General features: G+C 38.0%; 1 pseudogene; it reads left to right on the top strand.

Annotated features, from left to right (window-relative positions):
• The first annotated feature begins 36,784 nt into the window (after positions 1-36,784).
• LOC102854988 lies at positions 36,785-50,177 on the top strand (annotated as a pseudogene).
• Positions 50,178-57,759: the final 7,582 nt, after the last annotated feature.

The following is a 57,759-nucleotide window of genomic DNA, read 5'->3' as shown; positions in this document are numbered from 1 at the left end:
TATTATTTATAATTTTCTAATGTTTCTGTTCAAATCTTTTAGATATTTATCAATTGTGAAAGATAGATACCTATACCTGAACACAGTGTCTGCTTCATAGTTTATTCAATAAATAGTAACTGGGGACAAGAGAAGAGATGACTGCTACAAATGACAAACATCATTTAATTTCACACCTGTCTCTAACTAGCCAAGACTGATATCTCAAAAGCTATTTATTTTCTCTTAAAGTTATAGGAAAAAATATTAAGGAAATTAGAAATATATTTATAAAGTAAATACAACTACCACTTTTGATGTTTAAAATAATGATTATTGCTGGTAGTATGATGAGGTCTAATAAGCACCGAAATTCTAAGTTTGAGCATCGTTTCTACCACAGGGCCACAGGGCTGTCTTAACATTAGATTGTGTAAGGCAGACAGAAAAACAATCTGCAACAAACTAAAATTAAAAGGATTTTCTTTTTCAGAAATGTCACTGATGACCACAATCTCCATCAGACTGAAGAACCAAAAAGGCATAAACCAGGGCAAACGCCCAAGCAGCGCTTGACTGGGATGTTTAGAGGACAGCAGCTCCCTCGGGTCTAATGGTCTCATCAAGACAAGCGTCAGCAAGAGGAAGTAGCCTTTCAAATTCCAAAAAGGGAGCCTCTAATTAACCATAGTGACCTTAGATGGATCAAAAATGAAGACCAAAATGGACAACAGAGAAGATAATGAAAATTACATTAGAACATCAAGAGGCCAAAACAAAAGGAAGAATGTTGAAGTAAGAAGGCTAAACAGAAAATTTTAAAAGAGAGCTCAAGAAGACAAAGCAAAGTGTAATAATGAAATATACAAAGATAGTTAGAAATCCAAAAGGGGGGGAAGGCTTGATGCTTCTCAAGTTGAAAGAATGGAAGGATAAATTTAAGCTTTCAGTTGCAATACTGAATGATTTCACAGGCAAAATATTGAAAGACACAGGAAGCATCAAAAGATAAAAAGAATACAGACAGCCACTACCAAAATGAATGGATTGATACTGAGCCATTTTGAGAAGTTCCATATGAACCAAGGAGAATGAAGGAAGAAGTTCAAGTTGCAGTGAAGGCCTTGGTAGTTAATATGGCCCCAGAAATTGTTGGAACAACTACTAAGGTGTTTCAACAAATAGATGTTGCACTAGATGTACTCACAGGCCTATTTCAATAAATTTGAAAGACAGCTACCTGGTCAACTGACAGGAAGAGATTGATATTTGTCCCTATTCACCAAAAAGGTGATTTAAAAGACTGTGGAAAAAATAATATTATTAATATCACATGAAACTAAAATTTTGCTGAAGATCATTTTAATATGGCCTGAACAGTATATCAATAAGGAATGGCCAGAAATTCAAGATGGATTTAGGAGAGGCTTTGTCATGAAGGATATTTGATATTTGATGGTATCAAATGGGTCTTAGTTGAAAGCAGAAAACATCAGAAAGATATTTCCCTGTATTTTATTGACCACAAAATGGCATCTTACCGTGGGGATCATAACAAATAGCTTCCTAAACTGTAAGCGAATACATTTGTTTCTTAAAGCCACCCTCTTTTGGTATTTCTGCTATAGGGGTTCTATATAACTTAGACAAGTTTTTAAAGCACAGATAATTTCAAGTTTTTACATAAACCAAATTCCTTGTATTACATTTTAGTTTCTGTTATTCTATTTTACCATCTCTCCTCTTGAAGGTGTCAAGAATTTATTCTTACAATCAGGGTGCACTTCTGATCTGTCATATTACATATGCATCATAACATACATATGAATACAGAGACTGAAGGTTCAAAAACTCAATAAGGAAAGAGAGTCAATAAAATATTCCTAGTTTAATCAGAATTATAACTATTTTGTCCAGATTAACAATGCTACCCTCTTAAATAAAAGTCAGAAGTTGATTATTAAGAACAACTTTTTGTGTTTTATTACAACAATGACAAGAAAATATAGAAAATCATAAGGCTGTCATTTCAACTATATTTATTTCTAAAACTGCTACTATTCTCCAACAAGATAGCATGAGATATCTGGGGTAGAGCAGGATAAATAATGGCAGCAACCTGGAAAGTGGTGGTGGTGGGTAAAGTCATTCCCAGATCTTGGAGGTGGAAAGGTAGCGATGAGCACAGGGGGACAATGGGCAACATTACACTATTTCCCATTGTTGTGGACACTGCTTCCACGGTCATTTACTCCATGTCAAAATGTCTATATACTATTCTGTGTTCTGTAGAAAATACAGTCTTGTACTTGGAATGGAAAGCTTTCAGAGATCCCTCTGGAAGCTTATGGACTGTTACTCCTGATCTCCAGTCAGCCCACAGATTATTGAAAGCATCTTTTCTGACTTTAGGCTCTTGATCTTACTTGACATCTTTACTCAACACATTTTTTGGAGTCACATTTGGAGGTGTGAATCCTTTTGCAGAGTGGGTCATCCTTGGGCATGTCTAATGGGCAGTAACTATCTCGTTATGCTGGTCAGCTCTGACTGAGTATCCTACCTGTACCCATCTCTTAGACTGGCAAGGACATTATCACTAGTCAAATGGACTATCATACTCTCCACTAAAGTCAGTACAAAATCTGTCCCATGTATACTGTTGATCTGAAAAAGTTCTACCTGTGACCTGGCTTACATCTTGGGGCATTCATCATCACTTAGGTGAACAGAAACTCTAACCTAACTGAACACCTCAATGCCAATCTTCTGTTTAGCCGGCAGATAGTGTCCCTGGCCAGATGGCTTTCTACTTCCTATAGTGTACTTGTTCGTTTCATAGTTTGCCCTTAAAAATGCAGCAAGTGTCTGTTAGTTTATTGTACGGGGGTGACTTGCATGTTGCTAAGATGTTAGAAATTCTTTTTAGTCATCACTATTTGAAATAACAGCAGAATCATCAATACAGACTAGGGAGCAGAACTTAACCATCGACTTCTGAAATAATAGATCTTCAAAAGCCCAATGAATAATAGAGAAATAATGTTGAATATAGTGCTGGTAAATGAGCTCTTCAGGTTGAAAGGCACTAAAAAAATGAGGTAAAACCACTGCAAATATCCATTAGTGACTGAAACATGGAATTCAGGAAGCATTCATCTATGAAATTTGGAAGCTGTCAAAAATGAACTGGAACACATGAAGATCAATATCCTAAGTACTAAAGAGCTGAGTTGCACTGTTATTGGCCATTATGAATCAGTCTTATGGCCTATTATGTCAGAATGACAAACTGAAAAAAAATAGTGTCACATTCATAATAAAAAAGATACTTTACATACCAACATTGAAGCATAATGATGTGAGTGATAGGATGTTATCCATAGGAATATAAGGTAAGACCAATTACTATAACTATTTTTTAAATATATGTACAACAACTTGTCAGAAAATGATAAATTAAGACCTTCTACCAACTTTTATAATATGAATTAATCAAACATGGAATCAAGGTGCATTAATAATAATTAGTGACTAGAATGTAAAAGTTGGAAACAAATGTTCTCTTGGAAAATACAGCCTTGATGACACACAAAGCTTGAGATTAAACAATAGAATTTTGAATAATGAATGATGTTTTCACAGCAAATACATTTAAAAAATATAAAAAGCAACTGCACATCTGGAAATCAGATTGACTATATCCAGGAAAAGAGTTAATGGATAAGCTCAATATTAGTAGTAGTCAAAACAAGGCCAGGGTAGACTGGAACAGATCATCAACTCTTAATATGTAAATTAAAATTAAAACAAGTCCATGAAAACAAAAATAAAACCTTGAGTATATCTTACCTGAATTTAGAAACTATCTTAAGAATAGATTTGATGCATGAAACTCTAATGATCAAGGACCAGATGAGCTGTGGGATGACAACAAAGACAATATCCATGAAAGAAAGCAAAGGGTCATTACAAAGACAGGAAAGAAAGAAAATACCAAAATGGATGTCAGAAGGAACTCTGAAACTTCCAATAGGGAAACCAAAACAAAGGGAAGAAATGTTGAAGAACACAAGATTTCAAGGGGAACTCAAGTATAAAACAAAGTATAAAGACATGTTCAAAGAGCTATAGTTAGATAATTAAAGGGGGGAAAATACACTTTATTTCTTAAGCTGAACAAGTTAATGAAAAAATTAATATCTCAAGTTGAAATACTGAAGGATCCCATAAGTAAAATCTTGAATGATACAGAAAGTATCAAAAGAAGGTAGAGGAAAGACAAAGTCACTGCATCAAAAAGAAGTGGTCGACACAGAACTATTTCAGGAAGTAGTATATGATCAAAAGGCAATTGTAATAACGGGAGAAATTCAAGCTGCACTGAAGGCATTGCCAAACAAATAAGGCCCCAGGAGTTGATCCCAGGATTCTCAACTGGCATGTTTAAATAAACTTATACAGCCCTGGACATGCTCAGCAGTTTGTGCTAAGAAATTTGGAGAATAGCTATTTGATCAATTGACTAGAACATATCCATATCTGTTCCCATTCCAAAAATACATGATACAACAAACTGCAGAAATTATTTAACAATATCACTAGCATTACATGCAAGTAAAATCTTTCAAATGGTTATTAAAAGAGCTGCTGTAACAGTACATATACAGGGAAATGCCAGACATTCAAGATGGATTCCAAGAGTGTGGCATGAGGGATAATCTGTGCTGATGTTAGATGGGTCCTGGCTGAAAGCAGAAAATACCAGAAAGATGTTTACTTACATTTATTGACTATGCATTTTTTGACTATGCAGATTATAACAAATTATGGCTAATGATAAGAAGATTGGGAATCCAATTAGCAATTAATTATGCTTGCGTGAAAGCTACACATAGTCCAAGAAGCTGTTGTCTGAACAGAACAAGGGAATACTGCAAAGTCTGCATAGTTTAAAATCATTAAATGTGTGTGTCAAGGTTGTAACCTTTCTCCACACCTATTCAATCTGTACATGAGAAAATCATTTGAGATGTTTGTGACATCCAGTTAAGCAGAAGACTCAGCAATAGTCTGCATTACACAGACATGACAACATTGTTTGTAGACAGTGATGACTTGAAGCACTTGCTACAAAGACCAAAGACTCCAGCTTTCAATATAGATTACATCACGACACTAAAGAAACAAAAATCTTCACCACTAGATCTATATAGAAAACATCATGATAGATGGAGAAAAGATGAAAGTTGTCAGCAATTTATTTGACTTGGATCCACTATCAAAAGGTGTATTGCACTGTATGAATCTACTGCCAAGCACCTCTTTAGAGTGGTAAAGAACAGGATTATCAGTTTAAAGGCATGCCTGACCCAATTCACAGTATTTCTATTTACTTCCTATGTATGTGAAAGTTGGATAACAAATAAAAATTGGAGGAAAAATTAATGTATTTGAACTGTGTTAGTGAAAAGCATTGGATGTTCCATAGACTGCCAAAAGAATAAACAAATCTATCTCAGACAAATCACAATGAGAGGTCATCTCCCCTACTTTGGACATGCTATCAGGAGGGGCCAGTCCTTGTAATAAAATACTATACTTTGAAAAAATAGAGGTTCAGGGAAGGAGAGGAAGAGACGCAATGAGAAGGATTGACACAATGACTGCAAAAAAGATGCCCAAGGATGTTGGAGATGTGAGGACGGCACAGGCTAGAACAGGGTTCATTTCTGTTGTTTATATTGTCTCTATGAGCCATAATCAATCACATATAACAACAATATTATAATGAAAGAATCAGTTATGTTATGCCTAGTCAACCACTTACAACTGAGTTGATCGTACTTTCTTATATTTAAAATTTTTCTACTATGGTGAAACTTTTAAAAGGACTTTCATAGTTTCCTTATTTAAAAGCTTCATAAATACTCTTTCTCACTTTCTCTCATTGCTGTCGCATTGGTTCCAACTCACAACAACCCTCCACTGGTTTCCACGCCTCTAAATCTGTAAGGGAGGAGGCTGCTCATCATTCTCCTGTGCAGCGGCTGGTGGATTCCAGCCACCAGAGAGCACGGCCTTTGGGTTAGCAGTGCAACTTGCCATTGACTACACCACCAGAGCTCCCTCATAAACATTCGCTACACCCTTGATCTGACACGACTCTTGAAGAGGAACAACGTAGAGTTGGGATCTGAGGGATCACAAGGTCTGACGTAAGGAATTGGGGAGGGGTGCTGACTGAACTAAAAATGTTAAGGATAGGGATGCTGCATAGATTCTTCCATTGGCCACTTTCTCCTTAAAAGCAAGGAAAACAACAATAAAACAGATAAGTAACTGTAACTATTTTTTATATAAACAACTCCATCTTTCTGGGTGATTTAATACTTAGAGCAAATGTGTAAAGTACATATACCCTGAAAGAATTAATGTTGCAAATAACAGAGATATGTTAATATCACTTCCAACTTAAAAAGAAAGCATGACTATTCTAGTATGATACTGAAAGGAAACTAGGAAAAAAAGGAATCACTGTCTTAGATGCTAAAGGAAAATGTGACAGATTATCCATATAGTTATAAATAGACACTCACAGCAAGTAATACCATCTGTATGTATTATTTAGAGCTATGTTTCTGCCCTTTTGTCTCAGGGTACCTTCTGAATTTGAGATCTGTCAGTCTCCACTGATACTGGGTAAAGGCTTAGAAATACAATGTTATGACCCCTTAACTAGATGCCTACTTTTCCAAGGATAACAAGTGGCATTTTATGAAATTCCAGGATATCATAAAATACAGTTTAAAATACTGTACCTTCTGCTTAACATGTATCACCATTTGACTAGTAGTTTCCTTCCAAAGTTATGTTGTTGTTGTTAAGTGACATTGAGGCATAGATGAACCATGGTGACCTTATGAACGAAAGACCTGAAGACTTATATAACTTTTATCGTTTCTCCACATTCATAGAGTTTCCATAGGTAAGCTATTTCAGAAGTGGATGCCACTCCTGCTTACAAGCCTATTTTAATAGGGTCTGTTCCACCATATACTGTCCACCACAGGTAACCATTATTGCATTGGATACATCAGTGTCATAGTGTTTAGCATAACAGCAACCATGAGTTACCTCTGTACAGCAAATGGACAGACCAATGCTATACCATTTAGATGAATGCTTGAATGTTTGACCAAAAACAATTAAAACCAGACCTGAGGGCCACAGATTAAAATCACCCACCTTTGGCTTGGTAGCATAACTTTCTATCCACTAGGTCAACAGAGCTCTCTCTATGGCTCGCAGCAATTCTATGAACAACAGTTCTAACCCATGCCCCACTCTATGCCATCCTCACAATCCGAGTAATGCTCGATCCCATTGCTACAGTCTTAACTGTTGTTAACTGTTGTTAAGTGCCATCAAGTCATAGCCAGCACATAGCGACCCTATGAATGAAAGACCTGAACACTTGTATAACTTTCGTCGTTTCTCTAAGTTCATAAAGTTTCTGGAGACAATCTATTTCAAAAGTGGATGTCACTCCTGCTTCCAAGCCTGTTTTAACTGGAGAACTGGAGACCTCCACCAAATACTGTCCTCCATTGATAATCATTATTGCATTTGACACATCAATGTCACAGTGTTTAGCATCACATCATCCACAAGTTACCTCTGTACAGCAAAGTTAAACAACTATTAAAGCTAGTAGATTTGTCTAGTAGTATAACTCCAAAGCTCTGGTAACCTACTTGGTAAGGAACTGTGCCGCAAACTCAAAGGCAGGTGGATTGAATCCACTAGTTGCTCCATGAGAGAAAGATGGTCGATCCCATCACCTTCTGGCAACTTGCAGTCTCTGAAAACCTGCTTGAGGGTCAGATAGGAGTTGATTTGGCCTTGATGGCAATGACTTTGGTTTTAGGTGCTTTTTTAAATATATAACTCTAAAGAAATATGTATGAGTTACACACATTTCTATGATGACTAAAATTAAAAAGGACACCAAATGAGACAAAATTGGCTGAAACCATGTTGGATTGCTATGTCTTGTTTCTAAGAAACCATTTGCTTGTGAAAATTATTCAGTTACTAATTAAAACATACACACATGTAATTTGATATTTCCTGTATTTCTGAAGCTCTGAGACAAATATATATTATGGAAACTCAGATATCCTTCTGATCTATGGAGATTTATGAATATTTTCAAAACCTTATCTGCTCAAGACATGCATTCAGATAGGTGACCTTTGAAGAGGCACGCACACTCATACAGCCACATCAGATGCCATATCTACAAAGCAAAACCTGCTCTAAAGCTTGACACAGTAAATAGACAAAAATATTCTATTACAATCTCCTACACAGCTGATTATTAAGAGAGTTTCCCCCTCCTACTTCCTAACTCTTTCATTTCTGCCTGACCCTGCTTGCTCACCAAAGTGGGTGCGGAGGAAGATAGTGAAAATCTATCCCATTCTGTGAATAATTTGTGCTCTTTTTTTAATAACATAAAATTTACTTTTCCATCTTTGTTCCCATCTTTCACTTTCTAGTAGGTAACTTTAAGCTGTAGACATTTTAAGAAACACTAGTGACACAAAAAAAAGACCTTTCTAAGGAAAACTACAAAATATTACCACAAAAAAAAGAGGCTTGACTAAATGGAAAAGTATTTCCTCTTTATGGTTAGGAAACCTCAACATTGTGAAAATTACAATCTTTGTGAAAAGCAATTCGTGTGTTCAGCACCATCTCAATACAGATACCAAATTCAATCTTCAAATACATAGAAAAGGCAATTCCAGGTTTATTTGGAAAGAAAAGAGATCCCAAGCAAGTAAAGCTATTCTGAAAAATAAAAATGAAGTAGGAGGCATCACACTTTCTGCTCTCAAAACCTACTGCACAGTCATAGTGACCAAAACAGCATGGTATTGTTACAACAGCAGAATCATAGATCAATGGGACAGAGCTGAGAAACCCAAAAATGAACCCATCTACTTACAGTCAACTGGTATTTGACAAAGAAACAAAACCTATCAAATGGGGAAATGACAACTTCTTTAACAAATAGTGTTGGCAAAGTGGACATAAAAACTGGACAAAGCTGTAGAAAATGGAAACAGGATCCACATTACTCACACAAAAGTCAACTCAAGGTGAATCAGAAACCTAGACATAAAACGCAGGATTATACATATCATAAAAGACAACCTGGAACTCAACTTAGAAGCCACAACCTATGGCATAAATAGGCCTGTGACTATAGTAAAAAAATGCAGAACTAGGAGAGGACAAAATTGATAAGTGGGACCTTCTAAAAACCAGATCTCTGTGTGCATTAAAAAGTTTTTCCAACAAAGTGAAAAGAAAGCCTACACTGGGCAAAAAACATTTGGCAATGGCATTTCAGACAAGGATCTCATAACTAAAGTTTACAGAATACTACAGGGCCTCCACAAGAAAAAGTCTGAGAACCCTGTAACTAAATGGAGGAAAGAGTCTCTACAAAAGAAGACATTCAGATGGCAGACAGACACAAAAAAATGTTCAAAATCACTGGCACACAGACATCCAAATCAAAAGCAAAGTATGATATCTCACCGCAGTATTGTGTTTCAGGTTGGAAACAACTCATAGCTGACCTTCCAGCAGGTTTTCAGAGGCAACACAGGAGGAGATTACTCATTCTTCTCCCACTGAATACATGGTGGGTTTGAGCCATATGCCTTTGGAATTGTAGCACAGTTTCTTACCAGAGCTCCCTCATCCCAGGAGCAGTAACAAAGTTTATGAGCACACCAAGCAATAAATGTTGGAAAGGATGTAGAGAGATTGGAAATCTCATGCACTGCTGTTGGGATGGCACAACTACTCTGGAAGGCAGTTTGGTGTTTCCTCAAAAAGATGAACATAGAAAATCCATGTGACCCAGTTATTGCACTGCTAGGAATTTACCTCGAGGAATGAGAACTGGGACACTAACAGAGATATGTATACTATGGCCATAGCATCGTTACTCATAATAGCAAGAAAATGAAAGCAGACCAAATGCCCATAACAAATGAATGGATTGAGATATTATACACCCACACAATGGAGTATTGTACAGCACTAAGGCACAACAATTTTGCAAAATGCTATATAATGTGGGAGAGGCTAGAGACTATTACCCTAAGTGAAATAACTTAGTCTCATAAAGGCAAATACCACATAAGACTATTATGTTGAAAATAGAAGGATGACTGAGCAAGACGTGTATAAATTTCCAAAAGGGAAAAGGGAAAGGAAAAAGTGGGTGGGAAAATGAGAAGAAGGGGAATCAATAGGATAGCAGAGGTTAGTGGGTGAATAGGGGTGAAGGAGTACGGGAGTTTCAACAGAGAGTTGAAAAGGTGGGATGGTAATAAGCATAGGATGGAGAACTGATGCCTATGAGCTGTGGTGCTGGAGAAGAGTATCATGGACTGCTGGGAGAACAAACATCTTTGTCCTGGAGAGGGTGAAACCAGGCTGCTCCTTGGAGGCAAGGATTCTGAAGCTCCATCTGACATACTTTGGACATGTTGCAAGGAGGGACTGGTCCTTGGAGAGAGACGTCATGCTTGGTAGGGTGCAGGGACAGCACAAGAGAGGAAGCCCCTCAATGAGATGGATCGATTCAGTGACTGCGGTAATGGGGGTAGGTGTGTCTGAGACAATGAGATTGGCACAGGATGGAGCAGGATATAGGGCTACTGTACACAGGGTCACTATGAGTTGAAGGCAAATCAATGGCATATAACAGCAACAACAATAGTAGTTAATAATATTAAATATATATGAATGATTGCATAAAATACAATATATATGAATGCAATACAACCTTTGCAGATGATTTTATGCAAAACAAATAAAAATGTATTAAAAATTATATATAATTTATTTAAAAAAACAATATGAAAAATGAATACATTTTCATTCAAATCGCTATAAGAGACAAGTTATATATAAAGTCAAACTTACATTTGAAAACAAAGAAACAGATGAACAGAAAACATCCAGTGAGGGTCAGAAAAAATCTTGAATAAGAATTATTATTTTTTATTTTTATAAACTGTTATTGTTGTTAAGTGCTATTGAGTCATAGATTACTCATAGTGACCCTATCAACAAAAGACCTGAACACTTGGATAACTTTCATCGTTTCTCCAAGTTCATAGAGTGTCTGGAGGCAAGTTATTTTGGAAGACGATGCCATTCCTACTTCAAAGCATGTTTAAATCAGGGAGTTTCACCAAACGCTGTCCACCATGGATAACCATTATCACATTTGGCATATCAGTGTCACAGTGTTTAGCATCACAGCAACCACAAGTTACCTCTGTACAGCAAATGGACAGACCAGTGCTTTACCACTTAGAAGAATGTTTGACCAAAAACAATTAAAACTAAGCTTGAAGACCAAAGATTAAATCATCCACCTTTGGCTTGGTAGCATAAATGTCTATCCACTAAGCCAATAGAGCTCACTCGTTGTTGTGGTTGTTGCTGTTAAGTACTCATAACAACCCTATGAACGAAAGACCTTTCGAACGAAAGACCTTATACACTTATATAACTTTCATCAACTACCTTTTTAAAAACTATGCTGCATTCCCAAAGGCAGGCAGACAGAATCTGCCAGTTGCTCAGCAGGAGAAGAACAATCTCTCATGCAATTAACTGCCTCTGAAAACCCATTTGAGGGTCAGCTATGGGTCAGTTGTGACTCGGCAGTGCACAACAAGAAGCACAATCTTTTCAAATAGGATTCTGTCACGATGGTAAAAAAAATCTTCAGTAGCAATTGTGTTGTGTATGTCAATGAATTGCTCTTTTTAAAAAGTCCTACATAATAGTTTTGAGGACTGGGAGATGGATACAGGAGCAATGAGGAAGTCCATGCATTTATGGAGCAACCATCTCTGTGTTCCTCAGACTATTATACTGCTACCATTTTCTGCCCAATCTTTCAGTACTAAAGCTTGGTGATATAACAGCAGTTTAACTTTGTATTCTCTAACTCTTTCATCTTTCTTACTAAGCCTCATTATATGGACAAGATGGATATCTGTTAGAGCCATGTAATGCATATACAACATTATCTATGTTCTTCCAGAAATAAAAATAAACAGTGTACAGTATCACTTTATTGGTCAATGGAATTTAAGAAGTACGTTATCTTAAAGAAATGTAAAGGGAGGATCTGTGATATTGGCATTACAGAAAGCTAATAGTTTTTCCTGATCCATTTAATAACCCATCTCTTATTTCTAGTAGTGTATTTCTTTCCAAATCTTAGCATCAGCATCCAATTTCATAACATTGGGGAAGCAGTGTTTTCTTAATGAAGCCAAAATTATTAAAATGTCAACCAAGAAAGAAGATTGTAAGCTTCTGTTAAAGGTGACAGATAAATTGAAAAATGGTAATGATGAATATGTTTAATGCCACTAAACTGTATGTGTAAAGACTGTTGAGGTGGCAAATATTTTGTTATTGATATACTTATTACAATTTTTAAAATGTCAGTGAAGTCTTGATACAAGACTCATTTCTTCATTTGTCTTTCTTCCAGTTACAATGCTGTTTTCTACTTGGTGACAAGTTGACTGATGCAGGCTGGCTGAGCTTGTAGATCCTCATTGTTCTCAAACATGCTATGTTGCTATGTGCGAGTAAGTTGGAACTGGCTCCTCATTGACCCTCCAGCAGGTTTTCAGAGCTCAGGAGGACAATACCCACAGTTTTCCCATGAGGCACCTAGTGGATCCAAACCATGTGTCTTTGAGTTGGCAGGGCAACTCCTGGGCCACTAGACCACCAGGAACTCCTGAATCAACCAGAGTGGACATAACACAATAATGTCCCAACCATTTAGATCCTGTCTTTTGGATTCCAGTCAACTCAAAGTATGCCTGCTTGCATTGAATCAATTCTGGCTCATCATAACCCTCTATCAAGAGGGGAGACTTTCCGTTTCTCTTCCCTGAAAAGGCTGGCAGTTCAACCCGTCACCCTTTCATAATTCAACAGGTAGCACATCTAAGTCAACAGAGCTCCCTAATAATTTGAAATTTTGATATCTTACATACTGCTGTAGACTTTACCATCAGTCATGAAGTTTCTTACAAGCAATTTAGTCTTCTATGGAGAAATCCAACTTTAAATCACAATTCAATAACTTCAGAATCTGATTTATTTTAATTATTGTCATATATTGTTAGGAACTATCATTTTGTACTAGGGAGCAATGATGTCAGTTTGAGGACTAAGGTGCCCCCAATTCAGATCATTATGTTTTCAGTTACTTGCTATGAATCTGATAGTTGGACAGTGAATAAGGATGACAAAAGGAAAATTGATGCCCTTGAGCTGTGGTGTTGGAGGAGAGTATTGGATATCCCATGAACTGTTAAAAGAACAAACAGATATGTCTTGGAGAAGGTGAAGCCAGAATACTCCTTGGAGGCAAGGATAGCAAAGCTTCATCTTGCTTACTTTGGGCATGTTGCTAAGAGAGGCTGTTCCTTGGAGAACGACATCATGCTTGGAAAGGTGAAGGGATGGTGAAGAAAAAGAAGACTCTCTACCCAGTGGATTGACACAATGACTGTAGCAATGGGCTTGAGTGTGTCAGAGATTGTGAGGTTGACATAGGTAGGACAGGGTTCAGATCTATTGTTAATGGGATCATGATGAGTTGTAACCAACTTGACTGCAACTAATGACAAATAACATAATTTTGTATTTACAAAGCATTCTCTTGTAAAATTTTCTTCTATCATTTCCTTTAAGAGTTCTGGGTTGTTATCCTACTTTATTTTCTCCTCAAGCATTTCAAGAATCAAGGAACTGTATAAGATGTTAAGATTATATGTTAAGAATATATATATATATTCCAGAGAAAACATATCTAGTCTCGTGGGAGCCGGCAAGCAAAAGAGGGAGGAATAAATACACACCAGGTTAAAAAAGGTAAATATGAACAAAGGAACAATGTCTTAATGCATGCTATTGCACCCCCTACTAGATTGAATGGCCTCATGTGAGAGTAGAAATGCATTATAGGGTTTTCTGAGTTAGCGTCTGTATAAGAGAAGAACACTGGATCTTTTCTCCTGTGGAGATGCTGAATGAATCTTAACCACCTGCTTTTCATATAACCACCAAGAATTTAACTTAGCCCCACCAGGGTTCCTTAAAGAAAGACAAACTTGTGAATATTACTGACTATGATAGATTTATCCTAGTTTTCTCTTAGTCTCAGCAAGTCACCTGAATTTTGGGGGGTTAGATATATATTTCCTCTTTACAAAGTCCCATCTCCTCTGGACTTCTCTGTGACTTTGTTATTTTACAGTTATCGCCTCTTTTCCATCGTGTTCTCCTCTGTCTTATGGCATCATTCTGGATAACATGTGAACATACTTGGTAATATACCCTATCTTAAAAGGAAAACAGGGAACTCTGGTGGCTTAGTGGTAAACAGTTGGACTATTAACCCAAAGGCATGCTATTTGAGTCCACCAGCTCTGCTCTGTGAAATAAAGATGAGCAATCTCCTCCCATGCAATTAACTGCCTCTGAAAAGCCCCTGGAAGGTCAACTATGGGTTGCTTCCGACTCAAAGGTAGCAACAGTGGCAGAAGGGGGACAGTTTCATGATTGCATATACTGTCCCGACATCTCCCCCCTCTTCATACATTGAACTTTTCAAAAGATTGTGTATACACAGAGTCCTCCACTTTCTCATCCCCTTTTCATTCTTCAGGCTACACCAATCTGCTTTCTCCCCCTTTCTCAACATAATTATGCTTTAAAAACTCATAAAAAATTCACACTCAAAAATGATAAAGACTTTGTAATATTCTCTTCTTTCTTGGCCTAGATCAGCAACATTCAGCCCCATTGATTATGTATTTCTTTCCAAAAAGAACATCTTTATCTCTGTTTACTCTTAATCTACTTCCTTGGATGGTGTCTCTGCTAGATGCACAGGGCTCCTTGACTCTTTCTCATTTCTCTTCTGCACTGTATTTCTAATGAATGCCATTCATTCTCATGGTTTTATACCATTTTTAAACCATTATCATTCAAATTATCTTTGATTTTCTCCTTGTCATTGGATTTCAGTTATGCATATTCAAATAATTCCAACTCACCACCAACATCTCAAATCCACCATATCCAAAACTGTTCAGTTTACTCTTCTCCAAAATTTGTTCATTTCCCAATCTTCATTATTAAGTTGATTGTACAACCATGCAGCTGCTCAAATAAGAAACTTAGGATCCATTCTTGATTCCTCTTTCTTGTATAACAGAACACACGTAGACTAACAGAAAGGGCAACCTAGGCAGAACTTTCAAGTATGGAAATACAAAGGAAGAGGAACAGTTGTAAGCAGACACTAGTGATTGGAACATGGAATGTTAGAACCATGAATATAGGAAAATAAGAAATTGTTAAGAAAGAAATGGAACACATAAATATTGACATATTAGGCATTGGAGAGATGAGATGGACCGGCATGGGGCATTCTGAGTCAGATGATCATATGATATATTACTCCAGAGATGAAAAGGTGAGGAAAAAATGGGGTTGCTTTCATAGTTAAAAAAGAAATTTCTAGATCCATCTTGAAATACAACATTGTGAGACAGGATTATATCCATACACTTACAAGGAAGTCCAGTGAATACCACTATCATTCAGATATATGCACCAACAACCAGAGCCAAAGAAGAAGAAATAGATGAAAGTTTCTACCAACTTTTACAGTTGGAGATAGATCGAACATGCAATCAAGATGCATTGATAATAATGGGTGACTGGAACGCAAAAGTTGGGAACAGAAAAGAAGAATCAGTAGTTGGAAAACATGGACTTGGTGACAGAAATGAAGCTGGAGATAGAATGACTGAATTTTGTACAATCAATGACATTGCAAATACATTTTATAAGAAACATAAACGCAGGTTATACACATGGATTTCACCTGATGGTATGCATAGGAGTCAGATCGATTACATCTGTGGAAAAACCTGTTGGAGAAGCATGCATTACAAATGCAAATCCAATTGTTCCTTCTACCATCAGAAAATCATTCCATTCTCTCCTGTGTCCACTGCCTGTGTCTTGATCCAGCATTCTCACTTCTTACCAGGTTTGACATAATAGTTTCTCCCTTCCTTCGCGTCCCTCTTTAAACCATGCTCCATATATCATCTAGAGAGATTGCAGCTCATAGCCTCTCCCAACTTAAACTGTTTTACTGATTGTCTTCAATACTTCGATTTAAATCCAAACTTCTCACTGTAATCCACCAAGGCCACATAATCTGCCTTCTGTCTCCCTCTGGTTTCATCTCCTCAAATTCGTCAACTCATCCCAGCCTACTGGTCTTCTTTAAACAACTCTAACACACTAAAGTCTTTCTATTTAAGAGGTTTGGCCCCCGGCCTTCTTCCCACCTGGACTTCTGACTCTTGCTATTGCTTAATTCTTTTCCTCTTTCACTTTGAGGCAGCCTGAACATCAGCTTTTCAGAGAGATTTTCCACTCAGATTCTCTATGTGCCAGCTTTTATCCTACCTCGGCACCTTTTATTATACAATTATGTTTCTTGTACTTCTTATTGTCTGTGTCTTCTCCTAGAATGTAATTTGGGCAAATACAGAGGCAAATGGAACACTTAGGCCACTGTCTGTCTTATTATAGGCAATCAATAAACATTTATTTGATTAATTTGTCCATTTTAGAAGAATATAAAAATGGACATAATACTGGGTCAGATTATTAATCTCCCCAGTCTGTCAAACCTTTATTTAGGATTTTAAAATATTTTCTGCCATACAGCACGACTTTAGTGAATTTCAGAGATAGGATAATTAGCATACTCAATCATTTCTCAAATGTATTCTGAAATTAAGACTAATGTTATTAACTCATGTTGTTGTGTGTTATCGAATCAGAACCAAGCCACAGCTAAACCTCCAGTCGGTTTTCAGAGGCAGTTAACCACACAGGAGGCAAATGCCCATCCTTCTCTTACAGAGCACCTGGTGGATTCAAACCATGTGCCTTTGTAATTACTGTTCAGCTTCTTACCACTAGGTCACCAGGGCATTTGTGGTTATTATTAGGTACCATCAAGTTGAGTTCAACTCACAGTAACTATTTGAAAAACCTGTCTGAACTCTGCCCTATCCTGTACCATCCTCATTATCTCTGACACACTGGAGTCCATTGCTGAAGTCATCATGTCAGTCCATCTTACTGGGGATCTTCCTCTCCTTCGCTGATCTTCTGTCTGTCCAAGTATAATGTCCCTTTTCAAGGAATAAGCTTGACTAGCTACGTATCCAAAGTGTGAGAGATGAAACTTTGCCATCTTTGTATTCAAAGAGAACTCTGGCTGCACTTTTAAGATATATCTATTTGTTCTTTTAGCACCCTGGAATATTCTTTTCCAGCATCACAACTCAAAGATATCAATTCTGTAATCCTCAGTCATTGTCTAGCTCTCTGATGCATAGCAGGTGATTAAGAAGACGATGGCCTGAATCAGGCACACTTTAGTCTTCAAACTGGCGTCATTGCTCTTTAGCATTTTGGAGACGTCCCTGATTTCCTGGCTGCTGGTTCCAAGCAAGTTGAAATTATTGACAGCTTAAATCCTTGTTCAGTCTACCATAATGTTGAGCGTTGGTCCTGTAGAGAGAACCTTTGTTTTCTGAATATTAATATAGGATTTGTACTGAAGGTTGTGTGGTTCAGATAAATATCATCATTTGAAAAACAGCAATATGCTAGACTACAAAATAGGATCAAATCACTGAGTAAGAAAAGAAAGATGGTAAATTACTCTAAGGGATCAGTGAATCAAAAAGCAAAGAAGCAGAATTGTCAGGGATGAAACTGAAATCTAGCTGTAATTCCACAGTGTGGCAGGTCTTCAAATCAGAATGTTTTCTCCCGCATCACTCTACCTGCTCAGTTATCCAGGGCCCCATACTTAATGTTCTACTGTCACTATTGTGTAATCCTCACTGCTTTCACAAGGGATCTTGAATTTTCACTTTGTACTGAGTCCCACAAATTATGCACAGATGGTCCTGACTATACCACTTGTTTGACTGTGAAGAATTTGCTAAACTTTATTCCTACTAGCTTGGTATTTTCTTATTTTAAAAACAATTCTGGGATCTAAATATACTGAGTGATTTACCATTCCAGTCATAGTTGTAAACATTTACTAAAATGTTCAGGAGAAAATAATTCAGATCTAATTCTAGGGGTAATTAACTATTTCTTTTTCTCTGTTTTGAGAGATGCTTGACTATCTCCATTTTATATTCTGTTGTTAAATCAGATATCATCCTTAAATAAATGATCTCTTATCTCTACTTTTTATAATTTATAAATCTAGATTGTAGTAAGTTCTAAATCTAGAAACCAAAGGTTAAATTAAATAACTCAGGTTAGCACATTATTTAGGGTACTCTAGGGCATAGTCCAGAGGGAATTCTGACACTATGCTTCTCAGCAGCTCCAAGAGAGAAAGACAGAAAATCTACTCCTATGTGATTTGCTGCCTCAGAATCCAGTGGAATTAGCTGTGTCAGACATGACTTGGCAATGAGGTTGTTTTGTTCATTTGCTTGTTTTTGAAAGGATATTACTTAAAAGGAACCCCAAACAAACAACCAAATTGATTAACTGTACCTTAGAATAATATACACACCATGTTTTTGTTTTCTTTCTTCAATGGTCAATGATTTTATTCTGTCCCATGGAGTCCACCAGGTTGCTGTTTATCAGAAAGATGGTATAGATCTGTCCTGTAGCCTTTGAATTTTAACTCAAAGAATGTTGTTTTTGTTGTTGTGGTGGTGGTGGTGATGATGTGCCAGCAAATCAGAACCAACTCAAAGACAGTAAATTGCATAGGAAAATATTGCCGGTCTGTTCCTATGGAGTTGCTGGTGGATTGAAACCACATGCACTTGAGTTTGCAACACCACTGCTTACCACCAAGCCACCAGAACTGCATCTTATAAATTAGTAGTTCTCAAAGTGTGATGCCAAAATCACAAGAATCAGCATCATTGGAAAGTAAACTCTTAGGCTGCTGACCCAGTATACTGGGTGGGACTCAGGGATTTTGAGAACTGCTAAATCAATAACTTTTACTATAGATTGTTCTTATTAAATTAGTGATAATAAATTTGTGTTATCATCTGAATTACTGAAAAAAAAATTATATTCTTTTTCCAGCCCTGAGGAACACCATCAGCCACAAAAAATCAATGAGCTTTTTTTTATCTATACTGTGGCTCTTTTGTTGATCATATAACCATGTTATTATCAGCTTGAGGTAAATGGTAATGAGAAAATAGTTGGACTAAAAGAGATCTTCATTTTATAATCATTTTTATAAGGTAGACCTTTATTATTCTTTCAGATAATTCATCCTCTTTAGAGGGGTAAAAAGAAATTGGTTTTGATAGAGATGGATAAAGAAGAAAATAAAAATGACTCTAAAATTTCTTCCATTTCTTAAGAGCGCAAAATGTGTAGGCAGGCCTTGATTTCTAATTTAAACTCCACGGTATTCGGAAAATTATCTAATATTTCTGTGTCTAAGGTTCCTTATCTATAAAATAGAGACCACAACATGAAATCATTTAGTACATGTCAATCTTATAATTTGTGGCACGTTGGCCTCAATATGTTATTAATATTTCCATTCCACTCCTCGATTTACCAAATTAACCTTTTAATTGCAAATCCACATCTTCAAATATCCTCAAAGCCAAAATATGACCTCCAAAAGAAAGTAATTTGAGGCCTTATTCTCATTTTTCAGTTATACTCACTTACCTGTCTACACTTCAAGACCTATTCTTTTCACCTGCTTTTGCCTTTCTCCAGTTGTTACAACTAGATTGAGAAAAGTATGGGTAACTCAAGTTTGAAGTCACTCAGACCTGGGTTCAAATCTTTATCTTCTCCAAACTCAGTCTGCTCCAACCTCACAGGCCTTCTGCTTACTCTGTAAAGACATCAAGTGCTCACCAGCTTCCAGGCTCTTAAACTTGCCATTCTCTCTCTCCTGCTTCTTAATATCACCATAGTGCATTCTTTAAATTCATTTTGTCATCTACTTAGTAATACCAATCAGAGAGCCATTCTCTCGAGCTAAAATACATTCCCCTTTTATTCTTTACTTAATCACTGCAGACTTTATCATGCACCTGCTTGCTTACTTATATATCTTCTACTTGTCCTTTCTAGAATATAGGCTCCAGAAGAGCAGCACCTGGGTAAAAGACAAATGATATCTACTTTATCAGGCTGTTGAGTGAATTAAGTGAGATTAGATAAGCATTAAGTCTCTATGCAAGCAACTGTTGTTGTTGTTATTGTTAGGGGCTATAGCCTAACACAAATTTTGAACAAACACAAGATTCTTATTTTTGACCCAGCAATTCCACTACTGGGAATATACCCTGAAGAGACCATAGCTGACATCCAAGCAGATATATGCACACCCATGTTTATTGCAGCTTTGTTCACAATAGCAAGGAGTTGGAAACAACCTAAGTGCCCATCAACAAACGAATGGCTAGAGAAGCTGTGGTATATTCGCACAATGGAATACTATGCTGCATTAAAAAACAAGGAACTCATGCAATATTATTCAAAATGGTTGACTCTGGAGAACATTATGCTGAGTGAAATATCCCAGTCACAAAAGGACAAATATTACATGATGCCACTGTTGTAGAATGGGACTGTCCTTGGGGTTGGGGAGAGACTGAGTAAGATGGGTTCAATAATGTATACTGCACTGAAACAGAGGAGGGAGAGAACCGTTTAAAAGAGAGATGTGACTGGGTATTTCTGTCATCACAGGAGACTAGAGCGAGGGCTGCATGGTGGAGGGGACCTGGGGGAGGGTTTGTAAAACAATGAAAGAATCCTTTCTTTTACTTGTCCATATTTTTGGACTCATGTACTTATAACTTGTTAGTCAAATTTGTGTCTTCTAGGTTGCAACACCCCCATGATACATCTTCAAGGATATGAACATGTACGGCCAAGCACAATCAATAAGAGTGCATCTAAATTCCAAAATCAATCTCCATAATAGTCTATGTGTTTCCTACTGCCAAAGGGGCCCTTTAGAGTAGTGAGAGAAGATCTTCACCCTGAAACCCACAGCGTCCCTTTTCAGCAGGAAGTAGCTAAGAGAATACGCCGTCCCCTTTTCCTTATGACTCAGGGTGAAGTCTCTCTCAGGGAGGAGTGATAGGGAATGGCAAAGGATACACTGACAAAGAAGATTAATCAGAACTGGCTTTGACAAGCACTGTGGCATTTGGACAAGAACAAACTGGGAGGAGGGTAGAGAGAATGGTGCAACAATGAATGAATGGAAGCCCAAAATCTCTGTAAATGTTTATGAAAATTAATAAAATATAATTATAGAAAAAAAAGGAAAAAAAAGATTCTTATTTTTGTCTTATTTCACATGATAATTAATGAATAGGTCAGGATTTTGGGGGTGGTTTGTTTTTAGGTTGGGTTTTTTTTTCCTTTTTTTTTTTTGTTTCTTACATATCCCTCTGACTACTGTCATGCCCTACAATAGGGAAAAGGAATGCAAATTCTTCAATTTTATGGTCCCTGGAGAAACTGTCAAGCTTGGTAAAGTAGAGGGTTAGTGGAAAACTTTAATGAGATAGTATTGACACTGTGGTTACATGCAACAATGGTCTCATGCATGGCAGTGATTGTGAGAACATGGCAGGATGAATCAGGGTTTAATTCGGCTGCACATAAGGTTACTATGGCTCGAAGCCAGTTTGACAACACTAAGAACCACAGCAAAGACTAGTAGCAAAAATTTAAAAAAAAATCAGGATGCTCTAATTAGAGTTTATATTTGTTGTGAAAAATGTAGACGTAACTTTATAATCACATGAAATTAAGACTAAATAGGAAAGTATGTGAAACTGGACTCTGATTAAGTGATTTTCTAGCTATGAGCCCTTTTTCTTTCACCTTTTGTTGTTGAAAGCTCTCCTCCTGCTCTTACTGCAGATTCCTGACTTAGTAAGAAGCATGAGACATGAATCCGTGTTCCTTTTATGACTGAGTGTAATATCATGAAGGTCATTATTATAAACACCAAATCACATTTGATAGAATTGAAGATATTAAAGATACAGTATGATAGACTGACACTATTCTGACCCTCAAGACAAAAGAATATAATTACTTTCTTAAATTAAAGTGCAATGAAGACTCCTATTTGTCTCATTTTTTCCTAGGAATACATCAGAGAGAAGGAGGGGGACACCTATTTAACAGATATCTGTACTCAATAATATGCCCAATGAATTGAAAAGTTCTCTAGATCTGGTTTAGAATGACATTACATGAGTGAAGCAACTAGCAATTATTTAAAACTTGAAAAGATAAGAATATTGTTCAGTATATTTAAAAATTACAAAGAAAATAACATTTTAAGATCTTGCAAATGCAAATACACCATTTTATTTCAACTGAAGAAAAGTGTAACTAGAAATAACATCAATGATGAATTAGCACATTGTTCTCTTTCAATTCAATAGTGTATTGTGAAACTAAGTTTATTTAAAAAACTTGGCTATATGGTTACATCATTTCCATTAAGTGTTGATCCTGATTTAACCTCAGTTGGCCATTTTGTCCTTTTTAAAGCCACCTCGCAAAGGGAAGGGAAGAGTTACATAAATTTCATTTATGCTGTTTGGTTACATTGACTGTCAATCTACACGCTGAGCAGATAATTTAAGAAACTAGACTATGTGACATAAGAATTGAAGGAAGACTGATTAACCTGTGTTGTGCAGATGATACAACCTAACTTGCTGAAAGTGAAGAAGACTTGAAGCACCTACTGAAGAAGGTCAAAGACTGAAGCCTTCATTACAGATTATGTTGCAACATCAAGAAAACAAAATTCCTTACCACTGGACCAACAGGCAACACCATGATTGGCAAAGAAATATTGAACTTGACAAAGATTTCATTTTTCCTGCACCCATAACCAACAGCTATAGATGAAGCAATTCAGAAACCAAAACTTGTATTTTATCAGGAAACTCTGTGATTAAGAACCTCTATAAAAATGCTAAAGAGAAAGAATGTCACTTTAAAAACTAACATGCTCCTGACTCAAGCCATGGTATTTTTCAGTTGTTTCGTATGCTTGTGAAACTTGGTCAATATAAAAAAGGAAGACCAAAGGAAAATCAGTGATGCTTTTGAATAGTGGTGTTGGAAAAGAATATTAAAATATCCCAAGGACTGCCAATAGAACAATCAAATCTGTCTTAGAGGAAATGCAACCAATGTGCTTCTGAGAGACAAAAAACTTTGTCTCATATACTTTGGGCATATTTGTCAGGAGACACCAATAATTGGAGAAAGACATGCTGGGGAAAGAAGAGAGTCAGCAGAAGAGAAGACAGACCCTGGGGAGATGGAGTGACTTAATAAATACAACCATGGGCTTGAGCATGGCAGAGATTCTAAAGATGGCACAGGGTAGGGCAGGGTTTCAACTTCTTGTTCATAGGGTCGCTATAAGCCATAATCAACTCAAAGGCCTCTAACAACAACAGCAATTCAAACACAAAGGTCAGCAAAGTACTGATGGGAGGGGGAATAAGATTGCTGAATTTTAATTCTATCTCTACCATTTCTTAGTTGATCTTGGTTAAAACTAATCTTGTCTCTTCAATTTAATTTTTAATTTCTATATACCATTTTTATAGATATCATTTTTGTTTATATATGTATACACACACACGTGTATATGTATATTGGTTTTTGTTTTATTTCTTATTTTGTTTGTTTTGTTTTTTATGTTTTTGTTTTTAGTTTTATGTATTTTGTTTGTGTATATATATGTATATTGTTTGTATATATATATCATTTTATTTACACCATTTTTTATATATCATTTTTGTTTTCTATGTATATTTTCTTTAGTTGGTAAAGAATTGCACTGCCAACTCAATAGCATGCAGTTAAAATCCACCAAGTGTCCCACAGAAGGAAGATGGACAGTCTCCTTTTGCACCTCCCAAAACCCACTTGCAGGTCAGATATGAGGGAGTTCTGACTTAATGGCACATAACGACAACATAGTAGATTAAAAAGGGAAGTGAGAATGTGAGACACATCTGTAGGAGATGACAACAAGGGTATCATTCTTATAGAAGTAGTACTGTTAACTGTCATCAGTTGCCATCTCATTGATTTATTACAAAGAAGCAGTTGAAAACTTAGGAATGGATGTGCATTTGACAGGTCTACTATAGTGATGCTACCAAGCCAAAGGTGGGTGATTTTAGTCTGCAGCCCTCAGGCCTGATTTTAATTGTTTTTGGTCAAACATTCTTCTAAGTGGTATAGCACTGGTCTGTCCATTTGCTGTACAGAGGTAACTCATGGTTGCTGTGATGCTAAACACTGTGACATTGATGTGTCAAATGTGATAATGGCTACCCATGGTGAACAGTGTTTGGTGGACCTCCCCGATTCAAACAAGTTTGGAAGCAGGAGTGGCATCCACTTCTGAAATAGCTTGCCTCTGGAAACTCTGTGAACTTGGAGAAACAATGAAAGTTATACAAGTGTTCAGGGCTTTCATTCACAGGGTCACTATGAGTCATCTACAACTCACAGAACTAAAAAAACAACAACATATACCAAATAATGATGTTGAAATGGTTCTAAAAGAGAACACTGAAAAGTGCCTGGAATAGCAGATGCTAAAGTAATATTGGGGCTTCCTTCTTTCTTTCTCTCTGTGTCCACAATATGAAACATGTCCACAGATGATGTCGAGTCAATTCTGATTCATGTTAACCTAACATGAATTGGAGTAGAACTGAGCTCTGTAGGGTCCTTGATGGCTGTGATCCCTTAGAATTTATTGTGGGCACTTTGTCTTGAGGTATCCTTTGGTAGATTCCAGTCACCAACCTTTCAGCTCACATTTGTCTACTGTTGATACCACTTAGGAAACACCTACAAGGTTTATATTCTTTTGATTGTGCTCTCTCACTTATTCTACATACAATTAGAAAATCTCCACAGCTTTTCAGGCATGAAGCTACATTTGGGGACACACAGATAAAGAAAATGTAATTCTTTGCCTGAAGGAGATCTGAACCAAAGGACTAGATTATCCTCTCAGCATGCACATGGTTATATTTGATAATCAGATATTTTTCACAGGAAAAAAAATAATGCCCAGACTTCCAGAGGCTTTCCAACACACATGATTCACAAACTATGCAGTAATACAATATCCTGCGAATTACCTCACTGCTCCTATTGGGACAGAACCATGATATTATCATAACAATCCAGTAATCTGTCTCCATCAGTGGAATCAGAGGCTCCAGTACAAGGTATAGTATGGTCACAAAATTGTAAAATTGTCCCCCCACCCACCCTTTCTCTACACTGCAATTTAGGATAATGAGACTAAGCAGGACTTAGCCATTACTTATCTCTTGTTCCTTCTGTATTCATTTTTCAGAATCCATTCATCTTAAATATGTGTTCTTAATGACATTAATTAAGTTCTTGTTTTAGTTACTGTCACCATTGCATTCTACAGTTACATTTGATAATTTGATGAACCTTTTAGACTATAAGCTCTTTTTGTAGCTGTAACCAAAACCATTCCCACTTTGTCTGAGGCCATGAAACACTTTTGTTTATCATTTAAAGTAAACTAATTTCATTTAGTACTGGGGTAGCTAATACTTTAAAGGTTTAAAAACTCCTACTTCATTCCCACAACATGGCTGCTGATAGCACAGAGAGTATTTTAACATATTGCTACTTAAAAAAAAAAAGTCTTTATACAGAGGGAAAGATTGGCTGGCTGATGAAGCAATAGCAAATGAGAATAAATCTTATTCTGAAATTGATTGTCTACTCTGGGACAGGTACAATTCTGTTACTTTCCCTCAATAATTCTGATGGATTTCTTTTATGATGAACTTTATAAAGACACACATATACACACCTAACCACAGAAACAAACTGAAGTGTACTCACAGGCTGTCTTAAAGTTGGTCACATTTACAAATTATATATGTGTTATGTGCCTGTGTTGTTGCTGTTGTTGTATACCATTGAGTCAGAACCAACCCATAGCAGACCCTCCAGAAGGTTTTCAGAGTAGTACACTGCACAGGAGGAGACTGTCCATTCTTCTCCAGCAAAACAGCTAGTGGATTTGTACTATATGCCATTGGGAGTGCAGTGCAGTTTCTTACCACTAGGCCACCATTAGGCAGAATAATGGCTGCTGTTGCAGATTGAAATGTGTTCCCTAAAACTGTATGTTCACTTGGTCTTTAATTCTTAGTATTATGCACATTCTTCCACTCTGTGATTTAATGAAATGATGGTATCTGTGATAAATTCTGACTCTCAGGAGCTTGATTGTTTAGGACACAATAAGTCAGAATTCTTGCTAAATTGAGGTCAGTGGTTTGAATCTACTAGACACTTCAGAGGAAAAATAAAGTCAGTCTCTTTTCATAAAAATCTCCAGTGTTAAAAAACAAAACCCAAACAGCTGTATTTATGCTGAGTAATCTTTTTATTTGTCATATGTATTTATTCAACACATTCTAAAATGAAGATTAGTTACATCAATATCCTTATTTTTAATCCAATACCTTTATACTAAATAACAATATCTTTCAAATCTGCCTTGAAATGAAAAGACTGAACACTGAGGATTTTTCAAAAGAGGCTACACAAAGGATCATGAGTATTTTTAAAGAAAGTTAAGACATTTGTAAGAACCAAAATGAATTCAGCTTTTTAAAAAGTTACAATAAAATCTAACACCTATACAAAATGATTTTTTAAAAAATCTACAGTGTTGGAAACCAATGGAGGGTTAAGAGAGACTCAAAGACAATAATACATGGTAATTAGGCAGGACTTGAGGCCTTTGTATTAGTGAGGCAGGATACCAGCTACGTGCTGAGGTTTTCTTTGTGCCAATCTCTTTAGGGATACAATAGGGATTAAACAAGCCAGAAAAGAGCAGGGAAATCTCAGTACCAAAACTGAGGAGCTAAATGAGCCCTCTGGACTTAAAGTTACTGTACAAAGAAACTCCTACACTAAAGCCAAGACACATGGAGATTTGCAAGTGTTACTAGGCCCACAGATGTTGAAAAGGGGCAAAGACCTTTCCCCAGAGCTGAGAGAGTAAATGGCTTCCCTTAGAGGTATGGCCCTGAGTTAGGACCTCTAATGGTCTAAACTGTGAGAGAATACCTATTTGTTTGCTAAAGCCATACACTTGTGGTATTTCTGATAAATCTGCACTAGATAACTAACCCCCCCATTGTTGTTGGAACCAACTCATGGTTGACCCTCCAACTGGTTATCTGAGGTTGTAAATTGCATGAGAAGAGATTGTTCATCTTATTTTTTACCAGAGCTGGTAGATTTAAGCCACCAGATAGATGGCTTTTGAGTGAGTAGCACAACATCCCGTGGACCATGCCATCAGAACTCCATAGTGGCTTAGGTCAGTCGATTAGAGTATGGTGCCAAAGAATGCTAACGTTGAAGGTTCCATCCCAACACAGAGCACTAGATAACTGAGACAATTCCAAAAATGTTCATGTCCTAATCCTTGGTATTTGCAAATATTTTTTTATCTTAAATGATAAAGAAGAGTTAAAGTAGCAAATGAAATCAGGTTATTAATCAAAAGACCTTACTATAGGGAGATTATACTTCATGCAATCACAAAGACCCTAAAAATTGAAGAAGGAGACATAAAAGACACAAGGATATGTTATTGTAGGAGAATAGACATAGAGATGTAAGATTGTAACAGGATATTGTGCCAAGGAGAGTGTGTGGTCTCCAAAAGCTGAGCAAAGGAAATGGACCTCCCCCAACATGGATAATAAAGTGTATAGTACTATCCATTCCTTTATGTAAAAATAGTGAGAAACATGTCAAACTTCTGAACTACAGAATATTAACCAACTAGAATAATTCCAAAGAAAGTGACAGAGGGAAAAAAACAAACCTAGACTGTCTATTGTTGCTGTTTTCTGCCACGTTGGACCCTCCAGTGGATCTTCAAAGGCAGCTAATTACACAGGAGATTGCCCAACCTTCTCCTGTGGAGCATCTGGTGAATTTGAACTGCATGCCTTTGGGATTGCAATGCAGCTTCTAACCACTAGGCTACCAGAGCCCCCTACACTATTAGGAAGATGCATAACAATGACTTTGCTGTTAAAGACTCAAAAGATAATGAGACATATTAGCTAAAAATTGGATCACCATTTGTTGTTATGTACCATCAAATTTGGACCAATGCATGGCTGGTCCTCCAGTGGGTTTTCAGAGGATACGAAGTGCATGGGAAGGTTGTCCATCTTTCTTTTATGGAGCAGCCAGTGGATTTGAACTAAATGCCTTCAGGTTGACAGCACAATTTCTTACCACTAAGCCACCAAAGTCCTCTTGGATGACCACAGAAAATGCATCATCATGAACAGACTGTTAGGGCTGGTGAGAGCTCAAAGTGAGAAACTTGTCATTGGAAAGTGAAAAAGAAAAGAGATCCTTGTCACATAATGGCAGAATTGGCCAATTTTTCCTTGTTGTGCCTAGTAAAATACAAGAGAAAAGAAGTAAATGGAAGCAAGTGTTAAACAAAAGGAAACAGGAAGTTAATTATTTGGGAAATTCTTAGCTGTCAAATTTACAAAAGATGCTGAAAATCATATACTTTTTCAGGAAAGTATGCTCTGGAGAAAAGTCGAAGGTGTCTCTGAGAAACCTTTCCTAATACCTGAGAAAGATCTCACAAAAACTCCCTGAAGATACTGTATGTCACACATATATCCCCTCAGCTCAGTTGAAGCTGAAAATAGTGATAGGATTATCAAAGAATGCTCTATGGAGAATCCTCTTGTGTAATGAAGTGAATTTCTATGACATACATGGGCGATCCACAAGATTCTTACACACCATATACTAGGAAACTAAGCAAACTGAACTGGAAAGGACAGAGGAAGAGAGACATCAAAGAAGACTGTCAGTCACACAACATTGTATAGGCTGGAAAATGGCCTATATAATTACTCAGCTACAAATCCATTCTTTTTCATTAAAAAAAAAGAAGAAGAGTGATTAGAGGAGAAGAGACCCAAGCAACAGTGATTGTTTTCAGACTTGAAACCTAAAAATGTTTGTCCAACTGTATTTCTAACTTTCTTGAGAACTATGACTTTTCCTTCCTTCAATGTCTCTCATTTTAAAAACTAGAATATTTCTAGAATTATAATAAATATCTATTCTACTATTAGGTTGAGTTTCTCAGGTTCATCATAGATGGAAAGAAATTATGTGCCAGGATGGATTACACCCAGCGCCTCTGTCATGTCTTGTTGACATTGTGAGCAATGGGAATTTGAATTGATGCTGTAATGGAATCTATTCCTTGGGAAGAGATGAATCTGTTGCTATGTGAAGTAAAAACTTATAAAATCTAAGGTAGGTAGTTGTTGTTATTGTGCACCATCAAGTCAGAATTGACCCCTATAGCTGACCCACAGGAGGGTTTTCAGAGGCAGTTAGTGAGACAAGAGGAGACTCTCCATCTTTCTCCCTAGGAGCAGCAGATGAACTCAAACTGCATGCTTCTGAGATTGTAATACAGTTTCTTGCCACTAGATCAGGTTCTTAAAAAGTAAGGAATGAAGTTTGCACATGAAATTAAAGATGCTAATCAACTCGCCTTAAATAAAGAAATTATCCAGAATCTGTGTGAATTCAATGTAATTACTAGAGTCCTTAAAACACAAGCGAGAGACAGAAAGAAGGGTCAGAAAAAGCATGATGATGATGTTGTTGTGTGCCATGGAGTTGTAACTGATTCATAACTTACCCTCCAGTGAGTCTTAGAGGCTCTAAATCACAAGTGAAAACTGTCCCTCTGTATCCCTGTTGTTTTAAGCTATTAAATTTGTAGCATTTTATTCTGGGAGCAATAAAAAACTAATACAATGTCCAACATCCTTTTTTTTTTTATTTGAAGGGCAAAAAATATTAATACAAGAATAGTTTGACAAGTTTTTCCACATATTTATCTTTATGGCATTTTAATTGGCCTCCACAATAAATGGGTCAAATATTTTGATAGTTAATTAAACACAATGACCTATTAAAAATCTAAAATTTCACAGTAAACTAATAGAGTAATGCTACCATATATTTTTTATTCTTACTAGTTCAAATTTTTAAAACATGTTATTGTGAATTATGCAAAGACTTACAGAGTAGACAAGGTTTTCATTCAACAACTAATACACATTTTGGGTGAAAGATTACAGGAAAAATGGGGTTTCCATTTGACAATTCATACATTTTGTTTTATGACATTGATTGCAATTCCCGTAATATAACATCCTGCTTTCCCCTATTTGTCTTTCCTCTTTTGTCTCCTGAGACATGCATTGGATCAAATGCAGTTCTTTTGATCTTGAAAGGCTGCTGTTCTAGGAACCATTGTTCACTTTACAGGCTTATCTGTGATTTGGCTAAAAATTGAGTTACTGATGTTAGTTTAGTTACAAATCGAAAGACAATCTTGGGGGTTCCAACAACCTCCAGTCATTTTTACGATATTGATTTTTATTCTTCAATTCTACCTAACACTTTTAATTTAATAATTTTCAGAGTAGTCAACAGTCATCATGTGCTGTTGAGTTAGAATCAACTCATAGCTGACCCTCTGGTAGGTTTTCAGAGGCAATAAGTCACATGGGAGGAGACTGCCCATCCTTCCCTTTGAGTAAACAGATGGATTCAAACCTTGTGCCATAGGGATTGTAGCACCTTTGAGTACAATCCAATTCTCTGGCTTCACAGTAGTGGAAACTGAGTTTACATGGTCCATTATTCTTTTAAACAAACTGTTACTATGTATATTTGATTTTCATAATTCATCTTTGCTCCAGATAATAGAAAACAATAGTTTCATCTTAGATTGCCACTTACAAGTTTGTAAAACCACAATAACTATTCACCTAGCTAGAATGTATTTTCTTTATAAACACCGTTTTGTTAATTGACTTTATTGTTCCCTGAGACTATGGTCTCAAGTACCCATGCCCATAATATGATTCCCTCAAAGCGTTTTATTATGACATAGAAAATTTAATGACACTGTCTCCTCTCATCTGTTCAGCTTGCATGTCTGTGCATCCATGATTGTTACTGTAGGTTTGCATATATTATATCTGCCTGTTACTTTGACTCTTGTACTCCTCTAAATGTCTTCTTTCGTCTTGATTTTTTTTTCCTGGCTGGATTCCCTTTTTTGTTATTGCTTTCCTACTTTCTAGCCATCTAATGGTCATCCAATATACACATGCAATCCAGTAAGTGATTTAGCCTGCCTTTCCCTCATACCTCTTTTTTTTTCTTTTTCTACAAGTTTATTCACAAAATTAGAATACATTGTTTTCAAGAACAAATTCTTTTAATTTCCCTCACCCTCCCACCCATCAAATTGTACAAGGCCATGATTAATCCCCTCTTCCTCCTACACATCTTCATTTGTCTGCTTCGAACCTCTCTGAACCCTCTTGAATCCTTATAATCATTCTACAAGAACGGTTTTATACAGTATTTATCCTTGTGGGACTGAGTTAATTCACTCAGCATAATGCTCTCCAGTCCTTCCCAAGTTAGGTAATAATTTACAAAATCATTGTTCCTGCATGTTACATGGTATTCCATTGTTTGAATGCACCATAATTTCTCAGTCCATTCGTTTGTGGTTGGACATTTGGGCTGTTTTCATGTTCTTGCAATGGTGAATAATGCTGCTATGAACATTGGTGTACAAATCTCAGTTTGTGTCTCAGTTCTCGTTTTCTAAGGGTATATTCCAAGTGGTGGAATAGCTGGATCATATCCATAACATCCATAAGAGACAATTTAGGATCAAGCTTAGAAGTGCTAGTCCAAGGTATAAAGAGACCACCAAAGACAACCAGAAATGCAAAATCTGAAGAGGACAAAATTGATGCATGAGACCTTCTAAAGATTAAATCCATCAAATTAAATGCATTAAAACCTTTTCCAACAGAGTGAAAAGAAAATCTGCAGACTGGCAATAAATATTTGGTAATACCATCACAGACAAGAGTCTTATAACAAAAGTTTACAGAAAACTGCTGGGCTTCCATAAGAAAGAACTGATAACCCAATTACAAAATGGGCAAAAGACATGGAAAGAATTTTCACAGAGGAAGATATTCAAATGGCAAACAGACACATGAAGAAATGCTCCAAATCATTTGCTATAAGAGAGATGCAAATCAAAACTACAATGAGGTGCAATCTCACTCCAGTAGTAACAGTGGCAAAGTTTAATAGGGCAGCAAGCAATAAATGTTGGAGAGGATGTGGTGGGAAAGGAACTCTTCTACATTGCTGGTGGGATTGTAAACTGGTATAACCATTCTGGAAGGCAGTTTGGTGCTTCCTCAAAAAGCTGAACATAGAAAGTCCATATGATCCCTCATACTTCTTGATAACTATCAAAGAATATTTTTTGTGTGAAATATCTTTTGACATTTTATAATAGCTATTTCAGAAAATATTTACTCTATTTATATTGACTAATTTCACTTACCATGATATCCATCCATATTATGAGATGTTTTGCAGATTCATTACTCTTTAAAGTTGTGTAATATTCCATGCTTATGTATTATAGTTTGTTTATCCATTCATCCAAAGAGAGGCACTTAGGCTGTTTCCATTTTTTTTTAATCATTGCCTCTCAATCATTCATAATAGCTTTACTTTGGGGAAGCAATGATACTATCTTTTCCCTTGGGGAAAACAACAACTTAGCTGTCATTACCATGAATGTGTTGTCTTTTGTGTGAAGTTATTTTGTGGTAAAGGTTTGATATTATTAGTTTTATTGGTAATAAGTAGGCAATCCCACAGCATAATAAATAGCTTTGCAGTTTTTCATGCCAATTCTGAATTTATATCTATACTGTAGTCATTTTGAAATCTGAGAGACTCTCTACATCCTTTCAAATATTTCAAGAGATCAAAGAGAACAAAATAAAATTTCAGCAGTTTCAGAATTATTAGCAAAGGTTTCCATAAAATTATCTATTTTCAAGCATATTATCTTAATCCTCCACCCTTCCCAGCACCACTCAGCATCAGTGCTTCTCCAAGGAATAGCCCCTCGTAGCAACATGCCCAAAGTATGTGAGGCAAAGCTTCATTATTCTTGCCTCCAAAGAGCACTCCAGGTACACCATCTCCAAGACATAGCTGTTTGTTCTTTTGGCAGTCCATGGGATCATCATGCTCTTCTCCAACACCACAGTTTCAAAGGCCTCAATTATTTTTCTGTCATCCTTATTCATTGTCCAGCTCACAGATGCATAGCAAGTAATTGGAAAGACCATGGCATGATGCAACTTAGTCCTCAAAGTGACATCATTACTCCTCAATAATCTGGAGAGGTCACTAACTGCAAATTTTCTCTGTGCAATGCATGCAAACTGTGGAAGATCAGCAAAGAAGAGGAAGATCCTCAACCAGGTGGATTGACACAGTGACTGCTCCAGTGGGCTCTTGTGAGTCAGGGACTGTCAGTATAGCACAGGATAGAACTGGATTCAGATCTTTTGTTCATAGAGTCACTATGAGTCATACTCGACTCAACAGCACCTAACAACAACAACAACAAGCATGCTATTTTATTTATCTAGTGAGACTGTAACAGAAATACCACAGGTGGTATTTCTAAGAAACAAGCATCTTTTCTTACAGTCCAAGACAACAGAAAGTTCAAGGTGGCAGCTCTGGCTGAAGACTTTCTCTCTTAGCTCTGGAAGAAGTTCTTTCTCTTCCTTCTACATCCATGGGCCTGATGTTCTTTCTAGATCTCCATCTGTCTTGGTCTCTCCTTGGGTCAAGGAGCTCCCAATGCATAGACCTGGATGCAGGTGATGCCCTCTGGATCCAGGTGATGTTCTTCTTCCTTTGAAGTACTTAGTTCCCAGTAACTCAGGTCACTTATCTAATAAGTTAAAAAGTGCTGCATATAACACTCCAGGGAAACTCTCCTAATACAAGATCAGAGTTTTGATGGGATTTAGGCAGTTTCATCACCATCCTTAAGATTCTTATACATTGTTGTTGGGATTGTATAATGGTGCAACCATTATGAAAGGTGGTTTGGCACTTCCTCAAAAAGCTGAATGTAGAAATTCTATGTGACCCAGCTATTCCACTACTTGGAATATATCCTGAGAATATGAGAACTGAGTCACAAACTGAGATTTGTATACCAGTGTTCAAAGCAGCATTATTCACCATCACAAGAAGATGGAAACAGCCCAAATGTCCAACCACAAATGAATGGATTGAGAAATTATGGTACATTCACACAGTGGAATACTATGCAGCATGCAGCAGCAATAACTTTGTAAATTATTACCTAACTTGGGAGGAATTGGAGAGCATTATGCTGAGTGAACTATCTCAGTCCCACAATGGTAAATATTGTATAAGACCATTATTGTAAAATGAGTATAAGGATCCCGGAGGAGTGGGAGAGGCTGGAAGCAGAGAGATGTGGATGTACAGAGGGCTGAGGGGATTAATCATTTGGTTGTGCAATTTGATGGGGGGGGGTTAGGGAAATTGAAAGAATTTGTTTGAATTTGTATTCAAATTTTGTAAATAAACCAGTGAAGAAAGAAAAAAAAAAAGACTCTCACACCTGATTGGTGTATATTGGATCATGGGAGATAATTATAACATCATAAACAAAACACTGAGTATCATGATCATCAGACAAATAAACACATGTTTTGGGAGCAGAGGAACATAATTTAATTAATATAATATGATAATTTGTAAATTAAGTTATCAATAATACAGACTAAATATGTTGTTGTTGTTATGTGCCGTCGAGTTGCTTGCGACTCATAGCGACCCTATGTACAACAGTCCTAAACTCCGCTCTGTCCTGTGCCAATCGCACTGTCTCTGACACTCCCATCCCAATTATCCCAATCACTGAATCAATCCACCTCATAGAGGGCCTTCCTCTCCTGCGCTGTCCCTCCATCCTCCCAAGCATGATGACTAAATATGTACTAAGTAAAATCCATGAAAGAATAAAAAAATCCATCCCAATGTTTCCTGAATCAGGCCATGAAAACAAAAAGGGCAGATCTAGAATCTAGTACAAAGAAATACTGACCTTCAACTGAGAGAATCCCACCTTCTCCAGAGACTTGGCTGAATTTAATTGCTATTTTTCTTATCTATTCATTTAAATTCTCCCTCTTTAAAAATTCTTTAAGCCAGCAATAAGCATGCTCACATATCTCTCATCTTGGGGGGGGGGCAAACAAACAAACACATAAACAAACAAACAACCTGCTTTTAATCTATTTCTTCCTGTTCCCTTCACAGCCAAAAACCTTCAATGTACATTAATTGGAAAGTATTTTTTGTACTACTGTATTAGTGGACTGCAAACATTTCAGTATTCTCTATGTTCAAGGGAATATATTCCCTGTGTACTAGCTCGAGTGGTCTATTGGACCGCCAACCCAAAGGCATGGAATTCAATACACCTGCTGCTTTTTGGGAGAAAGATGGACAGTCTCCTCCTGTGTGATTTACTGCCTCTGATAATCCACTGGAGGGACAGCTGAGATTTGGTTCCTACTCCACAGCACATAACAACAATGTGTGCCAGACACACTGTTCAAGACACCCAGACCATAAGTGAACAAAATTAAAGTAATTTTTAGGCTTAAATTCTAGTCACAACAATTATTGCTGTTAGGTACCATCAAATCGACTACGACTCATAACAGCCCTATGAAAAGCAGATTGAAACAAGAAGCTGTCTTGTCCTGCCCTCACAATGTGCAAGGTATTTGTTGCAGTCACTCTGTCAAGCCATTTCCTTGAAGGTCTTCTGTCTTTCACTGACCCTGTCCACCTTCCTCAGCATGATGTCTCTTTCCAAGAACAGATATCTTCTGACAACATGCCCAAAATATGAGACTAAGTTGCCCATTCTTGTCTCTAAGAAACAATTGGGCTGTGCTTCCTCCAAGAGAGTATTTTACTCTTTGTTAGTGCATCGAATATTCAGTACTCTCCACCAGCACAATTCAAAAGGATTAAGTCTTCTTTGAGCTTCCTTGTTCACTCTCCAACTTTCAGATGCATGTGAATCAAGCAAAAGCATCATGATATGTGACCTTTTGTCTTGACATTCATGCATTTTTCAAGAGATTCTTGATAGCAAATTTGGCCAAGAAGTCTCCTCTTTTGATTTCTGGACTGCTGCTACCTTGGGTGTTGATTGTGGGTCCATGTAAAATGAAATCCTTGACAACTTCAATCTTTCTCTGTCTATCATGATTTTACCTATTGGTCCAACTGCGAGGATTTTTATTTTATTGATGTTAAAATGCAATCCATGTTTAAGGCTGTAACATTTGATCTTCTTAAGTAAGTGTCACAGTAAATGAGATTCCTTTAACAGGAAGTCAGAGAATAAACAATAATACGCAATAAGCTAGCGTGGTGGTTGTTGCCTAGGAGCGAGAACGTGAGCAATGCCATGAGCAACACCACTGTCATCCCCAGCACGGCAGGCCCGGGCCCCAGCGGAGGGCCCGGTGGCGGAGGTGGTGGAGGCGGCGGCACCGAGGTAATCCAGGTGACTAATGTCTCCCCGAGCACTAGCTCTGAGCAGATGCGGACCCTCTTCGGTTTCCTAGGCAAGACCGACGAACTGCATCTCTTCCCGCAGGATGATTCACCTTTGCCAGTCTTATCCAGAGTCTGCTTTGTTAAGTTCCATGATCCCGACTCAGCAGTGTGGCACAGCACCTGACAAATACTGTATTCCAGAGCTTTGATAGTCGTACCATATGTAGGAGTTATTCCTGATGAGACTAAGGCTTTGTCTCTGTTGGCACCAGCAAATGCAGTGGCAGGTCTTCTGCCTGGTGGTGGACTCCTGCCTACTCCAAACCCACTTACACAGATTGGCGCTGTTCCACTGGCGGCTTTGGGAGCTCCTACTCTTGATCCTGCCTTTGCTGCAATTGGGCTTCCAGGAGCAAACTTGAACTCTCAGTCTCTTGCCGCAGATCAGCTGTTGAAGCTTATGAGTACTGTTGATCCTAAGTTAAACCATGTAGCTGCTGGACTTGTTTCTCCAAGTCTCAAATCTGATACCTCTAGTAAAGAAATAGAGGAAGCAATGAAAAGAGTACGAGAAGCACAGTCCCTAATTTCTGCTGCTATAGAACCAGATAAGAAGGAAGAAAAATGAAGACATTTAAGGTCAAGATCACGGTCAAGGAGAAGGAGGACTCCCTCATCTTTTAGACACAGGTGATCAAGAAGCAGATCACGGAGGAGATCACATTCTAAGTCAAGGAGCAGGCGAAGGTCCAAAAGTCCAAGATGGAGAAGATCTCATTCCAGAGAAAGAGGTAGAAGGTCAAGGAGCACATCAAAAAATAGAGATAAAAAGAAAGAAGATAAGGAAAAGAAATGATCCAAAACACCACCAAAAAGTTACAGCACAGCAAGGCGTTCTAGAAGTGCAAGCAGGGAGAGGAGAAGAAGAAGAAGCAGGAGTGGTACAAGATCTCCCAAAAAGCCCAGGTCTCCTTAAAGAAAATTATCTCGGTCACCATCTCCTAGGAGACATAAAAAAGAAAAGAAAAAAGACAAAGATAAAGAGAGAAGTAGAGATGAAAGAGAATGATCAACAAGTAAGAAGAAGAGTAAAGATAAGGAAAAAGATAGAGAAAGAAAATCAGAGAGTGATAAAGATGTAAAACAGGTTACACGAGATTATGATGAAGAGGAACAAGGCTATGACAGTGAGAAAGAAAAAAGAAGAAAAGAAGCCAACAGAAGCAGGTTCCCCTAAAACAAAGGAATGTTCTGTGGAAAAGGGGACTTGTGATTCATTAAGAGAATCCACAGTGAATGGAGATGATCATCATGAATATTGTCTCTGCAGGTATCCAACTGTATACATGCATCAGTGTCATTTCTTTGTGTGATTTCTTAATGCTGTATTTGTTCATCTCAAATTTAGATGTATACAGCTTTGAGTTAAAAATGGTTATATAATGCTCCTGATATTGATATTAGAAACATACATCAAAAGCTTTTAGAAATGGTCCATGGGTAATCAATTCTTGTCTTGGTGAAATCTGATTGAGTAAACAAGCAGTTTTACTATTCTGGTGCTGCTACATAAAAAATGAAAAGCTGCATGCATCTATAGCAGGCATGGATTGTTTATGTTGTATGATCTCTTTTATTAAATAAGTTCACTTATAGTCTTTCTAGAATTGATTCATTGCCGTAAGTAATACAGCCATGTAGGGAATGCACTGATTGCATGTTAATTGTGGCAGGAATATTCTAAACGTCATTAAAATCCTTCAACATGATGGATCTACATAACAGTCTTGTTTGTTGACACGACAAATTAACATTCTTATAGTTACATCTGAAAAATGAACATTTGAAATAGATAATGCTTTTAAGCCTTGTGGCTAAATTTTTGTGGCTTTTGTTTAACTTTGAAGGGTTATATATGCACTAACCTTTTTGATGGCTAATTAGGCTTTAAGTACAAAAACAGATTTCAAATAAAACTTTCAGCATTGAATGAGCAGCAGCCTGTTTTGAAGTAAAAGTTATATACGTTTCCATAAGGTGTTTGGGGTTGTGGGGGTCCCCCCCCGTAATAATTTATTCCATGTAAACATCAGTGAAAGCTGCCTTGCCTATCCTGAGTCCATCTGTGAAAGTTTTATCTTGTCATAATTTCAATTTTTTGTTTTAAGCACACTGTTGGGGAAAAGAGGATAGTGCATTTTAAATTAACATTCATATGCTTTTAAAATAAAACATGGACTTGATAATGTACTTTTTATTTTGATCTCCAGTTGTATAAAACCAATTATATTTGTGTTAACTGTTACTGCAGTAGTAATTTTACACACAGTGATTCCATGTTATATGCAAAGTAGTTAGGTGACTGTTTTCTTAGTTGCAGGAGTTTCAAGCTTCACTTTTGTGCAGTAAAAACAAAAGTAGGCTACAGTCTATGCCATGTTGATGTACAGTTTCTGAAATTGTTTTACAAGACTTTGATAATAAAACCCTTAAACTTAAAAAGAAAAAAACCGCAATAAGCTTAGACAAGTACCTGGTATCTTTTAAATGGTAAGTAAATGGTGGTGGTCATAGTAGTAGCAGTAGCAGAAATACTTGACTCTGGCATTTATCCTCAGAATTTGGTTAAAACAACCCTTGAAAAGATGCTGCTATTCTCTTTTCTAATTGTCTAATCCTAGTAATTCTGATTCCCCAAAGATGAGGGAGAAAACACACCATGTTTAGAAGGTCATTGACTACTTTAACCGTTGGTCCCAGAGACGCCATCCAATACCTACCACAGTACCTAATACTCCTAGGTGCTCTATAACTGTTAGATTATTGAAACTCAAATTCACTGCCATTCAGTCAGTTCCAACTCATTGCTGACCCTCTAGTGTAAATTACACAGGTGAATAGCCAGTTTTCTCTTGTAAGATGAATGAAAGCTTTCCTTTTTTTGATTATTAATTTTAATGAAAGTTTACAGAGACTCAGGATTTCTAGTCATTCATTGTTGTACTTTTCTTCCTGCCCACCCCTCCCACCCAATTCGCTCTTCTCTTTGAAAAGTAAAAGTTCTTTCATTGTTATAGAACCCCTCCCCCACTCCCCAAGTCCACTTCACCGTGCAATATTCAGTTTGGATTCCTCTCATGACGTTAATACATAACTATATATCCTTTTAAAACAATTCTCTCCATCTGTTTCAGTGCATTATACATTATTTCTTTTATTTCCAAGTCTCCCCTCAGCTCCTATGTCAGTCCCATTTTACAACAGTGGCACTATGAAATATTTGTCCTTTTGTGACTGAGATATTTCACTCAGCATAATGTTCTCCAGGGTCACCCATTTTGTATAATATTTCATGAGTTCCTTGTTAAATGAAAGCTTTCTTAAATGTTGCTCTTTGTAAAAGTCTTACTTCTGTTCTACTTGGTTTTACAAAAATTTGCTGATAAATAAAGCCAGCACATAGACCATTATAACTGGTCTAACCAAAATTAACGTAATGTTTTGTTATTATTTGTGCTGAAAACAATTTGCAGCATTTCTTTTAGAAAGAAATCTCAATAAGTAATAGTAAGAGAAACTGTTTTAATATATTTTGGAAAAACTGAAAACTAATTACAACACATAGGGTTTTCAGAGGCCTGCTATTTCAGAAGTGGATGGCCAATCCTTCTTCCTAGTCCATCTCAATGTGAATGTTCAGATTTAGAGAAGTATTAGACAGATCAGCAAGTTAAAAGTATATCCCTTATTGTGGAGTTAACTTTAGTGTCAGTGTTGTCCCTGCCTTTCTCACATGCATCTTTACGCACTTATTTCCTGCTTCAAGATGCCACAGGATATCCATCCACTTCTACCCCCCCCCTTCACATCTATCTCCCTTTCACCAGCCCTCCATCTAATAACTTATATATGAAGCTTCCATGGCTTGTGTGATTTCAAACACATCAGCTGATGGTAGTTCCTTATGTTGGGATCAGTGTCTCTGAAGTTTAGTCGCAATATTTATCGGCCAAAGGTGATGCATCCTGTAGAATTGCTGTGTAGATAGGCTTTTCTTGGCCCGAGGGCCTGCGGCCCTTGGGCCGGAACAGATGTCGTGGGCTTTTTGGCGTCTCCGATTACCTGAGAAAATAGGGTGGGTCTGTGGGGTCTGCTGGCTGTCCTGTGAGGTGCCAAACTTCAGCCTGGCAGAGCCTGAAGCGCCTGCTGCAGAGTGTCAAGGACTGCAGCCTACAATATGGATTGAGGCTCAATGTCAAGAAGACAAAGATTCTCACCACTGGACCAACTGGCAGCATCAGGATGGATGGTGAAGAGATTGAGATTGTACACAGCTTTAGTTTGCTTGGCTCCATAGTCAACAGTCTTGGCACCAGCAGCCAGGAAATTAAAAGGCGCATTGCCATGGGAAAGTCTGCTGTTAGGGACCTCTCCAAAGTGCTGAAGAGCAGTGGTGTCTCTCTGGAGACTAAGGTGCGTCTGATACAGGCCATGGTCTTCGCAATCACCTGTTATGCATCAGAGAGTTGGACAATGACCAAGGAGTATAGAAGGAGAATTGATGCCTTTGAGCTGTGGTGCTGGAGAAGAGTATTGAGAATACCATGGACTGCTAGGAAAACAAACAGATTTGACCTGGAGAGGGTTAAACTGGGTGGCTCCTTGGAGGCAAGGATTCTGAGGCTCCGTCTAACTTACTTCGGACATGTAGTGAGGAGAGACCGGTCCTTGGAGAGGGACATCATGCTTGGGAGGGTGGAGGGACGGCGCAGGAGAGGAAGGCCCTCTATGAGGTGGATTGATTCAGTGACTGGGATAATTGGGATGGGAGTGTCAGAGACAGTGCGATTGGCACAGGACAGAGTGGAGTTTAGGGCTGTTGTACATAGGGTCACTATGAGTCGCAGGCGACTCGATGGCACATAACAACAACAACAACAACAATAAAATTACAACAACACCATACAAGAATATTCCTTAAAATTCTATTCCTTCAAGTTGAAAATACTCTACTCATTTTCTTTTACATTCATAATTTTTAAATTAACCATAAGATGAATCTAACATTGTTTTTAATTCACTATGTTCAATAAGGTGGGAAAAGTTTGTTAGTTAATTTCTGGCAAAAAAACTACAACATATCGAAAATGCTTCAACAAATGAACTCATTAGAAAATGGGTTTTCCTTCTTAAAACAAACACAAAACAATAAAACACATCTGTATTTCTGAGAGAAACAGCTTTGTCCATTTTTTAATTTTTTTTAACACAATGAGTAAAAGGCGGTAGACAAAAACCAACCTGTCAAGTAATGGCTTATTCAGTAATGGACTAGCACTACAGGGGATTTGCTCTGCTTTTGCCAGAAGAGCCTTTTATGCAATGAGAACAAACTATTAAGGGTTTAATGACACTGTAACAGCATATTAGGCACTGAAAAAGGAAACATAGATTCTTTTCACCAAGTTGGAGATTGTTTCTACCACAGCCACCATGGGATTGACTGACTATCCATTCACAATACTCAAATGGGTGATTGGTTGAAAGATAAGCTATTTTGACTGACTTCAGCCCTGCCTTTGACTCACTCTTTCTTTAAGACTTTGAAATATCTAGCTTTTAGCAGAAGCAATCAGAAGACACAAGCTAGGCCAAATAAAGGCATGTCAGCCTGAGTAACAGAACTTGGTTTATTCATGGACATGGATTCCCCTCAACACACATAGACTTCTACATGCATAGCTGCGGGAAGAACAAATGTGAAACCAGATAAAATGGACTTGACTGCTTTGAGTGCTGCTGGGCTTATATGCTCTTAGTTGCCCACTTGTCTGCACAAACTGTCATATTCTATGGTTGGCACCTACTGATCTGGGTAATTATAGCATTAGTGGAATTATAGCATGCTTTCTAAGGTTGGAAAAAATTCTAGTTAGAACTCATCCTTTTCACACTCCCAACAGTCTCTGACCCCTCTTTCACACAGAGCTTACTCAGAGATTAAATGAAATAATCTTCTCTTTGAAAACAACTTCTTAAATAGTATGGGACTAGAGGAAGAAATTGCCTGTTAAGATTTAAAGAAAAAAATACATGATGAGGTTCACATTTACGGAATCATATTTCTGTAGATTCCTGTTCATTCCTTGGATAACAGAATCTAAACAAATAATGGGAATAATAGCACCAACATTTCAAAAAGCAATGTGGAATCCAAATCTCACAAAATGGTGGAGAGCATTTTAAATTATTTTTTTTATTATTGACTCACTTAACAGAGACATTATTTTAAACATTAATATTGATAAATTGAATTTGATATCAAAAGATGAACTTTTAAACTTCCAAAGTAATAAAACTAACAAGGATGTAAGCATCCTTACCATTTACTTGAAACACTGGGTCACGGATTTTTTTTTAAATCTGCTCTTCTTTGTAAAACACTTATAGTCAGATAATGTTCTAAATCTGAGCAGTCTAATTAAGACAGACTAGGAAGAAGGATTGGCCATCCACTTCCAAAATAGCAGGTCTTTGAAAACCCTATGTACAACAAATCACACTTAGAGTAACAGATATTGCAGCTGACGCTGAGCCCTCCAGTCTATGAAACAACTGTAAGCAGATACTAGTGATTGGAACATGGAATGTAAGAACCATGAATGTAGGAAAACTAGACACTGGAATGCATAAATATTGACATATTATGTATTGGCGAAATGCAATGGACTGGCATGGGACATTCTGAGTCAGAGGATCATATGATTTACTATACCGAAGACAACAAGGTGAGGAAAAATGGGGTTACTTTCATAGTTTAAAAAGTGATCTAGATCCATCTTGAAATACAATGTTGTGAGTGATAAAATAATATCCATACACATACAAGTCCAGTGAATACCACCATTATTCAAATATATGCACCAATAACCAGAGCCAAAGAGGAGGAAATAAAAGATTCCTACCAACTTTTGAAGTAGAAGATTGATCGAACATACAATCAAGATGCATTAATAATAATGGGTAACTAGAATGCAAAAGTTGGGAATAGAAAAAAAGAATCAGCAGTTGGAAAACATAAACTTGGCGACAGAAATGAAGCTGGAGATAGAATTTTTCACAGTCAACAACTTATTCATTGCAAATACATTTTATGAGAAACACAAATGCAGGCTATACACATGGATTTCACCTGATGGTATGCATAGGAATCAGATTGATTACATCTGTGGAAAGAGTCCCTGAAAAAGCTTGATATCAGCTGCGAAAACTAGGCCAGGTGCTGATTGTGGAAGAGACCAACAACTACTCATATGCAAGTCCAAGCTGAAGCTGAGGAAAACTAAGTCAAGTCCACAGGAACCAAAATTTGACTTTGAGTCTACCCCACCTGAATTTCAAAACTATCTCAGGAACACGTTTGAGGCCTTAGACATTGGTGAGCAAAGACCGAATGAGCTGTGGGAGGTTCACCCAGGAAGAATGCAAAAGGTAATACCTGTTCCACTGAGAAAATTTTATAACCAGGATTTAGCATTTTGTCAATCTTTTCAGAGAATTGCAGTATCCAGGACATAGAGTGTTACACTGCTAACTACCTCGTACTAAAATGATTGCTTCCTACTTGTCCAGTTACAAAGAATTTTATGTTCTTGATGTTTAGATGTAATCCATTTAGAAGTCTTAGTTCTTCTTTACTAAGTGCTTCACTCAAGTTGCTTTCACTCTCAGCAAATAAAGTTCTGTCATCTGTATAACACAGATAAAAAAAAAACACCTCTAAATATTGCACTGGAGCACTGAGAAGCCAAAGCAAAGGGAAGAAATCAAAATATTAAGGAGTTGGACAGAAGATTCCAGAGCCAACGGGTAAAGAAAAAGTAAAGTATTACAATGAAATGTGCAAGGAGCTGGAGTCAGAAAATCAAAAGGGCCGAACTCGCTCAGGATTTCTTAAGCTCAAGAAACTGAAGAACAAATTCAAACCTCGAGTTGCAATACTTAAGGATGCTTTGGGCAGAATATTAAATGATGCAGGAAGCATTTAAAGAAGATGGAAATAGTATACAGAGTCACTGTACCAAAAGGAATTGGTAGACACAGAAGAATTTCATGAAACAATGTATGAGCAAGAGCCTGTGGTGATGGAGGAAGTTCATGCTGTTCTGAAAGAAATGGCAAAAAACAAGGCCCCAGAAATTGATGGCAAGCCAATTGGCATATTTCAATAAATAGATGCTGTGATGGATGTGCTCACCAAGTTGTGCAAGAAATCTGGAGGACAACCACTGGGCATACTGACTGGAAGAGATTTATGTTTGTTCCGATTCTGAAGAAAGGTGATCTGACAGAGTGTGGAAATTATCAAACAATATCATGAATATCACATGCAAGCAAGATTCTGTTGAAGATCATCCAAAAAGGATTGAAAAAGCATATCAACAAAGAACAGCCTGAAGTAAAGGCTGGATTTAGAAGAGGCCATGGAACCAGGGATATTATAGCTACAGTCAGATGGATCTTGGCTGAAAGCAGAGAGTACCAGAGGAATGTCTATCTGTGTTTCATTGACTATGCAAAGGCATGTGACTGTGTGGGTTACAACAAACTGTGGCTGACTTTGAGAAGAATGGGAATTCCAGAACACTTGATTGTTCTTTTGCAAAACTGTACATGGACCAGGAGGCAGTCATTAGAGCAAGGAATCACTGCATGGTTCAAAACTGGGAAGGGTGTGTGTCAAGGATGTGTCCTATCTCCATACCTTTTCAATCCATATGCAGAACATAGGCTGGGCTCTATTAGAAGAAGTGTGGCATCAGGATTAGAGGCAAACTTATCAACAATCTGTGTTATGCAAATGACAAAACTCTGCTTGCTGAAAATGAGGAGGACCTGAAGCACTTGTTGCGGAAGGTCAAGGATTGTAGACTTCAATATGGATTGAAGCTCAATGTCAAGAAAACAAAGATTCTCACCACAGGGCTGATTGGCAGCATCATGATAGATGATGAAGAGATTGAGATTGTTGATAGCTTCAGTTTGCTTGGCTCTACAATCAACACTCTTGGTACCAGCAGCCAGGAAATTAAAAGATTAATTGCACTGGGATGGTCATGATGTCAGTCTAGAGACTAAGGTCCAGCTGATACAGGCCATGGTCTTTGCCATTACTGCTATGTGTCAGAGACCTGGACAATGATGAGGGATGATAAAAGGAGAGTTGATTCCTTTGAGCTTTGGTGCTGGAGAGGAGTACTGAATATACAATGCACTGCTAGGAAAACAAACAAGTTCATCCTGGAGAGGGTGAAACCAGGCTGCTCCTTGGAAGCAAGAATTCTGAAGCTTCATCAGACATACTTTGTACATGTTTCAAGGAGGGACCAGTCCTTGGAGAGAGGCATCATGCTTGGGAGGGTGGAGGGACAGCACAGGAGAGGAAGACGCTCAATGGAATGGATTGATTCCATCACTGAGGTAATGTGGATAAGCATGTTGGAGACCATAAGATTACCAGAAAATAAGGCAAGGTTAAAGGCTATTGTACATAGGGTCTCTATGAGTCACAAGTGACTTAACGGCACATAACAACAATGAACAAACAAGTTTCAAAAAATGGATATTATTGAATATGGTCTACTACATTGTCTCAGTGGAGTCATTTGAGTATTGTAGATTACTAAATTCTTTCAAAGCAATATTAGTTCATAACAATTTCATTGCAAACATCCTACATTATGGAGGAAGAAGAGTTTATTGAATCACAAAAGAAAAAAAAAAGCTTTTCAAAACAAGGTTTTCTTTATTAGGCATCCCAAGATTGTGGGTTCCACCTTGACAACACCCTTTAAGTGTCACTGTTTGCACTCAGATCCCTTCCCTCTCACTATTGCAAAAGGTAGTGCTACTGCTTTCTGAAGTCTGAATAGAAACTAATCCCAGACAATATAACAGTAAAGGCACCCTCAGACCTCTCAAGAAACTGCCATGCTTCATAAAGAATGTGAGCAAACCGTATTCTCTGAATGCCAAGACACTGTTAGAAATACAACATTATGTCTTATATGTTCATGAAAATCAGGAACATCCTCTAACTTATACAATATCACTAAGCATTTGAGGTAGAGCAGGTAGAAAATCTAATTGTCAAAAGGCCTTCCCTTTTGCTTATTTAAAAAAAAAAACAACAACAACAACAGCTATGACTCAAGGATAGAAGGAAAGTTACTTCTAGATAACCAAGCATATGACAGAACTCTCCTCTTGCTAAGGAAAATCGTGTTCACTCCCTATTATTTATCCATGCTTTCTTGTTAGTGAAAATGAAAAATAACGCAATCATTCTCTCTGGGGAAAGAATCACAGACAGCATTACTCTCCAGGGATAAGTTTAACTAGAAGTCATTTCTAGACATTAAAGCTAAGACAAGAGTACCAAAGGCCACATTAGTACACAAATGATTCAATTCACTCAATGTGCATCTTTTTGAAAATATATGGTGTTAGGACTAATAGAATATGTCAATGGCTCTCTGTTTTGTCTTCAAAGAAAAAAAATAAAATTCTAAGATAATTCTTATTAGGATTATCAAAACAAATGTAATCATATTTCTAAATGTAATATATAATTAATATCAGATATTAATTCATAGTAAAAAGTAATAGTGATCATATTAAACATTTGAATATTTTTTTCCTCTCTAAAACTTAATCTTTTTCCTAATATGAAAAAACAATGAAAGTTGAAAATGGCACCAGTCCACCTTAAAGGGGAGTTGAAAAAAAAATCTTACCTTGAAGATTACTAACTTGTATAATCATATCTACAACAAGCAATAATATTCTTCCTCTAGTTTGTGTAAGTAAGTTGGATATCTCACTCATAAGTGTAGTAAAAAGTGTACAACAGTGATAAATGGAAAACCCACCATTCATTTCAGCTCTGAGATTTACATATTCTCATTATCTTTGTTAAAAATATTCTGAAAATCCAAGTGATAGCTAGGAGCACTTATGACTAGATTGTTTCGGAGTAAGATCTTTGTCAAACATGCCATTGTGAGAATGCATCAAGTTTTTGTCAAAACTGTTTTTTAATTGAATTACACACATTCCTATTAACAGGTGCTACCACTGTCCTTAGTAAACAAGAGCTGTGGTTACTTTTTCAGATGTCTTCTGGTTGTCATGGTATCCTCTCTCCGTGCCCTGTTGCTGACATTTTTATTCTACGTTACAGACCTGCAAGCAGTTTAGAATACTTGTAGTTTCATGTGGACTCTATAGGGTCCTGATACAGACTCTACACACACCTGTTGAACAACATCAAAGCAGCAGCATTAGTTTAAAAGGTGCCTCAACTTTCTGTTGAAAAAAAGGATGAAATGGATTATTCATTCCTGTGACTGATAGAAAATAGTATGCCCCCTATTTCATTGTTCTAGGTCCTTTATTTCAGAAATCCTATCATAATATTCTTTCAAAAGTGTTTGTCAAAGTATATATTTTAAACAAACATTTCCATTCTGGAAATGAGAGAGGTGAATTTCAGTGCACCACATTTACATTGAGAACATAAAACCACCATACATCTAACGTTTTATGCTGTGCAGTCCTTGAGAATAAAAGGCACCAAAAGTTTCAGATGTTTACATTTTGGTCTGCTGACAATGTTTCAAACATCCCACTTCTTACAGACTAAATTTACCCCTCAATGAGACCATCTCCAAAAACATTACTCAGGCTATGGGATACAGGGGAAATGCGCCATTCCTTCGTCTTAATTAATTCCGTTTTCTCTTCACTGTTTTGATAGTTACTGCCAGGCCCTACGGGTATGAAATATAAGCAAACACACCACACACATTGATTTCCTTAATGATTTCTCAGAAGTTAAGGTTATGTACCTTCATTTCTTTTGGACAACAGGAAGGCCCCCACACTCCTATAGAGCAGTGTTCTCAGCCTTCCGTCTGAGAGAAATCAGCTAATATTTACATGCTATAAGGGCAAACACAGCTAGAGTTTCCCTCAGCTGCACTTCTTTACTCACATACGATGCCTATATTAATTTTACTTCAGTGCTTTTATTGCGCTAATTACACATTGAAGAGGTGCTGACACGTGGGGAAACTGTTTTCAGAACGCAGTATATGTTAAATAGTAGGATTAAAAGCACCTGGGATATTCTTGCTATTCTGCGCATGCAAATGACTTTCTGCAAACAATTAAGCACACCAATTAAAATACTGGGGGTGGAGGATGGAAAGAGCAAGTGTTAAAAGAGTGAAAATATGGCATGCCCTTCCTATTCCGCCCTCATTCAGCAGATCTCAAGCATCCTCCAACAAGCTGCACAACACAGACCCTGGGGGATGCATGAATCACAACAATCAACTTGACGACATCTTACACGCTTTTAATTACAGAAGTCGACCGATCTGACAGCTATCTCCTCGCCTCACAAATAGATTTTTTATTTCTGCAGAGACTTCTGAGGACTGTCCTGAGTTCGAAGAGGGAAGTCTCTGTTTCTTGCCCCCTACCCCACTGCTCCTCAGCACTTTATTGTAGGAGAAAGGACTCCACAAGTTCCCCCGCTCGAGCCCTTTAACGAAGCCAGTTCAGCACCAGGGACAGGGCTCGCGTCTCCCAGTGAACTCGCGCGCCGCGGGGTTTCCCCTCGCCACTCACCGCGGGCGGCTGCGACGGGAGTCCCGAGCGCTTGGTGGAGCCTTGCTTGGAACTTAGCCTTTTCCACGACTCGGCAAACCTGCCCCGGCTGGCGCTCCGGCTGCGCCTGCGGCTCTCAGCGCTGTCCTCTCGGTCCGAGCAGCCTCGCTCCATTTCGGCTGCATCGCGCCACTTCTTCCCCATGCCAAGTCCGGTTCCTGGGCTGTGGTCGCGCTCACGCCGGGCGCCGCGGGGTCTCACTCCACGGTGCGCAGCCTTTGCCACCTTTGCCTCCGCCAGCCCCTGCCAGCGCCCTGCGCTCTGTTAACGCCGCCGCCGCCAGGCTGCGCTTGCGCCCGCGATTGGCTGAACTGTGGGCTGAGGCTGCGAGCGCCACCTGCGCCGAGCGAGCTTCCTTTTGCGCCCCCAAATTGCTTTCCACCAGACAGCAGCCGCTTCCCCTGGGGGTGGGAGTTGGGGAGAATACGGCCCACGCCTGGGGCTATTGGCGCTGCGCTGGGAAGCTGGCTCGCAAGGCCCCACCCCGGCCGGTTCCCCACGCCTGGGGCCACCCTTCCATCCCCAGCTGCCAGCGATGGCCACGACGTGTGGGGACACCCCAATAGAGTTAGAGAAAAACAGAAAACGTGCAATGTCGTCTACTTTTCTTTTTATTCTCATTCTTTCTGTCCTCTTCACTGCCACCCGGCCACTCTGTCACTAGGTTGCTCTCACTCTCTCTGTACTATCTTTCACCGTGTCTTGCTCTCTCTGTACATCTATTATTCTTTCTCTGACTCTGTGTGTGAGCTCCTGTCTCTTGTTCTCTCTCTTCCTCTCTCTCTCTCTAGCTCTCTTGTCTCTCGCTATCTCAGTCTGTGTTGTGTATGTGTGTCTTTTTCTCTGTCTCTATCTCTCTGCCTCTGACTCTCTGTCTCTCCATCCGTCTCTCACTCTCTGTGTATGCGTGTGTTGCTCTCAGTGTCTTACTCCCTCTGTGTGTGTCTCTTGCTCTGTGTCTTTATCTATCTCTTAAGCATCCTGGGGGGAGGGGTATCATAATCGTCTGATTATCAGGCGCCACAATTTTTTTCTTTCTCACACTTGCTCAATCTAGCCCACTGTTTTCAAACTTGGCTGCACACTGGAATCGCCTAAGTAGTTTTAAATACACTTATATTGCTCAGAGAGTCTGGCTTAATTGGCCTGGCCATGGCCTGGGGAGACGTAAAGGCTAGCAGGTGCTTCTTATTGCTCTAACCACAATTAAGCAGCTTAGAGAATCTGATACTTCTTAAATCAACTCATTTTTCTCTTGTTTTTGGGATGGTTGTTTTCCCTTTCATTCTTGAAAGGGTCTTGGGAATGTAGAAGTCCAATGAAGGGGTATGAGATGGGCTCATTTATTGTATATATTCCATGACACTTCTCTGAGTTCTTCCATTCATTTCTGGCACTCATTCACCTTGACCTTGCTCATGCTCTACCTTTTGCTCTAAAGAAAAACCCTGATCAGTTTTATGTAAGTTATCTTACCAGACTGAGCTGGCTTCACCTTCAGGACTATCCTTGATCAGATACTGGAGAGCTCTTTAGGTTATCACAAATGTACAAATGTGCAATAAACATTATGAGTTTCTATAAGCAACAAAACTGCAGCCACTTCTGGTGAAAAAAAGATCTACCTGGTTGCTGATCTGTTGCAATGGCAAATGTATCTTTCATCACTTTCTGAGATGGCGTCTTTTCCCTCATGTCTGAATACCACCAGGTCTTCCCAGGAGGGAATGGTGAAGATGGATTAATAGGGAAGAACAGAGGGCGAGGAAGGTTGTGAAAGAATGGCTCTGCGGTGCTAGCTGCAAAAATAATGATCTGTACTGTAAAGGGTCAGTTGCATTAAGCCAAGGGTTTGCATTGGCTAATTTATGGAGAAAAAAAAAAACAACAAAGCAAAAATCAAACCCTTTAAAATAGCAAAGCTGTGCACCTGTGTATGAAACAAAAAACCCTGAGGGTGAGTACTGTCCCTCCACAAAGTACTGAAAAATGTCATTTCTACAGAAGCACCTTGTCATATCTTTCTTCGATGGAGTATCTGATGGGTTTCAACTGTGACCTTTCAGTTAGCAGTCCAACACTTAACCTCTGCATCACCAGGGTGCTTTCATCTGTGTATATGCTTGTTGTTGCTGTGGACCATCGAGTTGGAAGTCATCCACAACTGACAATCTGATGAGTTTTTAGAAGCATTTAATTGCACAAGAGGAATTATTCATCCTTTTCCTGCAAAGCAGCTGGTGGAATCGAACTGTGTGCCTTCAGGATTGCAGGGCAGTTTCTTGCAACTAGGCCCACAGACCTCCCTTCATCTGTGTAGAGTATTATATTAACACTATTATTTTAAGCAAAGGGAATCCTAGAATTTACCTCCCACCTTGGTAAATAACCCTCTACATTCAGAAATCACACATCCATATTAAAGAACATCAGGCACTAAACAATTCTTACAACACACAATGCAACTTAATGAGAAAACCACAGGCTCCATTTTACTTTTCTTCACCACTTATCTTAGTTCATGGACTGGAAATTATTAGTGGTGTTTCATGGAAATAGAACAAATCAGTCCCAATTGCTCCCACCCTCTGAAAAATCAAAATGATTACTCTTGGATTACAAATTTGGCATGGAATAGGGACTTAATATCAATGAGGGGTTAGGATACAATGCAGCAAATTGTAATAAAGCAAATATTTACCTTTTTCCCTAGTATTGCAAACAAAGGGGCAAAATATGTATGAGTCTGTAAAGAACTGCCAATAAACTAAGATGTCTATGTGCTAACTTGGATTTTGGGGAGTTCTTTAGATGTAATGACAAAAGGTCTGAAAGTGATGAAGAAAGGCCTGCATGGCTGCAAACAGAAAAGTCATCGGAGAATGCTCACCTGAAGAGCCACAAGCCCCTGGACGGCTTGAGTCAACCTGCTGAGGGGAAAGAACCCTGCTATCAAGGGTGTCCACCCTGCAAGACGGCACAAACACTGCTGAGCACTCAGTGTAACGGTGCATTTCTAGATGCGCTTAGAAAAATGTAATGATGGGTAGTGATTGCATATGCCGTTTCTTCAGCTGCTTGGTCTAAAAATGAGCTTTTGATTACCCTGATCTCAGAGCAGGATTTTTAAAGGCTTGTTTGAAGATTTTATCCAAATTTATTTTCTTTTAACACTGGACACACACAAAAAATGCCTGTGATTATAGACAAGCAGGAAACTGACCCTTTTCTGATTTTTTTTTTTTTACAAAGCTCCTCATAGTAACTGCTAAGCCAGGTTGGGGTGGGAGGAAATCTATATTTCTATGATGTTAGACGAGAATGGCAGTATCAAAGCTAAGAACCTGCTCAAAATCTCCAGCACTGATGTTCTAGAATAGGGATTAAGAGCCATTTCCAGAGCAATTTAGCTTTACTGGAAATGAACCACTCCAATTACAAACAGTGGATGCTAATACACACAAAAAGGCAAGTGGAAATTGCAGCATAAATCTTTCTTTTTTTCCATGGTTTTCTTGGTATTAATGGTGGATACATCATCCCTGTGACTGAACACTAGGCATAAATTACATCTATTGCCAAATAATGAATGGATATTTTATATAAAATGAAAATGTAAACATGAAATTTGTCATACACAAATCCATCAAATTGTAATGCTGTGAAGTGTGCTAGAAAGTGAGTTTCAACTAGCATTCCAGAAAAAAAGAAAAAGCTTAAGAAAATAATCAAACCCCAGCTGTTAGAATCCCAGGCATGCCATGACTGGGAACTTGCTGGGTCTGACGAGCCCGCTGATGAGTCTATAATCAGAAGGAATTTCATCCAAACTCCATTTGCTCTAGGTCACATGGTCGTGCACTTTACAGCAAGAGAAGTAATAGAAAATTACTTTTCCTGTGGTTATTTCTAGTAGGCGGAAATTCACAAGCAGAACCATGGATAGACCAGACCACAAGAAGTGTTGGAGAAGAGTAAATATCTAGAAAGTGATTAAAACTATAAAGTTTTGTCAGATCAAAAAATTCACAAGAAAATATCAACTCTATTTCATTAAAGTTGAGACGCTCAGTTTCTCTTGTGTTAACTTCTCTGCAATCAGGATACTTTCTTACAATTGATGTCTCAGATACAATGTAACATAATGCACAGAGTCAGTCTGAGTGACTTAGAAGACCCATTTGAAACAACAGGAGGTGCTAAATTTCACTTGCCACCCAAAAAATGGCCTCAGTGTTGTTGTAGGTGCTGTCAAGTCAACTAGGAACAACAGACATGACCCTGGCCCCAACCTGCACCATCCTCATCATCTCTGACTTAAGGCAATTGTTACAGTCACCATGTCAATTCATCCTGAGGCTCTTCCTCTCTTTCTGTGAACCTCTATTTTTCTCAGTATGATGTCTTTTTCCAAGGACAAAGTACATGCTCAATGTATTAGATTTATTCTTTTTTGTAAATAGGGCATTTCCTAATTGGAGACCTATAAACATTAAGAAACTCATTCCTATAAGCTAAAATGTATGGCTTCTACCAATTCCTTTTTATTTTATATTCTGACCCTCTGACTTGATTGTGCTTGTGCAAAACCTATACTTGGACCAAGAAGCAGTCATCAGAACAGAGCAAAGAAATAATGCATGGTTTAAAATCAGGAAGGTTGTACTCCATGGATGTGTCTTATCTTCATACTTTTTCAACCTATATGCTGATAGGCTGGGCTCCATGAGGAGAAATGTGGTATCGGGATTGGAAGATGACTTGTCAACAGCCTGCTTTATGCAGATGACACAACTCTGCTTGCTGAAACTGAGGAAGAGCTGAAGTTCTTGCTGCAGAAAGTCAAGGACTGAAGCCTTCAATATAGTTTGAAGCTCAATATCAAGAAAACAAAGATTCAGGGTGAAGTCTCTCTCAGGGAGGAGTGATAGGGAATGGCAAAGGACACACTGACAAAGAAGATTAATCAGAACTGGCTTTGACAAGCACTGTGGCATTTGGACAAGAACAAACTGGGAGGAGGGTAGAGAGAATAGTGCAACAATGAATGAATGGAAACCCAAAATCTCTGTAAATGTTTATGAAAATTAATAAAATATAATTATAGAAAAAAAATAGTTTCACAGTTAAACACATACACACGCACAAAAAGAAAACAAAGATTCTCACCACTAGGCCAATTAGTAGCATTATGATGGGTGGTGAAGAGACTGAGACTGTTAAAAGCTTTCGTTTGCTTGGATCCACAATCAATATCTTGGTACCAGCAGGCAAGAAATCAAAAGACAAATTGCAATTCTGAAAATCTGCTGTCAGGGACATCTCCAGAGTACTGAAGAACAACAATGAAGTCTAGAGACTAAGGTGTGCTTGATCTAGGCCATGGTCTTCACAATTATGTGCTTTACATCAGAAAGCTGGACAATGACTATGGATGATAGAAAGAGAACTGATGCTTTTGAGCTGTGGTGTTGGAGAGTATTGAATATAGTGTAGACTGCTAAGAGGACAAATAGGTTCATCCTGGAGAGGACACCAGGCTGCTCCTTGGAGGCAAGGATTCTGAGGCTCCCTCTGACATACTTTGGGCAGGTTGTAAGGAGAAACCAGTCCTTGGAGAGGGACATCATGCTTGGGAGGGTGGAGGGACAGTGCAGGAGGGGACTCACTGATAAGAATAATGGGGGGTAGGTGTGTTGGAGAGAGTAGGGTTGGCACAGGATAGAGCAGGGTTCGGAGCTATTGTACATAGGGTTGCTATGAGTCACAAGCAACTTTACGGCACATACCAACAATAGCAGCAGCAGGTTTTCGGCATGGGGTTGGGGTGGGGGGCATTGAATTCAAACCATCAGAGATATATCACATTTGTTAGCAGCACAACTCCCTACCTATGAGGTCAGCAGAGCTACCTTAAATTCTGGAGTCACACTAACTTATGTTTTCTCATAATTATCACCACGTGTTTGAAGATGGCTTTTACAAGTCTCCTAACATGCCTCTCCCTTGCTCATGTAGGTGAAATAGTCAGAATCCACACTGTCAGATGCTAAGTTGAAGTAATTTGGAGTTTTGCTGATTTCACTTAGTCAGTCTGACTAAACTCACAACAAAATGAGTTTAGCTGATCCTATGTGGAACAAGAGACAGTGGGTAAGGCTGAATTCAGTCAAGAGTAGATGGCCTTTCAAAAGGTGTCAAAGACATAGGAGAGTTGAAACAATGGTTACTGTAACTCAAGAAAAAAAATTTGCAAATCTCACAAACTTGGATCAAGAAAAGGGGCAGTAAGTTTGCTGTGGTTTGTGGAAATTGACTATGCTTGTGAATGCAATTATTTGGGTGATAACTTCCTGACAAAGTACCCTCGTTCTTTTTTTCTTTTTTCTTTAATTAAATTTTAATCAAAGTTTACAGAGACCTTGGTTTTCTATTCATATATTGTTGCACACTTTCTTCGCTATCCACCCCTCCTACCAGTTTTCTTTTCCCTTTGAAGAAAAAAAATTCTTTCACTGTTATATAATCCTTCCCCCTCTCCCAGTCCACTTTACTTTGCAGCTCTTATTCTGAACTCTTGTCATAAAAATAAAACCCAATCATATATTCCTTTTAAAAGTTCTCTCTCTCGTGTCTCAATGCAGTAGACATTATTGATCCCCTCTTTTCTTAAATTCCTCCCAAACCCCAATGTCAGTCCCATTTTACAACAGTGGCACTATTCAGTATTTGTCCTTTTGTGATTGAGATATTTCACTCAGCATAATGTCCTCCAGAGTCATTGGTTTTTCAATGAAGCATAGTATGCCACTATACAAATATACCACAGTTTCTCTATCCATTTGTTTGTTGATGGGCACTTGGGTTGTTTTCAACTCTTTATTATTGTGAACAAAGCAGCAATAAACATTGATGTGCATATATTTGCTTGAGTAGCAGTTATGGTTTTTTAGGGTATATTCCCAGTAGTGGAATTGCTGAGTCAAATGGTATTTCTATTTCCAACTTTTTGAGAAAGCGCCATAATGCTTTCCATAGTGGTTGCACCATTTTACACTCCCACCCACAGTGAATAAGTGTCTCCACAACCTCACAAGCATTTGTCGTTTTCTACTCTGTTGATTTTGCTATTCTTACTGGAATGAGATCTCCCATAGTTGTTTTGTTTTGCGTCTCTCTGAGAGCTAGGGATTTTGAGCACTTCTTCATGTTTTTGTTTGCCATCTGAATGTCTTCCCTGGTAAAGTGTACCCTCATTCTTGGTGAAAAAGATTAGTTTATTCTCACTGCTTGACTGTTAGCCAATTGAAAAGTGTCTCCTTTGGGTTCACAGTGCAATTCCCTACAGACTACACCACCAGAGCTTTCCTTACTACACACTCCCTGTGGAAGCCCTCAGAGGCCAGAAAGTCTGCACATTTCCAGGCCAGCCTCCTTCTTTCAACCATCCCTCCTTCCTTTCTCTTTCACTCCTTTTACCTTCTCTTCCTGACTTCCCTCTTTCTCCCCACTTCCCTTTCCTTCCCTCTCTCATCTCCTTCTTACATTTTCTGCAGAGCATTTCCTCAACAGGAAAAAACACATATTCTCCAATTGACTTTTGCACCCTGTTATGATGTAAAGAGATTTTTCACTACTAATTGCATCTTTTTTTGTTGCTGATTCATAATTTATCTGTAATATAAAATATTTTTCCCTTTCTAGATTCCTAGAAAGTCACTTCAAGATTAAGAGTTTCAAATTATTTCAGTTAATATTATGAAAGTTATAAATCCAAATAATAATATAAAAAAATAATTATATAGCTATGGGATATAACAATGAGAAGAGAAAGGAGAGAAAAGAGATAAACAAACTAAAGCCCTGTTAGTAAATAAAACCTAAAAATAATTATTCAAGACTATCTCAAATAGTCTTCAACCTGTATGCAGAGCAGATTATCCGAGAGGCAGGGCTTTATAGGAGAAGCATGGAGTTAGAATTGGTGGATGATCTATCAACAATCTGGGTTATGCATATGACACAGCCCTGCTCGCTGAAACTGAAGAGGACCTCATGCACTTACTGCAAAGGGTCAAGGACTGCAGCCTTCAATATGGACTGAGGCTCAATGTCCAGAAGACAAAAATTCTCACTACTGGACCAACC

Source organism: Elephantulus edwardii, unplaced genomic scaffold (genome assembly GCF_000299155.1).
Source record: "Elephantulus edwardii isolate Elephantulus edwardi_28Jun2011 unplaced genomic scaffold, EleEdw1.0 scaffold00141, whole genome shotgun sequence".
In the NCBI taxonomy this organism is placed as follows: domain Eukaryota; kingdom Metazoa; phylum Chordata; class Mammalia; order Macroscelidea; family Macroscelididae; genus Elephantulus; species Elephantulus edwardii.
This window is presented reverse-complemented; position numbering and strand designations above follow the sequence as displayed.